The sequence below is a fragment of the Dipodomys merriami genome, unplaced genomic scaffold (assembly GCF_024711535.1).
Source record: "Dipodomys merriami isolate MVZ:Mamm:240054 unplaced genomic scaffold, mDipMer1.0.p SCAF_1, whole genome shotgun sequence".
In the NCBI taxonomy this organism is placed as follows: Eukaryota; Metazoa; Chordata; class Mammalia; order Rodentia; family Heteromyidae; genus Dipodomys; species Dipodomys merriami.
In genome coordinates this window covers 37015432-37087520 of record NW_027202270.1, presented here as the reverse complement: position 1 = coordinate 37087520, position 72089 = coordinate 37015432, and positions in this window count along the sequence as shown.

Genomic DNA, 72089 nt, shown 5'->3' with positions numbered 1-72089 from the left:
TGTTGTTTGGTGAATAGATATTTAGAATTATAATATTCTCCTGAAGGAGATCCCTTAGTTAGTATGTAGCAACCTTCTTTATGTCTTCTCACTAATTTTAATTTGAAGTCTATTTTATCTGATTTTAGGATTGCAACTCCCGCCTGTTTATGGGGGCCATTTGCTTGGTAGATTTTATTCCAGCCTTTCACTTTCAGAATATGTTTGTTTTTATGGGCAAGGTGTGACTCTTGAATGCAGCAGATAGAAGGATCTTGCTTTTTAATCCAACTAGACAGTCTATGTCGATTAATTGGAGAGTTAAGTACATTAATATTGAGAGTTAGTACTGAGAGGTATTTGGTAGTTCCTGCCATGTTATCCATCTTCTTTTTTTTTGATTTAGTATATTTTTATAAGTTTTTTATTGTGAAAAAAACTGTACAGAGGGGTACAGTTACATGAGGAAGGTAATGAGGACATTTCTTATCAAACATTGCTGCCTCCTCCTTTGTTTATCCCCTTCCATCCCTTCCCTCCAACCTCCACAACTATACTCTTCCTCCCCTCCCTGTCTAAATTGTAAAGTTCGTTTTTCAACATAGTGCCTTGTACATCTCATTCTTACAATGGGTCAACCTGTATCCCTATTTAAACATTTTGATTTTTTCCTTCCCCTCCCCAAATTATACCGACATCAAACACAGTACAAACACGGATTATACCGAGGAGGAGGAACATACAAAGCAACAAAAATAATCACATGGTACCTTACAATACATTAGAAATAATTGCAAGAAAGAAAAATCCACTTCGATTTTTTACACATTTACATTTAGAGTAACTACTCAAAAAATTATGGCTATCAATTTGTTTTTGGCTTCTTATGTGCTATATATCTCTTTATTTATTTAGCTCTTTTTGTGTTGAGTGAGTGAGAATTTTCTAATCAATCATTTTAATTCCTATGCTATTTCTATAACAACTTACTGGAATTACTGCATTAGTGTTGCCTTGGGCATTAAACTTCACATAATAATTTATTATGATCTCACTTAGATAAATAGCAACTTAATTTTAATTGTACACAGAAATTTTGTTTCAATAAATTTAATTCTTTCTCCTTGTCTATTATTTTGTTTTACAATCCTGCCCTTTTTAAATACATTATATTTTTGAGTATAATATCAATTTATTGCTGCATTTATTGCTTATGCAATTATTTTTCTTCTTTTAAGGTAAGAGAATAAAAATGCAAGGAACAACATATTTAGTTTGCTTATCTGTACTTATATAGTTATCTAAGTGTTCTTATTTCTTTGTAAGGATTTGAGTTTGTCTCTAGCATCTTGTTTTAGCATAATACTCTATCTTATTCTTTTTTGTGTGTGCAAGTCCTGGGACTTGAAGTCAGGGCCTAGGCATTGCCCCTGAGCTATTTGTTCAAGCCTAGCATTCTACCACTTGAGCATAACTCCACTTTTACACGATACTATATCTTATAGGATTGGTCTAATAGCAGTTAATTCAGTTTTTATTTACTCAGAACTGTTTTAACTTCTTCTTTTTTTAAAGGTGTTTCCTGTTTTGTTGTTTAATCTCATTGGCTATTTTATCCAACTCTCTTTTAGATTTCATGGTTTAAAATAAGAAATCAGTTGTTAAAATTTTTGAATGAAGATCACCAATCACTTCTTCCTTAATGCATTTAAATTTTTTCTCTTTGTCTTTGTCTTTTAAACTTTCAACTATGTGGTTAGGTGTGGGTAATTTTAAATTTGTTTTATTTGGAGCTTATAAAACCGCTTGAACATTTTATTTGATGTTTGTAGAAAGTATGAAAAATTTTAAGCCATTATTTTCTCTCTTCTTTTTTCAAGACTCCCACATTGCATATGGATCCCACAGTCTGAATTTCCATTCATTCTTCTTCATTGTGTTTTTTTTCTTTCAATGGCTCATACTAGGTATTTTCAATCTGTCTACAAGTTTGGTAAGACTTTCTTCTCCTAGTTCCAACATATTGATGATTCTTATTAAACTTTTCAAGTCTTTTTTATACTTTTTCACTTTACAATTTCTGTTTGGTTCTTTTTGTAAAGGAAAAAATTATATTTGTTTATTGTTATTTTATATTTGGTAAACCATGTGTCTCACATTTAGATATGACTTCCTTTAGTGCTTTGGACAAATTGACAATAGCTGATTAATAACTCTGGCTATTAAATTCCCTATCTGAGCTTCCTCAGGGATAAATTCTCGTAATATTTTCCCTTGTTTATAGGCTACATTTTCCTATGTTGTTGCATTCTCTTGGTTTTTGTTGAAAACTGAACATCGTGAATAATTATGAGCTCTAGAAAGAAGACTTCATTTCCTTAGAATCATTGTTATGATATTTTATTGTTCAGCTACTTTCCAGCAATTGTACATATTTTGTATTCATTGTCATGAGTATCACAGAAATCTCAATTGAATTGGTTCAAGTAGTTGGGTGGTGATAAAACATAAATTTCCTCATATTTACAGAATTAATATTTCTTCCCATCTTTACCAAGGGACTTATGCTAGGATATATCATCAATGCTCTCTCAGTCAAATGTGATAATGTAGGTGTTGTCTGAGCATTCACATGCCTCTAATTATGTGCAAAGCCCTGCACATTTGTACAGCCTTCTATAGTCAATATATCAAGGATTTTCAAAGGCCCAATGGAAACTTCATTTATATACATTCCTGGTATATTTTAGGTCACTGTTTTGTTGTCCAAATTGCTATCATGGACTCAGGCAGCTAAAATATAGAACAAATACCTCATTTATTGTAGACTGTCTCTGAGTAAGATGTTGTTCTCACAGAATCAGATTAATGAAGACAATTTCCATGAATAATGGTATCTAAGAAGCGGCCAAAAACATCAACCAAAAAACCATTTTCAGAACAGGTCTTCTTGGGAAGGTTCAAACCCAATGTTCCCATCGCAGGGACTTTGAGGCTTTATAGGTTACAAGGTTGTTTCCCCCAAAGCACATAAAGTTAGTTAGAGTGGAATGGAAATAGGACAAAGTAAAACATGACAAGGTTAATTTAATTATGAAATATGACAAAGTAATGATCATTAGGTTGTTACAAATGGTTGGTTAGTTTCTATAGTTTTTTGTGTGAAAATACTGTATAGAGGGGTTACAATTACATGGGCAAGATAATAAGTATATTTCTTCAAGCATTGTTGCCTCCTCCTTTGTTTCCCTTCCCATCCCTTCCCATCTCCTACCCCTACCCCTAACCCACCCCCACCAAAGTTGTAAAATTCATTTTTCGACATAACAACTTGTACATCTCATTATTGCAATGGGTCCACCTGTATCCCTATTTAAACAATTTGTTTTTGCCCTTCCCCTCCACAAATTATACCAACATCAAATACAGTGAGAGCAGGCGTTGTACCGTGGGGGAGGGACATACAAAGCAAAAAAGAAATCATCTTATAAATATGTTAGAAACAATCGCATGAAAGAAAAAAAAAACATTTGAATACTTATCTTGGGGTTCATTTAACCTAACATCAACTTATCTGACCTTTTCTGTTTGTCTCAGATATATACTAGTTATTGCAAATAAGGGAAACCATGGGACCTATGTTTCTTTGGGCCTGGCTTACTTCACTTAATATGATTTTTTCCAAGTCTTTCCATTTCCTAACAAATAAGGCAATGTCATTCTTTCTGATGGAGGCATAGAATTCCATTGTGTGTGTGTGTTGTGTGTGTGTGTGTGTGTGTGTATCACATTTTCTTGATCCATTCATCTACTGAGGGGCATCTGGGTTGATTCCATATCTTAGCTATGGTAAATAATGCTCAATAAACATAGTTGTGCTGGTAGATTTAGTATGGCCTTGTTTGTGATTCATATGGAACAATAAAAGACCCCAAATAGCAAAAATGATCCTTAGCAGAAAGAATAGTGCTGGAGGAATATTAATACCAAATTTCAAACTCTACTACAAAGCCATAATAATCAAAACAACTTGGTACTGGCACAAGAACAGACCTCAGGACCAATGGAATAGAATTGAAAACCCAGAAATGAACCTACAGACCTATAGTCATCTAATCTTTGATAAGGGAGCTAAAAAAATAGAGTGGAAGAATAACAGCCTCTTCAGTAAATAGTGCTGGCAAAATTGGTTAATCACTTGTAGAAAACTAAAGCTAGATCCTTATATATCACCCTGCACCAGAATTAACTCCAAATGGATCAAAGACCTCGGAGTCAAAGCAGACACTCTGAAAACATTACAGGATGGAATAGGAGAAACCCTAGGTCTCCTTGGCACAGGCTGAAATTTTCTTAATAGAGACTCAGAAGCACAACAAATCAAAGAAAGGTTGGACAAATGGGATTGCATGAAATTGCAGAGCTTCTGCATGGCAAAGGACATAGCTAGTATGAAATAGAAAGCCCATGGATTGTGAGAAGATCTTCACTAGCCATACAACGGACAAGGGTCTCATATCTAAAACATACCTGTAACTCAAAAAATTAAATCCCCCAACAACAAATCCTCAAAGAAACAACTGCCCAATAAGTAAGTGGGCTAGAGACTTGAGGAGAAACTTCTCTGAAGAGGAACGAAGGATGGCCAATAGACACATGAAGAAATGCTCAACTTCTCTAGCCATAAAAGAAATGCAAATCAAAACAACATTGAGATTCCACTGGCTATAATCAAGAACTCTAATAACCACAGATCCTGGAGGGGATGTGGACAGAAAGGAACCTTACTTTATTGTTGGTGGGAGTGTAAACTTGTTCAACCACTTTGGAAAGTAGTATCGAGATTCCTCAAAAGACTCCACATAAAGCTCCCCTATGACCCAGCAATCCCACCTTGGACATTTACCCAAATGATCACAAACAAGTTTCTATAGTTTTGAAAGTGTTGTTTTTCTTTTATAATTTCCTATTGTTTTAATTGATTTTCAGGAAAGATATATTTATACTGATTCTTACTTCAACATTGTTGAAGTGATTATATTTATAGACTCTTCAAGTGAAAAACTACTTAGACTGTTTTAAAATTTGTCACACTGTAGTAAATGCACTATTTAAAATACTGTTCTCATGTTGTATTCACAAATTAAAACTAGACATAAATACATGCAGGAAATTAATGTACATCAGGAATTGCTTTTCCAATTGGGAGAAAAATGGATTTTTCAACAATTAACATTGGAGAAAATATTATGAAATAAGCTATCAGGATGGTCTCATACCATTCATCAAAAATAAATTCTACATGCTCATGTACATGCAAGAATAAAGCATAAACTTATGAAAGTATTAGTTGACTCATAAGCTTCGATTTACTGTATAGTATTGTCATTCAGAAGACCATTCAGTCACAACAAAACAAAGGAAAAAAATAACCTACAGAAGGTTAATAAATTCAGCTACATACCCATAAATCTGAGAGATAAAAATCACCATAAATTCTAAACACAACATACTAAAAACAACAGTTGACTTGTGTAAAAATGCGATTACTAGGAAAAGAGACAAGGATAACATGATTTTTAATGCAGATTATTTGTGCCTTTCGATGTTATCTAAAATAGACTTTTACGTATTCTTTACAATTTAAATTAAAAAATTAAAAATTACTAAAATCTTTGTTTTCATTTGTTTTTGATTGTCCTATTCCTGTTTATGATTATTATCTATAATAGAGAACTTAAGAAAATAATTATTTTATGTAATTATTTATAAGGTAAAATTTCTTGAAAATCACGCTCATTTCAAAAATCAATAATTTGCCGTGTCCTGGTTGGTGACTTATGCTTTTAATACTTGCTACTCAGGAGCCTGAGATCTGAGGACTGTGATTTGAAACCAGCTGGGCAGAAAAGTGTGTCAGATACTTGTTTCTAATTAACCAGCAAAACACCAGAAATGGAGGTGTGACTCACATGGCACACCAGCCTTGAGCAAAAAAGCCAAGCAAGAGTATGAGGCCTTGAGTTTGATACCTATATAACCCTCAGTATCAACACACACACACACACACACACACACACACACACACACACACACACACACACACACACACACACACACACATGCACACACAAATTAGTAATCTGTTACATCATCAAGTAGTACATATTTTTATGTCATGAATATATGTTATATCATGTATCCATAAACATTCCTTCCATTTATTATATGTTGATTTAAATATCTCTTTCCTCTTTTAATCTTAGTCAACTTCATAGAGAATTACTTAGGGATTACTAATCTGATGGAAACCAGGAACCGCTAGTGATTTTGTCTGTTACACAGAGGCACGCACTAATGTTCACATAGGGAGAGGGGGAGCATCAGTGCATTTAATCTCTATACATTAAGGCTTACTAAATATTATTATTTTAGGTGTATAATTATCAGATTGATTCCCCAATATGTTTCCACTAACAATTGATAGATTGCTGCTCCAGTGTTAACTTCAGACAATATTTTGAAGCAAGAAACAATATCTCTGTCCTTCCCTAATTAGATTTAATTCATTCTCTGACATATGGAACTTGAAGCTCAAGAAGCTGACAACATTGGCACACGTAGTTTAATAAGCTTTTCAGCTGAAATAGAATGATCTCTAGGTATTCTCTTAGAGTTGAAAGGAATTTGAACTCTTCAAGGAGAATTTCAACATATACTACATAACTTAATTGATATACTGTAGTATTTTATTTATTTTATCATGTTTTCTGAGCCCACCTTGGAGTAATATGTGCTCAGAGACAGGAAGTATTGTAAACAAATTATTTCTAATTAACACTAAATGATAAAGGTATACTGTTCCCAACACTACACGTTGAGAAAATAGGTAAAATGAAAAAAGGTCAGGTGGTTCAGCACTATTATCCTAGCAACTCATAAAGTTGAGAGCTAAGGATTGGGGCTTGAAGCCAGTTGGAGAGACAAGCCTAAAATTTTTTACCTCCAATTAACCAGCAAAAAAGCTGACACTACAGTATAACCTTCATCTCCAAACCATGTAGGGACCAACCCAAGAAAGAGAATGTTAGACCCATTTCTTTAATGAACATTGATGCGAAACTTCTCAATAAAATTCTGGCCAACTTACTTCAATCTAATCAAAAAATTCCTACACTATGACCAAACAGGATTTATTCCAGGGATGTAAAACTGGTTTCATTATATGCAACTCAATTAATATAATTAAACACATCAACAAGAGCAAGGATATGATCATCTCAATCGATGCAGAAAAAGCATTTGACAAAATCCTACACCCTTTCATCATGAAAACTAGTTCATTCAGAAATCTAACAAATATTTACTGAGAATGCAATGGTTCTTGACATTGGGAGTGGAAATGAGAACAAAACTAGTTCTTATGTATATGGAGTTTATGTTATAACAGCACAAGCAGGATATACATATACAAGCTAAGTATCATATACTATTAAGTAGTTATAAATGCTAAGAGTAAAATTATGGCAGGATTGGGCCAGAGAAAGGCTATTTTCACTAGAGAGGATTATGAGGAAACAAGCTTGGGCAGGTACACGGATGACAGGAGGAGATGAGCCATGTGAACATCTGAGAGAAGATCGATTCTGACAATAGTTGGAAGTAATTGTAAAGATACTGAAATAGCAAAATGTTTCCCCTTGAATGAAGTGTAATGAGCAAGGAGAAAAGTGGCAGCAAATGAGACTAAGAAAAAACTCAGTCACACAAACAGGGATTTACTAAGCCACAGGAAGAATTGAGAGTCTTATTTTAAGACCTGGGAAACTTACTTCAGGGTATCTAGAAGCAGGGACATAGGAACAATTTCCATTTAAAAAGAGTTGTTCTGGCTACTGTGGGAAGAGTTATTTATTCACCACAAGCACATTTGGGGGTCCAGGATATGAATTCCAGAGGGAGATGAGAATGGCTTGGATTAAGTCAGAACAGGAAGAAAAGATCACATGTTGCACAGCATTCGATCTGAGATCTAACAGGATTAGTTTGATGGTCTAGGAGTCAAGTAAAGAACCTTGAATGACTGCAAGTTTTTTACATTAAGGAGCTAGATACTTTGTGGTTACTGCTGTGATGAGAATGCTTAAAAAAGAATGTATTTGAAAAGGAGTAGAAAAGAGAATACAGTATTTTGTTTTGGATTTGCTAAGACCAAAATATCCCTTACATATCCCAGGACAGTAAAGTCTAAATTTGGAGTCACAAGCACAAGACGGTGTAGAAATCCATTGGGATGAATAGGATCACTTAAGGATGAAGACAGTGTAACTTTCAAGTTTCAAAACACAAGGATTCAACAAAGAAATCTGAGAAGGAAAAGCCAGGCAGGTAATAGAAATGATAATGTCTGTTATTTCTTGAACACATTTTTGTGAAAATATATCAGGAGAATTGATATGATAAACTCCAAACAGTAAATATATGCAAAAGGAAAATGTAATAAATGATAAAGTTTGAAAAATAGAGAATGACAGAGGCACACATAACAGTGGGACTGGAGACTGATTACATTGGATATTGCAGCATGCTTTTAGGATAACATCAATGATACTGGAGTGGAGGGCATTAAAGATATGACGAGATAGAAGAGAGATGATACATTTAAATGAGAATTTTTTTCCTCTTCCATGGGAAGGGTGGGAACAAGTATGTGGGAGAAAAAGTTGTCCCACATACACCTTGGATTTGGTATCCATTAAGTCAGCAATGGAGGAAGAGCACACAAGCTTACAGATACAGGTATGTTGGAAAATTCTATGATGGGATAAGGAAAGGCTCTTCTGATTCTGACGTCAGCAGTAAACTAACAGCTTGCATTTCTGTCTTCCTTAGCAATATTTTTGTCAAGGTCATTAACCTCTGGTCTGACATATTACACCTATTAAATACTTCACGAATCATTGTAAAATAATTATTGTATGTGATTATAAGCACCTATAAACTCATATTTCTTGAAAATGAAAATTGAAATCAATAATTTCCCAGGTGCTGGTTGGTCATGCCTCTAATCCTAGCTACTCAGGAGGCTGAGATCTGCTTCAAAGTCAGCACAGGCAGGAAAGCCCATGAGACTGTCACCTACAATTAACCACCAAAAGCCAGAAGTGGAGCTGTGGCTCAAGTGGTAGAGCACTTGCCTTGAGTACAAAAGCTGATAGACAGCACCCAAGCCACCATACTAGTAAAAAGCAAGCAAACAACAACAAGAACAAACACTCAAAGGAATAATAATGCTTAAAATTACTTTTGTCTTCATATTCCATTAATATGTAATTAGAACATGCTTATATTGAACTACAGTTAAAAATGCTTTGTGAAATAGAGCTAAAAATAAACCATTAATATAAGGTTGACTTTTAAACAGCCTATCTCCCAAAAAGGCTTTCATACACTGACACTCTATGTCAGATGCAGGTGGGATTGGCTCCCTCAGGCCATATAGAGAGTTATATGTAGAGACAAAAGTGTTTTAAAATGTCCAAATATCTGGCTTCTCCTTTACTTCCTAGAGAAACGTCTAAGTAGCTAATATCATCACCAATGTATATAAGTAATTAATTGAATTCTAATTAAGCCCCTGAAAGGAAGATTGACAGGATATGTCAGTACCCACAATAGACCCTGACCTAAGTCTAACATCATTAAGCCAAGCAGTCCATTTCATTCACAGAATCTTCAGGAAGACTCTGGTTCAGAGCAGCCTTTTATGCTTGATTTCAGCTGTAGTCTAATTTCTTGAAAGAGGTAGCCAACCAAATATGTAAAAAAGCATATTACATTCTACATACTACATAGCTACTGCAAATAATAGAAACCATGTAACAAGTTTCTCTGGGTCTGGTTTTTCTTTGCTTAATATAATTTTTCCAAGTCTTTCCTTACAAAGGGTACAACATCCTTTCTGATGGATTAGTAGAATTCCATTGTGTAAATATACGTTTTCTTGATCCATTCTTCCATTGAGGGATACTCCATAACTTGGCTTTGGTAAATAAATGCTGCAATGAACATGGTTGTGCTGGTACTTTTAGTGTGGCCTTGTTTGTGTTCTATGCATAAGTCAGATAATGAGTACATTTCTTTTTGAATAATGTCACTCTTTCCCTCTCTTTCTCCCAGTTTTCCCTTCCATCCCTACTCACAAGTTCTATAGTTTATTTTCAAAATAGTCTAGTAATTATCACTGATGCATTTTCATCCTTTGTCCAACCATTTCTGTGCCCCCTTGCCCTCTCAAGATAAATGAACAAACAAGATAAAAGGAAATGAAAACAAAAACAGCCACAAAGTAAAACCCCTCTTTTTTCTATTTCCTGGAGTTCATTTTGATAAATATTATTTTATATGGTCATATGCACATAGCTATTGTGCCTGTATGATTCTCTCCTAAGAACATTTTGTTTCTCCTTTTGTTTCACTCTGTGAATACCTAGAGAACTGTATAAATGATCATGCCCCAGTGTATTTCTGTCTTTTACCAACCAGTATGTTTACTTGTAGATGTTTAGGTGCATTCTAGTTACCACAAATGAGGGAAACCATGCAACCTATATTTCTTTGGATTTGGCTTACTTTGCTTAATATATTTTTTCCTAGTCTCTATTTCCTTATGAATGATTCAATAACATTCTGATGGAATCATTTTCTTGATCCATTCATCTTCTGAGGGACACTTGAATTGTACTGACAATGCTAAACATGGAATTCTATGCCTCCATCAGAAAGAATGACATTGCCCTATTTGTTAGGAAATGGAAATACTTGGAAAAAATTATAATAAGTGAAGTAAGCCAGGCCCAAAGAAACTTAGGTCCCATGATTTCCCTTATTTGCAATAACTAGTATATGTCTGAGTCAAACAGAAAAGGTCAGATAAGTTGATGTTAGGGAAATTAACCTTAAGATATGTATTCAAATGTTTTTTTCTTTTAGGTGATTGTTTCTAACACATTTATAAGATTATTTCTTTGTTGCTTTGTATGTCCCTCCCCCATGGTATAACCCCTGCTTTCACTGTATTTGAGGTTGGTATAGTTGGTGGAGGGGAAGGGAAAAAACAAATGTTTAAATAGGGATACAGGTGGACCCATTGCAACAATGAGATGTACAAGTCGTTATGTGGAAAAAGGAACTTTAAAACTTTGGTGGGGGGGGGGAGGAGGATTGGGTGTGGGGGCAGGGAGGAGGATGGGAAGGGATGGGAAGGGGGAAAAAAAGGAGGAGGCTACAATGCTTGATAAGAAATGTACTCATTATCTTGCCCATGCAATTGTAACCTGTCTGTACAGTATTTTCACAATAAAAAGAAAAAAGAAAAGAAAACCAGGGTCAAATGGAAAAGGAATTTTTAGGTATGGCTGTTTTTGTGGTTTTAACACAGGAATCCTAGACTCTTTAATGATCATCTTTATTTTATTACTGTCTCCTGTCTCTGATGCTCCTTATATTTCCAGTTAAATTCCAATCCTGCTATTCTGCTTTCCTGGCAACATTTTTTGAGTTATGTATATTTCTTTGTGTTGTGCTGATCCTTCATCAATCTTGAAGTATGACATAGGGTACCACTTGTCTACACTTCACCCTTTTGTCCTGAGATATATCTGGAAATGAAGATGAAGTTAGTATTTGTCACAGTATTTCTTATACAACATATTCAGAAACAGATTTAACATGAGATTAATTGAATGTAATCTTCATAAGGTTCCTCTGCTTGGTCTACTCTGAAGGACAAGAGATGTGTTCACATGTTCATGCCATATTATATTTACAAAGAAAGTACTTTAATCATATCTCACTCCTTAAAATTCTAATTCCCATCCACTAGTATACTTTTAATCCCATTTCTTCATGTATGTCAATGTTTGATGTTTTGTGTAGTTCCAGAAATTTCAGCTCGAAAGATGAGAGAAAGTAGAGTTGGCAATGTAGATTTTCATTGATGATTACTTAATAGATAATCTTCCATGGGTGTGGTGCACACAAAGAAATTTTGAGAGATGTTTATTCACCAGATGTCACACCAGGTGGGACAGGAATAAAAGTTACAGTTAATGTGAACAGGTTCTACTGCAGGCTGTATGTAGGCAAAGGAGGAGAAATAAAGGTGGAAATGTACAGTCTCAAGTAATCTGTGGCATATTTTTTCAAACAGCAGGTATATAAAATTTTAAATGTAGGATTTTGTTCTCATGATATCAAATTGAAACAGAAATTCTCTCTTGTCAAGAAAATCCTCAATAATGAATACATGCAATTACAAATGTATGATGCGTATCATATTTTAAGTTATAATGGAATTTGTTAAATTCCTGGTGTAAGGGTACAAGCCTGAGGCACCATCACAAGGAGAGCACTCTTCTAAATGTGAGAAACCATGTTTTATACACCTCAATTATCAATAATAAAAACACATCTCTATCATCTGTGCTGGAGGAGAGACTGAATTATTCTTATGCTTTCTCTATGGAAAAAAGTTATTACAAAACCATGGTCATATGAAAAGGCAATTAAAAGCTATGCAGCTAACCATCTCCAAGGAGAAAATTTAGATTATATATACAATATTTATGACATTTTTATTATGCTATTTTCTGGGAATCTATATATCTAAACTCCCTTGGCTTTTTAAAATTTATACTTTTTAAATCTTCAAATAAATGTTTGTTTTGTATCAAATTCCATATTTGTGATTTTGTATTGCTTTATAAAAGACATCTCTAAAGTATAGCTTTACATTTGACAAAACCTGGACAAGGCATTTGTTCATATTTTCTAACTACTTTCTGTCTTGGTTTCTGGTGAGGTGACAATTGCTTTACCATCCCCTGAATAGTGATTGTTGTGTTAGCAAAGATAGGCCAGGCTACCTGGGAGGTCTGGATACATTGAGAAGTCTGTGAGGCTATCAGTGTAATCACCTCCTCCAGACTTCTGCCAGCTATGGGCATTATAGGGCTATAAGAAGTTATGGAATCTGGTAATTATAATATAAGTAGTTTCATTTTTATAAGTATTTTATTTGTACTTTTTATATACTTTGTTTCATTATACTTAAAATAGCTCTGCTGAATATCTTAGAAAAAACTGTATGGAGCATACCCAGCTTCTGGATTGGAATGGTTACATATCACATAGCTAGGGTCGTACTGAAATTCTGAACAAATAAGTTTTTACACATTTTACAAGTGATTCCATATAGACCTGCTTTGAAAGTGAAGTGTTATCTACTTTTCTAGCTTAAAACTCAATTATCATGAACTTCTGACTCACATTCTGTCTCTGAGTATAACTGTCAAGAAAGTGTTGACATTCTATAAGTGAAGTCAAGATTGTGGGATTCTACATTATAGAACAGAGAGGTGCAAAAATATCTGGAAAAAGGTATGTCAAGAAGAATAAGTGGATGCATTATATTATTGGATAACATTAGTTTATCTGTTAAATCCATCACTTTTATCCTGTATATGGCTGAGATGAGAACAAGATCGAAATAGAAAACTCATTGATGTGAAACCCCTTAGTTCATCCTTCATCCTACTAATGCCTCCTAATTTTCCAATCTATGTAGTAAGTCTGCTGCAGAAGTTTGACTCTGCTTGGTCTGGAAGATGACTTTATGGCATTACTACCTGGCCTCAGCTACCTCATTTCTCTCTCCATATTTCCATTTTTCTTTTTTTCTCTTGCCTGTGAGTTTTCTCTTGGTGCATTTTTTAAACATTTGGAAACACTTGGTGATATTTATGTTTTCACACTTCAGTCTCTTGTAGTTACTTGGAATCTCAGGGAAATTATTCACCTGTTTTAAAAGAAAAACTGAGCCTGATATATTTTTTGGCACACTATACTGTCTATAATAGTGTTAGCAAGGACCTTTAATCAGCAAAACTAAGTAAGATGGCAGTAGCTTCTATTGAACAAATACACAGAAGCATAGGAAAAGAAGAAAGCATTAAGGAGGCAACATATATATAAATAAAATATATAGAGATATAGATATAATTGCAAATAAGAGAAAGAAAGAGGATGTGATAATATACTGCAAAGTAAGCTAGTTGCTCTTGAGAATCCCAAAGTCTCAAGATTCCCAGAATTCCTTCCTTTTCCTCACCACCCCTTCCCATTCTTATTATGTGATTTAAGCTCAGCAACATGATCTACAAACAGCCTTTCTGCTTCCATACCTACTATAATACTTTGTTTATTCTCAACTTCTAAACTGACCTCTACACACTTCTTTCTGAATTAACTTACTAAATTACTTTCCTGTTCTTATGTTCTTCCAACTAAAACTGGACTACTTCCTGTTCTTTGTAAGGTTTGCTTCCCAGGGCTCTGCCCTTAATCTTAAACACTTTCTGTATCTTCCTTATTAGATAAACTTCACCTTTCAGGAATCTTCTTAAAAGTTAATGCTTCTAGGAGGTATTTCTCCAGCACATGATCTTCAGCTGATTCTCTCATGACATAGCTTACTTATAATATTGAAGATACCAGTACGCTTATTTGATCTCTTTGTAATGACACAGGAAGTACTGTAACAACATTGGTCAGTGGTGTACCAGATATCATGTGAATATAAGATGCTCAGTATTACTGTACTGATTAAAAAAAAAATCCAACTGTCATCTGTTAACCAAATGACCAGGGAAATTAAGAGATACAGGAAGGCTGATTCTTCCAAATGTGGATAAAATGTGTACAAGACTGCCTTCCTCATCCACAGCTTCTGCATTAGACAATTTGCCCAACTGAGAATCAGAACAAGTAAGAAAAACTTGCCAGAATTATTTAAAAAGTAAAACTTAAATTTGCTTGGTGAACAAATGAAATGATGGGCAGGTACACTCTTCTGTAGTCTACAATTTCACAAATTCTCAGACTCCACAGTACTTGTTTGAATACCATTTATGTGTGTATTGTGTCCTGGGTCCTGTAACATTGTATTCTAGGCCTGTGATGTCGCCTCTGTACTGAACAGGTAAAATGTTGCTTTCTATTTTTCATTATTCAATATGAACTCTATAGCATAACAATGATTTAAACAGCACTTACATTGTATGAGTCCTGAAACAGTCTGTAGTAATGGTGGGTTGGTAATTTTGTCCTCTTTTACCTCAGGCATTTCCTTTTCCTGCCCCCGAAAGATGTAGCAGCTCTAGCTTCAACAAGCCATAGTCTCCACCCCCTCATTCAAGGTCCTGTTGTTGCTAATTCTCTGAATTAATACCATTTATAAAGAAAATTATGAATTTTCAGTTTTATTTTAATTGAGCAAAAGCCCCCCTAGGCTTATTCATTTATGCCTTTTACTCTTTGTTAGGGCAAAACCATAACAGAAACAACGAGAGACACATTTTTATTAGAAAAAATCCACATAAACAGTATCTGTGTTTACATTGATAAAGAGCAAGCCAATGGCTTGTATCTAGAATTAGGGGAATTATTTTCTTATTAAATTTAATGTGAGAGCAATATACATATCTAGCAAGGACAACAGGGGAAATAAATGATAAACAAAGACAAAACTTAAACAATATTGTAAGTAAAGATTGGGAGAAAGCATACACTATATATATATATGTATATATATATATATACACACACACACATATATATACACACACATATATATACACACATATATAATGAAATATGTAACAACTTATCTAATATACTAGATTTAAGCTTGCTGTCCCTTGAAATTGAGAGATGAACTTTCTAGGGTCTTTTTTGTTTGTTTCTGCACATTATCTGAGTGAGTTATCAACTTCCTTTTGCTCTTTACTTTCTCTTCAAGGAGGATTGATAGCAAAGGGCCTCAACAAATACTGATCATATTTGGAATAAAGGGGTAAGAATAATTACAGCTCAGTATGAAAACTTTGTGTTTTTCAACTTGCTATATGGGCATACATCAGTACTTAGCTGTGTTTTGAGGCTTCGAGGCCAGGACTGATACAAAACATTGTGATGCCCAGAGTGCTTCCTGTGGTGTGAGAAATGATGTCTTTTTCTCTAACCCAGAAGCTTTGTATCTTCTGCCAGTACCATAAAACACGCTAAATGTTACTTTGTAGCTGTTGAAAAGATCATAGCTTTGCAGCGGCCTTTACGCATACACTATGAGCTTAAAATGCAGTAAATAAAAACAAAGGCAACTAAAAAATAAACAAATGATATAAGTGAATATTTTGTAAAAAGAAAAATATAAACATTTATATTTTAGTGCATGTACATTTCACTGATCAAGAAATGTAAGCAAAATTATATAGATAACATCTTTTCACAAAACATATTGATAAAAATTAAAATAGCACTAAGAGCCAGATCTATGGAAGAAATGGAGAAACAGGTACTCTCTTGCATTGCTGATAGATGTGAAAAGCAAGAAAGTGCTTGTTTTTGTCTCCTTGGTCAGTCACCCTATTTTTTGAATCTACCAATGGTACTGTAAGTGACTCACACTTTCTGTATACACACACACACACACACACACACACACACACACACACACACACACACAACTTAGATAAGTCAATGTGTATGTATTTGTACCTATCTAGACAGAAGTTGCTAGTGTAGCATTTTTTTTCCAAATTGAAGCCTGGAAATGATCTGAGTTCCCCTCAGTAGAATAAAATTTAGGTACATGTAGTTTATCCATATTAAGAAATGGGATGCCATTATGAGAAAATAAATGTTGGACAAGTATGTGCTAACATAAATAGATATCCAAGAAATCAAAAGAAATTTTAGTTATAAGAAATCATTTATTTTTATTTGCAGGAAGAATACTGTGTGTGTGTGTGTGTGTGTGTGTGCGTGTGTGTGTGTGTGTGCGTGTGTGTGTGTGTGTGTGTAAAACCTTATGGTTCCTGTTACAATAAGCAAGTTAGGACTGAATATATTATTTAATCAAAAGGTGCTTGCAAATTGAGTTTCCTTCCATTCTCTGAGAAAGAAAAATGAGTTATACTGAGTTAGCATCTCAGTCTCAGTAGGAACCTGTCCAGGCTATTGTGAAGTTTTGGATTCTAGCTTCTGTTTCCATGTCTGATAAAGCAGAAACAACAGTAGTGCCTAACACACATTTTAAAGAAAATTAATTTACTGGAAATGTATGGCTTGTTAGCACAGTTCTTTCTGTCAGAGTTAATGATGAAATTTAACACTTATATGGCATTTATTATGTGATTTGAGTTCAACAGATGACAATCATTATCTGGTGGGGTTTTTATTTTTGGCCTTTTTGAAATATTAGATAGCTTACCTAGCTGCCTGAGAATGCATAAAAGGTACCTCAGATATTCATTGTTTTTCTACACAAGCCCAGTTAATAACAATTCAACTAAAGCCTTGAGGTACCTGTACAGGAAATGGGTGCTTGTGCTTAGTACTGCTCATCTTCAGGGAATGATGCTAAGACTGCTTGATGGGTTTAAAAAAAAATCTCTGGTATTGGAGTTTGAAAACATTAACATGTTTTCACTTCACCAACTAAAAGAGCAACCATGTTTTTACAGACAAAAAATAGTTACCTCACACCTTTCTAAAGCTGCAATTGCTTGTTAAATTGAATGCAACAAATCCCCCCCTAAATATTTTTAAAAGCTTTTATCCAAGCTTCTATTATAAGACATTGGGAAAATGAACTAGCCACATTACTTACAATCTGATTAAATATTTCCACTTTGGAAGATTGAAGTGTAGGAGATGTTTATAGTCTTGTTTCTCCTTTGAATCTTTACCATGTACACATCAAGCAAGATCAGGAAAAATTCATTTTGTTCGAGATTGTATAGACTGCCAGCAGATGGTGGTTTAGAATTAATCAGAGCTCTGATTACTTTCTCTGAAGCTACACAAGTACTAATGATTTCTCTGCCAGCATTTAATGAATATTTCCTTTGAAATGATAGTCTCCATTGCTTCATTCACATACTACAAATTTTGGTCAGCAGTTTAACTAAGATGTGGCTATTTGTTTCCAAAGCCATTGGGATGACAGCTCTAGAGGACAATGCAATGATTAATGATAACATAACATTAGAATGTGGAAAGTTGGCAATCTAAAATATGAACATAAAGATACCCCCTGGCATCCACGTGTCTCTGTGTGTTGAAATGACTGTAGGAACCAGCTGAAGTCCCCGAGAGCAGGGGCTGCACCACGGACACTGTCTCTGCACTGGAGGACCTTGAGCAAGACCTAGAATCCAAGGATTCTGAGCAAGGTCTGGAAACAAAGGGTGAAAGCAATACTGGAACCAGATACAGCAATGTGAGGGTGCAATTATAACAGTGTAACAATGTTAAACCTTTTCTAAAAATTAATACACATATGATATTTTGTTTCAACAGAGACAGAATGTTCCTTTCTGGGGATAAAATCATAGCAAATAGTCTTTCTGTCCTGATCACAATCTCTTTCAATTTCTTGTCAAGTGAGATCACCAATAGCTATTTTAAGGAAAGGCCCATGTGCAGGAGAGCTAAAATATTCCTTACATGAGGTGCTAACAAGGTGAGCAGGGATTTCAAGGGTGGAATGCCATCTATTTTCTCAGGATCCTAAAGTGAAAGATGCTGTAAAAAATCCATCCCTTTGCAATGAAATGTTTGGCTTGGGAGAATACTATTTAAGCCTTAGCACTATGGAGAAGAACAAGTGGGCAAAGAGGTTAGTTAGTAAGTGCAATAGCACCCAGTGGCCTTTGAAGTGGTATGGCTCTTACTATAGTTCTTGGATACTTTCCTTAGCTTCTGCCTCTGTTTTCTTATTCTTACCATATGGATAACTGAAGTACCTCTCTCTTAAAGATTGTTTTGAGGAAGTGATTTAATTCATGGAAACCTTTTATAAATATCTTTGGCAGATATTAGATAAATCTATTTATAAGAAGCTAGAGAAATGAAACAATATCAATATGGCAGCAGTTTATTAAATGTGATAGTTTTGGATTTCTTGCCTCTAAACTCCCAAAACTGAAGCTGGGCCTCTGTGACACTTTCATCTAGTGAGTCCTGAAGGCTCCAGATAGGCAATAGTAAGTAGTGTAGTCCTAGAGACTTAAGGAAAAAGTACAAAATTAAGAAATCACAGCAAAATCTCAGTGATGGGTAACCCAGTTAACAGGAATGCACAGGAAATAGTTGGTCATTCCTAAGTCACTGGGCCAGCAGCAAAGTCACGTTTATTAGGGATGGAAAAGATTGGAAGTTCTCAGCCTGAATCATCACAGGTATGATTCTAACTCATCAAGCACAGCATTATGCAGAGTGTGTGTGTATGTGTGTGTGTGTGTGTGTGTGTGTGTGTGTGTGTGTGTGTGTGTGAACATAGAACTGAGCATTTCTGTGTGCAGCCTGAGAGTGACAGTCCTTGTGTCCAGCTCATAGACACAGTCAGTAACTCCCAAAGTAAGAAAAACAAGCATTTGTTTGCCCTTTGTCTTGTGGAGGAGCTCAGAATGTGCAGAGACAAAAGTAACAGGACCCTAGGGCAGTGGGGTTAGAAGTTAAGATTGCTTGGTTGTCATGGCTCACTGCAGGTTGGAGTAAATTCCCTCAGTATTTTCTCCCTAACCCCTCCTTAGTCCCAAAGATTGCCAGATATATACAGAGTTGAGAACCAATAGAATAAGTGTTAGTGTGTCAGGTGAAAATTCAAAATGACTGACCAAGACATTTTCAGTATATGTACATAGCCTTTTTTATATGGGAATGTGTTACTATTTTAGCTCTAAATCTATAAATCTAAATGTGAGCTAGAATATTTTTCACTGCTTACTTTCTCTTTTCTAAAATGTTTTGAGAAAGATTGAAAACATGTAAATCATCATGAATTATTGTATTACAATGAAAGAGCAGACATATGAGGATAGAAAGGTAAATACTTTCCTAAAATTCTCATACTAAGACTTTCTCCTGAGTAATTATTAGCTGGTAGATTAAAAATTCCTTAAAATGTGCCTTGCTTAACTGCTGAATTACTATTAATTGCATAAACTAGACTATTTAATTAATAGAAATTAATATTACGGTGTAGCAATTACATATATATATATATATATATATATATATATATATATATATATATGGCAGACATCCATTAGTTGGCAAATGGAAGGCCTGGTACTTGCCATAATTATACAAAAAAATCATTGGGATAACACAATTACAGTGATTTTTTCTTCAATGGGAAGCTTTTGAAATTTCTATTTATGTTGCAGAATCTAAATTTCTGAACAATTCCACAAAGTAATTGGTCTGTATTATTAATATTAAGCCATGGCTGCATTCATAACTTGAAATATATAAAACTGTGAATACATATCAGAAAAATTTATAAATAAAACAGTGTGCTGCTGTTGTTTTCAGATCAATGAAGCAGGGGAGGTGTAGGGACTGGAAGTTTCACTAGATACCAGAAACCCAGGTCTCCATCCCAATTAAGAAGCTCAACTAGAAACTTAAATATATCACTGAACCTTATTAAGTTTCAGAGTTTTTCCTGTGCACATGGCATACTAATATCTGATCTAGTTACCCACCCATTTTCTGTGAAGACTTGGTTAGACAATGCTTATGAAAACACTACTAAAATACATGGCTCTCTTCATTAAAGTATAATCTTACAGGATACTAATCTCTCAATACCAATATTCAGTTTTCACTATTTTAAAAGTTCTATAATCATAGAAGGAATATGTGAATATATTATCATCATAACATCCAAGCATTACCATAATATATGAGATGAAAATGAGAGCCCCTTGACTCAGCTATCTCTGAATCTCCATTTCTTTTCAGTGGTGTCTATGAAGAATTTGGTGAGTTTTCTTTTAGAAATAACCTGAGCATATATATAAATATATATACCTATATATAAATATATATGCTTATATATACATACATAAGAAACATAATATGTTTAATGTACTGGAAGCACAATATTTATTTCAAAGTCACTAATTTTACTTTGTAGAACAGCATAAAGAGCTGGGGTTCAATGGCTCACGCCTGTTAATCCCAGCAATTCAGCAAGCTTGAAATCTGAGATTTGCAGTTTGAAGACAGGCTGAGCAGGCAAAATCTATGAGACTTTTTTTTAAATCTAAAATTAACCAGCAAAATCTGGAAGTGGAAGAGTGGTAGAGCACTAGCCTTGAGCTAAAAAGCAAAGGGACTGCACTCAGATCCTGAGTTTTAATTCTAGAACTAGAATAAATAAATAATGAAAGTTTATCTTATAAGAAAACTGGGTTATAAATAGTCAGCTCTTCCAGGTGCAGAATTGATGGTACAAAAGTCAGGGGACGGAGGAAAGATAGAATTTTAAAAGATATATATCTACAGGAGAAAACTCATAGACAAATGAGTGTTTCAGTTTTCATCTCATGAAACCCCATTCTGCTCACAAATGGGAAATAACACCTCATGGCATCCAATCTAAAATAATCTCCATGTGATGAGTACCACTGGCAGATCTGCCAAGAAGCACAGATTCTCAGTGTGATCACATAGATTTCACTGGTCACAAACAGAGAAAAGCACATGATTGCGCTGAAAACGATGACAGTGCTGCCAGCCCAGAAATCACAGCTCTGGCTCCTCCGTGATCGCAGACTATCACACCTGCCATTTGACAGGTGTGTGCTAAAATTTATGAAAAGCTTTTCTAGCCAAGCCATCTCTGGCTGCTGAAAAGAATGGCGGATGCCTTGAGCCTTGACATTTATTACAGCCTTGCCAGCATATCTGTCTTGTAGAGTGTGATTTGAAAAACGATATGTCTAACCATGATCTTAATAAGCTCATTTATTTCAGGATCTCATTGTATTTGTGCTTGCTGATAGGGGAGGATAGGGCCAACAATATAAATAATGGAACTGTCCTCATGAAATGGCCATACTTATTTCAATATGGAGACAGCCCTGATGCCCAAACTTGTAGGTGCTGTACACAGTCAGGAATGACACTGCTGCTTTGAGATATTTCCTAAATGGAGCTTCTGTTCTTTAATAGTCTCAATTTCAATCAATGAAACTAAAAATACTATATCACTAAAAATATTATATCATCTGACAAAGATTCTGATGGAGATGATTATTTGTTACTATTAGCCAGGAAAATAGAAATTTAATTGAACTTACAAGAATAAAAAAATTAAAGTTCCCTTACCTACCATTTATTTTAAAAGGATATAATTTCTTCATTTATTACTGAACACAAAGACATGAGAAATATAATCCCCAGAGCAAGAAGATGTCGAATTAAGGTTTAGCAATTTTTTTATAAGCCCTCATACCATGGTTAACAAGTATTTCTGATTTCCAGTGTACTTATATTTCTGCACAAGTATAGGTTTTAGCGTATAACACTTATATTTGAAAACATTTATTTTGATAAATGAGCCTACCTATTAAGATACAAAACCCACTCACTTAATCAGAAATAATTAAGTAGTATTTTAAAGATAATTACATGTATTAAAAAACACATTTTTGTTTCACAGAGTCAATCTTTCCTTCTTTTGCTCACTGCTATCAAAAATATTTTTGTTTAATGAAAATCTTAACACTTATATTTTTTAACCTCTATCCCTTTGTTATAGCCAGTTAGTCCATATTTTTCTGCCTTATTTTATACCTCCCAATCTTGTTAATTTTAAGGACCACATTCAGGCTCAAGCATAAATAATGTAAGGAATACAAAAGTCCTAATTAAGAAAAACATATCTAATGAATAAATAAAATTAGAGAGAGGACAATGGTAGTTGTTAGAGTCTATTAAATGACTTTAAGAGAGATAGATGCAGTGGCTTATGCCACTGCACATACAGTATATACAGGCTGGATAAATAGGCTCATACCTGTATACCCATATATTTAGTAGGCAGAGATCCACAGAGGATAAAAGAGTCATATGGCCCTATCTCAATGTGTTTTCTCAACTTGGTAACAGAGGCTTGGCATTCTAATTATGCAGGAAACATACATAGAAGACTACAGTACAGGCGAGGACATAATACATGCAAACTTCCCCGAAAAATAACAAATATAAAAAGGACTGGCACAGAGCTCAAGTGGTAGAGCATATGTCTAACAAGTGTAAAGCTATGAGTTCAAATTTCAGTACCCCCCAAAACTGAAACTTAAAAAAATATATTTTAAGAAGAGGAAAAACTATGTAATGCTCTATGCAGATGAAGGTTATCATCTCAATGAAATAACATTTATTTTCCTATAAAATACTAATTGCTAAAATTAACTCAAAAGAAGTCATGAATAAAGCTGTAGGTAGTGGTAAGATATGGAATGAACTGATAGGAATAATATACAAAAAGAAACTAATGCAGTTATCACATGACTAAATATTCAATGAATATCCTCGGAGAAAACAAATGCAAACAAGTTAAAGACAGCATCTTATTTTTAAGTGCATTTTTTTCTTGAGAGGATAAAATGATATTTTGCTCCTGATGAATTATTAACATAAGTTACATTAAAAAAGTCAAAAGAAAAATAATTCAATATCACGTAAAATACAAAAAGCCTTTGATGGATTTCCAAGTTCATTTGCGAGGTTTGTTCAAATGTTGCCTCTTTCAAGAAAATGCTTCTTTGATTCCTTTGGTAATCTCTATTTATTTTTGCTTATGGTACTCTTTGTGCTCTATCTTGTACAATATACATATATAAGTTCTTATTTATCTGTGGTCCCTACATGTTGTATTTATTTCACATGTCTCATAACATCTAGGAGAGTAGAGCTTGCTTATGAGCAGTGGCTTAACACATGAATGTTTGAAAATGAGCACATTGTATTTAATGATAAGTAGGATATGGAGCTTAGCTTCAGAATGGGGCATGTGCCTAGCATGCATGCAACTCTAGATTCAGGTCCAGTTTTAAAAAAGGAAAACAAAGACCATAAGAACCACTGGGGAAAAAAAGCCTCAAGGAAGAAGGAATTTGTAGTTGGACACAGACGTAGACACACACAAGGAGGATGCTACGTGATAACGTGGGCAGAAACTAGAGTGAGTCAGCCAGTCAAGGATAGCTGACTACCAGGGACCAGGAAATAGCCAGGATGGAGTCTTGGAGCCTTCTTTATAGTATTTAAAGAGACAATGACCTTCCTTATGCCTTGACCTTGGTCTTCTAGCCTCCGGGAAGATGAGGCAATAAATTTTGTTGTTTAATGCCACCCAATTCATAATACTTTGTTATAGCAGTCCTTGGAAACAAATACAAATAGTAATGAGGTACTGATTTTTCAACTCCCAGAGAGATAAAGATTAAAATAATGTTCATATATTGCTAGAATAGAATAGAAAGTAGCCCACTATTGTCTGGATCAACTTGGTAAAAAAGTAGTGAACTTTGAGCTCTATCCTTGTAGTCTAACAAATATGGAAAAATAGGAGAAACACATGATAAAGATTCATCTATGAAACATTTGCAAAAACCTAAACCCCAGTGTTGATAGTGATTAGTATCTGCAAGAGAGAACACGATTTCTCACTTTCCTCTTCTCTTTCTTTTCTTTCTCACTCTCTGACTGCATACATTGTTTAATTTATAAAATTAGAAATTATAAAAATGATTACACACCAATTTTGATTCATAATTTAAAGATATATATGGAGAGAGAAAGAGAAAGAAAGAAAGAGAGAGAGAGAGAGGGAGGGAGGGAGGGAGGAAGGGAGGGAGAGAAGGAGGGAGGGAAAGTGGTTGTACAAAGGGATTTCAGTTCCAGAAGTCAGATTATGAATATAATGCATCTTGTTCAATGTCACTCCTTCCTTTGTTCTCTTCTTTCCCATCCCATTTGGTTCATTACTTTAATGAATGAATTTTAAATCATTTTCCTTTAGTCAGTTTGATTTCTTTCTTTATTACAGATATTTTTTCTTACACTAATTATGTTTTTTTTTTTGGTCAGGGCTTTAAGGTTAAATTTAATACATTGATGGACCAGTATAGTAAACAATCAGTTTACAAAAGCCTTAATTTCAAAAGTAATTTATTCTTGTCCCTCAGTGTCTTTAAATCTAATTAGTGCAGTTGTCTCCACCTGGACAGCTAGAGTAACATGGCTCTGATTACTTTTAGGGCATGGAAATCACATACACTTCATACTCTCAATTTACAAGTAAGCACATCCAGTCTCAGATGATCAACTATGTTTGAATTAGATTTGAACCGAAATCCTTTCTGCTGTTCTGGCTGACACTAACAGCTCACAAAACTTGAAAGCCAGAAAGACAGGCCTTTCTTCTCTTTCTTCTTGGCTACCTTGCCTCTCTTTTTCCTTCAGACTGCTACTGAGAATAGGTCAGAGGTAAGAAGGAACATACAGGGAATGGGGCATAGGGAGGAGCTGGGAAGTTATTACTTGCCTGGTCTCATCTAAGACACTTAATCTGTCTGGATCAGGCAGAGTTAAAGCCCACTCTCTGGGGAACTTTTCCAGAGTTTTCCCAGCTGCTCTCACCACAAACACCTCCTGCAACTTCTGGGTTACAGGTGATGCAGTTCCCCCAGGCTGCCTTTGATTTTCCTGTTGACCATTCCTCTAAACCTTTGTTATATAGGTCCCAACACCTTCTCATAGCTTCTATGCCATGATCTTGAAATTAGAAATAAAGTGTCTGTTGTCATCTTGTTCTGCTATAGAGAGCAGCCAGGGCTTTATTTTATTACTCCATTATGTGTTGTTCATACTTTGTAATCATATGTAAGTTGATAATGAAGGAGGTGATCTAGCTCACAGTAAATAGCAGAGCACTGGTTTGGGAAACACTATTTCTACCTATCATAAGAGAACATCCCAAATCCCTTGCATTTTTTAAAACCTTAGATTATGTTTCCCTGGAGGCATCCTGTGATATCTAAGAATTATTTATTGCTTTTTTCCCCAAATTTAATTTTCATTTTCTTGCCTTCCAATTCTATAACTCCATAAACTTGTCTTCCAACTCTATAAATGCTTCGTTTTTTGTTTTTGTTTTTGTTTTTTTGCCGGTCATTGGGCTTGAACTCTGAGCCTGGGCACTTTCCCTCATCTCTTCAGCTCAAGGCTAGCGCTTTAGCATTTGAACTACAGCGCCACTTCTGGCTTTTTCTGCTTATGTGGTGCTGAGGAATTGAACACAGGGCCTCATGCATGCAAGGCAAACATGCTACCACTGAGCCACCTTCCCAGCCCTAAATGCATAATTAAAAAAAAAATCTTTATTGAGATTAGGTGATTACATAAATTTTACATTGTGGGATAGTTATACTTAGCTAAACATTTTAACCTTCACAAGGCAAATTGTCATTATCATAGTTGATAAAGCTTGTGAACTCTACAAATGTTGACAACTATTTCTTCCAGATAGGGTGATATGTACATTTCTTTTCTTTTGTTTAGTGTAAGCTGTTCCCTCTTTCCCTCCCTCCCATCGCTGCCCTTGAGTGGCTTAGTTCACTTTCATCAATGCCCAGTGCAACTGATGGACCCCTCTGCTGTATTTTATCACCTGTCTTCTTCTGATTCTGTGCCCTCCTCCTAGCTTTCCTCATATGTGCATATATGTACCTACCATATGTGGGGTCAAGGACAGAGAGTCATCTAAAAACGATACCACAAATTAAGAAGAGGTCTTTGTTTCTTGAGTCCTGTTAATTCTTTAAAAATTATTTTGCTTCTGTGTTTCCAGAATCAGTTTGCATTTCCTTACTAAAACCAGAATGTTCTTTTTTTTTCTTTTTTTTTTTTTGGATCCAGTCGTGGGGCCTGAACGCTGGGCCTGGGCGCTGTCCCTCAGCTCTTCAGCTCAAGGCTAGCGCTCTACCACTTGAGCCACAGCGCCACTTCTGGCTTTTTTCTTTTTGCTTATGTGGTGCTGAGGAATAGAACCTAGGGCCTCAGGCATGCAAGGCAAGTGCTCCACCACTGAGCCACCTTCCCAGCCCCCCTGAATGTTCTTATAAGCATGATTTAACTTATTGTCATAACTGTTAAAACAGTTGGCCAAGATCCATGGGAATTATTTTCTTCTTCTACAATGATGGCCCGTGCACAAGGAGGAGGCAAGTTACCTGGGCTAGGTCTAATCTTGTCAAATGAACTCTAAATAAATTGATTAATGGTATTTGCTAGGAGGAAGAGACCTTATATCTGAAATGTCTTTTACAGTATAGAGCTAACCAAGAGTCATCCATACTACATGGAGCTCAGGATCCATTATGGATGGCCCCATGCAGAATGTCACATGAGCTATAAATGCTATTGATGGAAAATACAGATACTTCACAGTGTAAACATGCCCTCCCTTATACTCTGTCGACTGGTTAACCTTGGCACCACTTAGATTTCCTGCTGCTTCATCTCCACCACTTGAATGTGGATTTTTTTTGTATTAGTTTAGTAAGTATTTTTTATTGACTACGTTGTTTTGTTACCAAGAGGCCAGTACAGCTACCAGAATCAAGTTAAGTCATGAACCTAGTAGAGGTCACAGTAAAGTTTAAATTGTTCCAGGCACTGTTTGAATAAATCCTCGCATTAATCATGGTGTTAGGGACCCAAAAACATTTTGTGCAACATTGCACGACCTTGGTGGGCTGTTTGGATCCCTGCAGAGGCTGATCATTTATGAGTTGGAAAATTTAATTCCAAAGTTTTCTGTCAGAGATTTTGTGATCTCTTACTCCCATAAACACCAGGTATGTTTATCTGCTACCTGACAAATTTTTCCCCTCAGGGACTAAGACTTTGAAAAGAATCTTCCATTTTAGGTTTCATCCTAACATCCTTCCTCAGCCATTTGTGGCTAACTGCTATTTATCTGTCTGAGTCTCATGAATCTGATTTGATGATCTGAAACTATGTTAGTTTCTTCATCAGTTTTCTTTTAAAACTTCATCCTAGATTATTAGCATGCATTAATAACATTTTCCAAGTACTTTATTCTTATTTTTTAAATATCACATTGTTTCATATGTTTTGTACCTTGTCTTCAACTTACTTGGGTCTTGAGTTATATTTTGGGTAAAGCATTTCTGAGTGCTATTTTGCAATTAGCCAATTATTAATGTTTCTAGTCTATAATTTTGTTTTTTATTCACTGATATAATTTTAACAATGAATAGAGCCTTTAGATACAGTGGACTCAATTGAAGTTATTCTTTTCACAAGTTTTGTATCATCTTCTTGTGACTCTGGACTCATGTTAATTTTGTTATTCATACTCCCTGATTTACTTTTACGTTCAAGGTATTAACTCTTGTACACAGATCCTTCTTCTTTTTTGCTTCCAAGTATACAGATCTGGTTCAGATCTTCCTTTGTGTTCTTATTTGAGGATTCTACTTCTTTTCCTGGTTGGTGTCCAAACATGATCAGATTCTATTTCTCTCATTTCCTTTTTCTCTTTCCATGCCATTTTTGAATGTTAGCAATTTTCCTTTATTTACTTTTCCTTCAGAAACTCTAGCAATCTAATTTAATAAATTGACACAAATATGCCTAGCAATCCCTACCTTGCTAAGCGTTTAAATGATTGGTACTCTTTTTTTTTTTTTTGATGAATGTAGTTTTAAGCACAGAACCAGCAGATATGGAATAAAATCAAGAATCTTTTACAAGTCATTGTTCTGGATGTTTGATATAGAATATTTGCATTCAAGCTGGGCACCAGTGGCTCACACCTGTAAGCCTAGCTACTCAGGAAGCTGAGATCTGAATATCATGGTACACAGCCAGCCTGGACAGGAAAGTCCGTGACATTGTTATCTTCAATAAACCATTAGAAAACTGGAAGTGATGCTGTGGCTTAAGCAGTAGAACGCCTGCCTGGAGCTGAAGAGCGCAGGGACAGGGCCCAGGCCCAGAGTTCAAGCCCCTAGATCAACAAACAAAAAAGAAAAAGAAAAAAGAATATTTGCATTCAAATGGCTATAATGGGGATTGGGAAGCAGAAAGAGAAGCTAACTATGTATATAAGGAGAAGGCCAAAGAGAGAAACAAGGGACAGCCAAAGATACTGTGGAAAGACAAGAGAGAATATAATCCTTTATTAGCCAGAAAAAAATGGTGAGGCTTTAAATAGTGAAAGAAGTATGCCTTTGAATATGGAGTCCTGATTCATGGGATTAAGTAGAGTCCAAGGAATGGTAGATAAATGGAAGGTCTTGACAAAGCATGAATAGGCAAAAGAAGCACCTCAGGGACATGGCCATTTAGAGATATTTAATTATCTCTACTTAACTTTGCCAAAGTGGACATAATTTGTCACATGTATTGATTTTTTTTTTTTTTGGTCGGTCGTGTCCTTCAGCTCTTCAGCTCAAGGCAAGCACTCTACCACTTGATCCATAGCTCCACTTCCGGTTTTCTAGTGGTTTATTGGAGATAAGAGTCTCATGGACTTTCCTTGACAGGGCTGGCTTTGAACCGTGACTCTCAGATCTCAGCCTCCTGAGTAGCTAGGATTACAGGCGTGAGCCACCAGCGCCCAGTTGTATTGATTCTTTGAAATCAAATAAAATATCTCATACCTGACATTTTCTGCTTGTCTCAGACATATACTAGTTATTGCAAATAAGGGAAACCATGGGACCTATGTTTCGTTGGGCCTGGCTTACTTCACTTAATATAATTTTTTCCAAGCCTTTCCGTTGATGTTAGGTGAAGTGAACGCCAAGATAAGTATGCAAATGTTTTTTTCTTTCATGCGATTGTTTCTAACATATTTATAAGATGATTTCTTTGTTGCTTTGTATGTCCCTCCCCCACAGTATAACCCCTGCTTTCACTGTATTTGATGTTGGTATAATTTGTGGAGGGGAAGAGCAAAAACAAATCGTTTAAATAGGGATACAGGTAGACCCATTGCAACAATGAGATGTACAAGTCGTTATGTGGAAAAACGAACTTTAATAAAAGTTTGGGGGAGGGGGGTGGGGAATGGGGCGGGGGGGGGGGGGGATGGAAGGGATGGGAAGGGGAAACAAAGGAGGAGGCAACAATGCTTGATAAGAAATGTACTCATTATCTTGCCCATGTAATTGTAACTCCTCTGTACGGTATTTTCACACACACACACAAACACAAATCTCATACCCTTCCTTCTTATCACTCCTCTCTCTCAGTTTCAAACATATACACATATAAATAAATAAATCAATAAATAAATATATATATATATGTATGTATGCATTGCCTTACTTTCTGTCTTCCTGAATAGAGTACAGTAGAATGCAGACTCCATGAAGACAGGGATTCTTATGTTTTGGCAACTCACTATCTCTCCAATGCCTAGAACAGTTCCTGGCAAATTATAGATGCTAATTAATATGTCTCAGATGAATGAATACATTAATTTTATTCATTTGGTTGGCATATATTTCACATGCTAAATTATGAATATAACATTTTGATTTTTTAATTCCTCTGACAACATGGGAAATTATTATTCAATTTTTTAAAGTTTGATAGTTATAAGATTTCCGTGTTCTTTGGTGTGACAAAATGTTACAGAAATGGAAACTATTTACTAAAATTCAGTTTGAGTTTAAAAGATATTTTAAAGAAATCCAAATAGAGTACAATTTTCCCATCTTGCTTTGTAACTGAGGTGTTAATGTTCTAGCAATTAAAAACTTCATTTGTGGCCATATGGCCAGATGATCTCACTGTCGACTTTTAAGTTAATTTGCATTTTCATTGTAATTCTGCTTCTGATTTGTGTATATTTTGATCATTTGTGTAGTATCAAAAGAATTGAATTCTTATTTTATTGAAGTATCTCATATATGTTTAGGTAAAATATAAACTGTATGTGCATTTCAGACTTAAAAGTTTTTAATTCACTAGATGATGAATACAAATGAAACCAAGTTTTTGGTTTATATGATGTTTCTTCTGACTTTCCATGTACCTCTGTGAGAGAATGTATTATATGATACCATTATTTGTTCACTAGATATTTGTCAAATTTTTAAGTAAACTGCCTTTTATAAGTAGTTGCATTTAGTAGGCTTAATTACTAGGTGTAGGGTAGGTCACTTTAATTCATACAAAATCTCCAAATTATGTCTCTGAACTTCTTAACTTCTCTAACATAAACAAAAGTGTCTAACTATAGGTTAGGAGGTGCCTTTTAACTTGGGAAACATAAACAACTTGATTTATGGTTTGGAGAAGCCCCTTGAACTACAGATCTGGTCAATGGGAAGCAAGTAGTAAAAACAAAATGTAGTAGAAGTAGAAAAGGAGCTTGCAACTGGCAATAAAGAGGAAAGTATTTTCCCCTAGGAAATTTGCTATAAGAAAAAATAGTCCAGGAACATGGGAGGTTTTTCCACTTTCTAAGTTCTGTTTGATTTCCTTTTTCAGGTTTTTAAGGTTTTCATCATAGAGGTCCTTCACTTCTTTGGTTAAGTTAATTGCTAGGTATTTTATTTTTGGGGGGGGGGGCTATTACAAATGGAATTGCTTTCCTGATTTCAGTCACGCTTTTCTCATTGTTGGCATACAGAAAAGCCATTGATTTTTGAGGGTTAAATTTATACCCTGTTACGTTGCCAAAGTTTTGAATCAGCTTGAGTAATTTGGGAATGGAGTCCCCATTTGTTAGGAAATGGAAAGACTTGGAAAAAATTATATTAAGTGAAGTAAGCCAGACCCAAAGAAACATAGGTCCCATGGTTTTCCTTATTTGCAATAACTAGTATATGTCTGAGACAAGCAGAAATGGTCAGATAAGTTAATGTTAGGTGAAATGAACCCCAAGATAAGGATTCAAATGGTTTTTCTTTCTTGCCATTGTTTCTAACATATTTCTAAGATGATTTCTTTGTTGCTTTATATGTCCCTTCCCCATGGTATAACCCTTGTTTTCACTGTATTTGATGTTGTTATACTTTGTGGAGGGGAAGTGATAAAACAAATTGTTTAAATAGGGACACAGGTGGACCCATTGCAACAATGAGATGTACAAAACAATGAGATGTCAAAAAAAGTACTTTACAACTTTGGCCTGGGGGTGGTAAGGGGGGGAGGGGAGAACGCTGTGTGTGTGGGGAGATGGGAAGGGATGGGAAGGGGAAACAAAGGAGGAGGCAACAATGCTTGATAACCTTGATAACAATGCTTGATTACCTTGCTCATGTAATTGTAACACCTCTGTACAGTATTTTCACAATAAAAAAAAGAAATGCAAAAAAATAGTTTGGGTTCTTCAGGCACAGACATGGAGATGTACTTTGCGTGTGTTGGGGGGGGATGTTTATCAGGAATTTGATTTTCATGAAACAAACGAAGGTTAGACAAAGTAAGAAATTGAACACTGATGTAGGCTTGTAATGCTTAGGTCAGCCTGTTAGAGAGCTTGGAGATTTATCTGCTTCATTGACTCACGTCAGGAAGAAATGGCTGAGATTTCTTTCTAGAGCCTCCTCAGCCCCTAGATGTGGACTGTCCCAGCAAAGCAAGATCCTCCCACCATACTCCTCAAATCACTCACTTTGGATGAACCCACTGCCATCATTCAACGGGCCACTGGAGGAATCCACAGGGTAAGGGATTGAGAAAATGCAGCAGTAAGCTTGGAAGTTAATCTTCTATCCTTAATAGCAGATCCTTCTAAGAGACTCCAGCTCCATCAAGAGCTTGACTAAAATCTTGTGAGAGAACTTTGAACCAGACACTCAGCTAAGTCATAGGTTGATTCACAATCCACAAAAATTTAGAATAAAACTTTAAGTTGTTTTGTCCTGGGGATTGTTAGCAGCAACAGGTAGTGCATCCATCTGTGTCAACTCCTAAAGCAGCAAGCCCTTCCTTGAAGTAGCCATCTTGGGAAAATTGATTGAGTTGTATCATTAGGAGTGGTATAGAGTTACTCCTGCACAGTCAAAACAATGAGAAATACATGTAGGATCCAGATACATTTAGATACCTGTAGTTCTTCCTTGGCCAACATTAAATGTAAATAGATAAGTACAGCAAGGTATTTATGAGAAACACATAATGACCACAGATTATGGATCATGTACAGGTTAAATTTTGGACAGTGCTTCCAGACAGACCACCAAGGCCACTATAAGTGGTGCCAGAAGTTCAGAAATGAGTATTGTGGGGGAAACAGTCCTTCTTTTAAATTTCCCTTCAGGAAAAAGTTCTCAAAGAACTCTACAGGAACTACTACTCAAACACATATGGAGAAGTAGACTAAATGTTGAACTATGATAGATACAGAAATATACTGTGAAGATCCTATGATAGCTAATGTTAATCTCTGAAGTAATCTATACACACACACACACACACACACAAACATACTTGTTGACTAATGTTCATTCCTTTCTAATCTATTAATATATGCCCATTAAACTTTCATAACAAATAATGACTTTGGGCCATGGTCCTAACTTGGGTCTGCTGGTTTGCCCAAGGAAACTTTGGTATCTCATTCTTGGTTTTGCTCAGCCACTGAGGAGAAATAGCCTGCAGCTGGTGTCAGACTGGCTTGCAAAGCCCATACGTGGCAGGCAACCCAATCATAGTGCTTTATGAAGGTGCATTATTTATTGGCCTTGGCAGCTGCAAGCCACATTACATTGCATTATGCAAGTACTGCATCTGTGGCCCAGGGCTGGAGGAAAGTAGCTTTTATTAAATACAGGTCATATTTGATAAGAAAAAAGAAATAAATCATATGTGCCACCCAACATGAAAAGCACTCTAACATCTATCTAAAAGGCTATTAATAATTATTGCTTTTGTGTTGGAGCAATTGATGTTATTTTTATGCGAAGTTTTAGATCACAAATCATTTTGGAATGGGAGTTAAGGTATTTGGTTCTACTCAGGTCTGAGTCATTTTGTAAAATCCCTACAAAAATTCCAATGTTGGAGCTAGATGCCTGCTGCTGAGCCAACCTAGATAAGAGCAGCTATCTAGATGGGTGTGGTGGGTCAATGAGGTGTCATGGGTAGATCCCTCACCTTTCTGGAGACCTCTACAGAGATGAAGTCTTATATTTTTCCAACAATCTGAAGGGAATGAACATTAGTCAACAAGTATGTATGTATATGCATGTGTGTGTGTATAGATTACTTCAGAGATTAATATTAGTTATCATAGTTCAATGTTTTACAAAAAGAAAAATGTTTATTTCTTTGCCTTGAGATTTTGGAAATTGTAGATTGACCAGTAGTTACCTAACCAGTTCTAATATGTAGCTCTTCCCTGAACTTACAAAATTTTGAGATAATAAATATATTCACATAAAAGCATATAAAATATTTTTTATCAGGGAGTTACTAATAGATATTGCACTGTATGCAATTTAAAATAGGATCACAGCCAGGTGCTGGTGGCTCATTCCTCTAATCCTAGCTACTCAGGAGGCTGAGATGTGAGGATCAAAGTTAAAAGCCAGCCCAGGCAGGAAAGTCCGTGAAATTCTTATCTCCAAATAACCACCAGAAACTTGGAAGCGTCAGTGTGGCTCAAATGGTAGAGCACTTGCCTTGAGCTGGAGAGCTGAAGGACAGCACTGAGACCCAGAATTTAAAAAAAAATAGGACCACAGTATATTGAAAAGAGACTATAAAATCAAATCTTTTTGTGGTTTATTTTCAAAACTTTAAATTTACTTTGCATATAAATCAATGTATTTATAAATTACAGTATCCAAAGTTCCCAAAATGTGCCTCTTGAACACCCCCCCCACACACACACACACATTTACTTGCTTGGTTGAATTGGTTGGGAAAGAAATCATTCACTCTATGTGAAAGTATCTTGATAGAATTTTTCAGAATTTCTACCCTTTCAGGAAGAGATTATGGTACTTTCTGATATTATATATGACTTACATTAAAATCCTCAATACTGCAAATACTATTCTGAAGTTTAATAACTTTCGAAAAGATGAAGGATAAAAATTTTGGAGCTATTAGTTAATCTATCTTCCAATGCACTGTTTAATATAGCACTGAATAAATGATGCAAGTTGTTAATGGATGAGTGATCAAAACAAATCACAACTTTTACTATTTTGGTGGCATCAGGCTTTGAACTCAGGGACTGACCCTTTATAGTCAGCTGCTCTAACCAATTGAGGCACACTCCAGCTCTTGTTTGCTTCATTAATGGTTTAGGGCCAGCCTCAGAATGTGATCTTCCTATTCCATCTCTAGTGTAGCTGAGATCACCACCATTCTTATACCACCAGGCCTAACTTTTTGCAATAGGTTTTTGCTAACTTTTTTTGGAGGGGGCAGGGGGCACTGATCTCAAACTGTGATGCTCCTAAAATGTGCTTCCCTGAATAAGCTGGTTCAGTGCAATGGCAGTCCAGGCACAAGCTACCACATGGAGCCCCATAGCTTTTAAATAATCACGTCTCCCAAATTAAATATTCAGTCATAAGAGGTTGTTAGAAAAATGCTTCACATGCCTTTCTGATTTACTACAAATAACATTAGTGAGGATATCAAACTTATTCCATTTTATCCTGTACCATTTGATCTTTAGCAATATAATGGAGTCTTTGGTCCTATGTATATATCAGACTAGAACCTTAAAACATTTCATATTTACCAAAGATGAATAGAACCTCTGTGGATATGGAATGTCTTTGATGAATATTACTCAAAGTGATGTCATGATCTCTCTTTTTTCTTTTCTTTTTTTCTTTTTCTTTTTCTTTTTGTCAGTCATGGGGCTTGAACTCTTGGCCTGGGCTCTGTCCCTCAGCTCTTCAGCTCAAGGCGAGCGCTCTACCACTTGAGTTACAGCGCTCTACCACTTTAGCTACAGCGCCACTTCTGGTTTTCTGGTGGTTTATTGGAGATAGGAGTCTCACGTCTCTCCTTCCCGGGCTGGCTTTGAACCGAGATCCTCAGATCTCAGCCTCCTGAGTAGCTAGGATTACAGGCGTGAGCCACCGGTGCCCGGCTTTCTCTTTTTTCTTTTAACTCATCTTTTAACTCATCTTTATCCTATTTGTTTAAATGAAGCCTTCTTCCTCTGATTTCAATCCCAATTTATTTTCATTTCCTCTCCTCACAATTGTGCTGTTTACTTCTCCCTTTGGCCTCTTCTTGATCCTTACTTCATGCCCAATATTCTCCCTTCTTTCCTTAAACCTCTCAAACTTTATCCAGAATATTGGAGAACATGTGTTTTCCCTTTACAATCAAACCAGTAGAACTTAGAAAATAAAGAACTTGGAAAAGTTTTTGTTTGCTTTTACCCAATGTACTTGACTAATTTTGTTCATTGTTTAATTTCTCCCTATTCATATACAATAAACAATTAACACTATTAGAAAAGGAAATACCATTCCAAAATTCCCACTTTTAAATTTATAAAAAGAGGTGTTTAAATAGGGATACAGTCAGACCCATTGCAACAACGAGATGTACAAGACATTATATAGAAAAACAAACTTTACAATTTTGGTGGTCTGAGGCCAGGCAGGAGGTAGGAGGGCAGGAATGGTAAGGGGAAACAAAGAAGGAGGCAACAATACTTGATAAGAAATGTACTCATTACCTTGCTCATGTAACCCCTGTGTACGGTATTTTAACAATAAAAAATTAATAAAAAGAGGTAGTTGAGTTCACTGAAATGAGCAATTAATCTTATACTATGCTTTTCAGAAGTCATAATCTTGTGATCAAGATAATGCAAATATTCCTTTGAGATCATTACAATGGGTTCCATGCTGCTACAGTATGAGTCAGTTGAGGAATATCAGGTTTAAACTGTAATACAATAGAACTTGTTACCCCCTCCCTCATTTTTCTCCTTTCCCACAGCCCACCCCAAGTTGTACAGATCATTTCTAACACAGTGTGTCATGTGAGTATCGCTGTTACATTGGTTGGTACTCACCACCTTACTTATGTAACCTTAATCCCTACATAGGGATCACCTTGACAATAAAATTATGAAAGATAACTTTGAAAGACTTCATAATTTAGTTATCTAGAAACCTAACTACCTATAGATAAGTTCTAAATACTATTATGAATCAAAGACACAACAGTTAATTCAAAACAAAGCAGTGTTTCATAAATGTTTATAAAAGCCCTCCTATAAATTTTTTCCATAAAGAGCTGAGTTTTGATTTGAAGAATATTTCACTACTAAGTCAGGACTTATCTATTATGATATGCTTTGAGGCTGTGTAGATGGTGTATTTATAAACTGTAATGTGTATGAAATGAAATGACACTCCAATTGTGAGCTAACCTTTTAGAATATGTATTACCTAATTCTTAGTCTTAATGTCACAACAGTTGATCATTTACCCTACTGACATTTTGTTAACATTTATAGCCATTTATTAAAAGAACAGATTTTATTTTGTGATTTTTTTCAAATATGAATCAAAGGTTCATTTTAACCATCATTTTGTTTTGTTCTTTTATTATTATTATTAATTTACAGTTGTTATTATAGAGGTAGTGTACAGAGGGATTACATGAGTTATGTAATGAGTATATTACCTTTTGTACCGTGTCTTTTGGTCCCTCATTTTCTCTGAGTCCCTCCCTCCTGTCTCTACCTATGAGTTGTATAGTTCACTTTCATCAGTGTCCAGTGAACTCCATGGCTGAACTTTTTCACCCTTTTTCCTCTCTATTTCTATACCCTACCTTCAACACCTCCAACGTTGTACACTTGAATGCACCATACATAAAGGAGACAAAATCATTAATTTGAAGTTCACTTCATGTTATGTTATTGCTGAAAGACATGGTAAAAACCAATGCTCCTTTGTAACTTGGGGATACTTTAAAACTCATATTATTTTCCTTTGCTAAACTTTTCAAAGTATCTTCACATGATGGTTCAAGTTCTGGTTTAAGTTGAAACAGAGCTTGTATAATTATGGTAAAAATGAACACAAACTGTGCTAGCATTGCTCAGGATTTATCCCAGTTCACAGCAATGTAAGATGTCTTAACCCACCATTAACATATTTTTCTACAGCATTATATCTAAAAGGTCAAATTTGCATATGATAAAAGGAACACGGAGCTAAATGTGAATATAGTTTAAGAACCACTGTCTTTCTGTCTTATGGATTCTAAAATCACAATCTAGTGAGTGACCATTTGGCCATGGGAAATGGCCATTTTAGAACTGGAAATTTTCTACATATGGTACATATTTATTGGGTTCAGAGACATTTGCTTCTTATGGCTGAAAATATCATGTTAATGACAAAGCCTAGTGATGACAGTAAGAGAAGTAGGAGATGCTAAGGTAAGTCTTTTATCAAGACAGAAAAGATATTCACATTTTGAAGCTAGAGGGAATAATTCTTTGGTTCTAAAATCTTGAGCATGTAATACAACTGCTCTACATTTGCTGAACTGTAAATAAATGAATGTAAAGACAGGTACACCTCCTCCAGGCTAATTAAGATAAAATGATTCAAGAAGAGTTCTTATTATAATGCATTACTGATAATAAATTATAAATATTTGCTATTATTAATTTTAGGTATTGTTCCACTTAGTATGGCATGATTTTTGAGAGGTAACATATTACTTCTAGTTAAAGTATTAAGTCCAGCGTATGAAAACTTGGCATATTCAGTTTATTACTTTGCAACAGGAGTTGAAGAAAATTTTCTTCTATAAAACTACAATAAAGGTTTCAGAATCATCATCTTCTATATTGAGTTGGAACATTCACAACAATACACATGGAGTCCCTTAGTCATTGTATGAATTCCAGGTAGTATTTTGTCAGTGAAAATCAGAGGAGATATATTTTTTTCATAGGTTTTCAAATATAGTTCTCAGATCAACAAATAAGTACCTGGAAACTTGTTGTAACTTGGCCTTTACCCAAGACTAGAAATCAGAAACTCTGGGGAAGGGCTCAGCAAATTGTATTCAAATAAGTTTTTCTGGTGATGTGGATGCACACTGAAGTTTGGGAACCATTGCTTTAGGGTGTCAATAACAGGAGGCTAGAAATACTAATGGTTATTATATAGAAATGAAATGAGAAGAGACACTTTTTATTATTAAAATTTTTAATTAAACACAAGAATTATAGTTACATAAGTCAGGCACAGAGTACATTTCCTTCTAGATACTTTTAATTTATAGAAACAGTTCCAAACTTATAGTTTCTATTTTTTTTTTTTGTCAGTCATGGGGCTTGAACTCTGGTCCTGAGCACTGTCCCTCAGCTCTTCAGCTTGAGGCAAGCACTATGCCACTTGAGCTACAGCGCCACTTCTGGTTTTCTGGTGGTTTATTGGAGATAAGAGTCTCACAGACTTTCCTGCCAGGCTGGCTTTGAACCGTGATCCTCAGATCTCAGCCTCCTGAGTAGCTAGGATTACAGGCATGAGCCAATGGCACCTGCTATAGTTTCATATTTAGAGAACAAATTTGGCAAGACAGTTTCTGGTTATAGAGCAGTACACGTTGAAAATCTGAGGATGAATAGATTGAGAAGAAAGAAACATACTGATTGCTTCTGAAACAAGGGCTCAAGGATGCATTGGTGAATCTCTTGTTGCTAAAGGCTGCTGCAAAAATTACATTAGAATTTTTAATATAAGGGAAAAAACTCCAATTTTCCTTGGGATTTAAAAAGTTTTGTACATAAGTGTTACAAATAATCTATAGTTTAACCAAATTGCCATTATTACAAATGTTCATATAAAAATTAAACATTTGAAATAATTTTCCAGTAAATGAAAATGTTAACTCTCCTTAAAACAAGTAAAAATTATATTAGTGTAGTAAAGGCCATCCTCAGAATATATAAAATGAAATTCATTGAGTTGTTTTTTCTAATTACTATTTTTCATTTTATTTGATTTAATGCTCAGAGAAACTTAGTCATTCTAAAAATTGTTTAGATGTTAGAATAAAATAATCATTTCAGCCCTGGGTTCCAACCCCAGTATCACAGAGTAAAAAAAACATTAACAAATAACTGAATAAAGAAATAACTAATGTAAGTTATCAAAACTATATGAGAAAATTAATAGACAGTGGAACAGCAGATGAAGCTATATACTCAATATTGACTAAAAACTGATCATGAGTAGAAATTTCAACTATGGAGTTGGAGTCTGAGTGCCACTTAGACACCTTCATTTTGGCCTTACCTAATTCAATACCTTTGCCTTGTAGAGCAGAATGATAACTGGCTTAATGTGTTAATGAAGTACAGTGAAAAGAACCATGTTTTGACGTAGAACGGGGAAGAGGTGAAATGTATCAAGATACATTGAACTCCTAAGTTAATAAGCTGAATTAAACCTGTTGTACAACTACATAAAGATAATTTTTAAAAATTTCAAAAAGAAAACAAAATGATCTTGCAGGAAATCTCACCTACTAGTTAGGTAACCTTAGGTAAATTATTTGTGTTAGGTTTTTCATCGGTATCCCCTGTTGTCACTGTTTTTTATTTTGTTACCCAGTTGTCTTGTATATATGTTTATCCGATTTGGGGAAGAAAAGGGGAATAACAAAATGGTGAGACAAAGGGTGAATCAATGCAACAAGGGAACTTACAAGACACTATGTTGGAGAACTTTACAACTTAGGGGAAAGGGGAGTCAAGGAGTGAGAAATTTGGAGAAAATGAGGGAGGGGGAAACAATGTTCCATAAGCAATGTTCTCATTGCCTTATTTATGTAACTGTAACTCCTCTGTACATCACCTTTAAGATAAAATAAAATAAAATTAGAAAAAATAAAAATGAAGTTAATGATGTCTTTGCTTAGAGTGCTTGTTCCAAAGGCATGATGGGAAATATTTTCCCTTAGTGGTATTTCCTGATGGTAATAGGTTGAAAGAAGCTGTGGCACTAGTGGACAGGACCAGGGACGCAGAGTACCCAATCATGAAGAATGTGCCTGAAATTATTGTGCCCATTGCTCTTCTAAACATGTTCAAGACCATCATGTAATAATTATACAATTATGTAAGCCTAGAATGGAAGAGGGTTTTAGACAAACTCAAAGCATTTTTGAAAGATTTTGAAATATATTAAATTTTTCAGGATGATAACTCACTATCAAGCAAACTGATACATAATTATATTTTGTTCCATTTCTGTTTTCTTATCAAAAGTTGTTCACTCTTTGGGAGAATAAAATCACATCACCAACATTGATGTAATTTGGTCATTAGAAAAATGGTACATATCAGACTATATTTGAGGAGATCATTTTCCTAGTGTTTCTACATATGGGTGCAAGCCACTGATTACCTTATTGTATTTTCTAGAATATTATTACTCTTAGCTTAATAATAATTTCTGAGTACTTCCTTATTAAAATAAAGTAACAAATTCATTAATGATATAAATATGTTAGAATAAATTTCTTTCCTTTGATATCTCCCTTATAATAAAAGAGTTACTTTTAACAAGTAGGCTTATGAGCTATGAATTTTATTTCATCTTAGTAAGTATAGATTGACAATCTGTTTTGAAAGATGGAGATGGCTGAATGCCATCTGGAGACTGGGCTTTGCTATGCATTTGAATGAGAAGACCAAATGAGGCAATGTTAATGGAGTGGGTAGCACAATATCTGATATATAGTAAGTGCTTATATATGGTAGCTATTATCATAATTAGGAAGCAGTGGAAATAGCAGGATTGAGTGTTACTGTAAATCAATACAAGGTAGCAACTCACAAGTGAAGAAATCTGTTTCTTCCATGTGAGTTCTAATCCAGGGCACCCTGATGCCAGGAATGGAGCCACAACTTTGCTTCAAAATGATGGCCAGTGCATTATTCAGCCTGGACACTCCAATTTTAACCCCAAGACTCTAGAAAGGAAGGAGACAGGAGACAATCTGAACTGGAAATGATGGAAACTCTAACAATTTGATTCACACCTTGCTTCTTAACTCTCATTGGCTAGAGACTGGTGCAAGGAATGTTTTGTTTGCTAATAATGTTCTTATTGTCTGATTGGTGGTTAGTCATCTAGTTGCCTGTTCAATGCCCATCAGTGCTGTGTATAACTGTTTCAGTCCCATGTTACCAGAGCATGATAAATAAGGACAGATTCAAGCAGCATTTTAGAATATGAGGTTTTGAAATGGCTGGCCTGGAGTCCAGAACACTATAACTGATATATAAGTGAACATATTAGACTGGCTCAATAGGAACTGTACTTTCAATTTGTGTTTGGCTTTATGGGTGGTGACAGAGTCTCCTGACTATAATACCAGCACTATTTATGGATAGTAAACTAAGTAGCTCAGTTCCTGAAGAAGCTATCAGACATTTCATAATCCCTCAAGATTTATTATCATTCTTCACATGTACTAATCCAGGTATTATGAAATTTTCTAACAACTGATGATACACCATATGTAATGACAGATTAGTTTTTGGTCCATTTTTAAAATCCTCTTTCTTATACCTATGCTGACTAGAAAGCACAAAGTAAGAACACCTTACTTAAAAGACTTCTATGGATTTTCATGCCAAAGCAATGAAACTAACAAGGTGATAATTTTTTTAGATAAATGGAAACATCTAAATATAGCTGCTAGAATATAATTCTGATTGAGGAGGATAATGCATAGAACACAAAGTGGGCAAAAATGTTAAATAATTTTATGATTATGATAATAACGATGTTAGGTAAATCTTAAATACAGAGTAAAACAGTGGGATAGGTCTTCACATACTAAATAATACTAATTCACAAAACCTAGATGGTTTTATACAAAACCTTCTAAAATTGTAATAATGTGAAGTCAGTTGCTTGACCTGAAAGTACATCTGTAGTCTGTGTCTGATAATATGAGACTTGAAATAGAAGCTGATTTTACCTAGAAGCCACTCTACCTGTGAGGTTTGACTAGACCACTTGGGAAAATGGAAATAGACACTGACATTTAGGAAAACACATGTTTTCAAAACTTCATCAATTTTGATGTGTTGAATCTAGCTAATGGAAATATTCCTCCCCTCTGTCTTTTCAATACCATTGACATAGAAATAACAAGCATAGGAGATATCTTTAAGTGTTATGTGATAACTTTCCTTTGACTCTTGACTTGTCATACAAAATACATTCTTTCCTTTTACAAATGAGTATTTGTCCTGAAAGCTAATTCTATGTAAAGCTGTATTCTGCATAAGTATGATCTCTAGCTTGAAACAAGTTCTGAGGAGCAATGGACATAATTCCAACTGGGACTCCAAGTCTCCACACTATAATTGAAATATATACTGTACACGGCTCCTTTGCCTTCGACATTAATACCCATCTGCTGCGGTGGCAAGGTGCCTGCTCTCGGGCTGATTGGATGGATGCCCTGGAGCACAGGTGCCTGGCAATGACAGGTTTAGAGAAATCCCCTACAAAACATTGTGTGTGACATTTCCTCTACAGGACATCTCTCTTGGGTGCGCGTTAGGCAGAAGGGTCTCTCTTCCTGTCTGAGGTCTTGACTGTGGCTGCACATCCACAGAAAATTTCTGTTCATCCTTAAAAGCAAAATTCTCAGAACAAGGTGACATTTAAAAGCGAAAACCATAATATTTTGATTCTTGTGGTTTAGCTTAGTATTTTTTTAAAGTTCTTTCTTGGAAGATCTTTAATATCAAGCTTTCAAAGTCAGATTATCTTCCCATTACTCATTAGATGGCATTTTTCATTCAACTAAACCTGATAATATAAAATCAAAAGCCATTGCTGTATGTAAATGTAACATGGGTTTTAGAATATCTGTGGATGGATGTGTGAGGATTTGAAATAAATGGTCATCTTTTGGTTATTTTATACAGGCTACTGTAGTCAGAAAATATTGACACTATTAACTCATACTTTCTCTTTTATGATGATTTTTCTTGGAGGGGAACGTCCTCCATTGGAATAGCTAATTAACTGTATTTAATGCTTTGGAAGTCAGATCTGACACTACAGAGAGAAAAAAATCCTCATGCTGCCTTTAAGATAAGACCAAATATTTGAGAGAAACTACAGGATAAATATAGGGTCTTCTGTGATCAATTTCTACTCTAGAAAACAATTTCGTTGGTTAGTGAATGGAAAGATGTGGTGAAAGAAATTTTATACAGATGTGCTAATGGATGTTACAAGGAGCACTTCCATGTGCATCTCTTAGGCAAAGCCCAGGCCTTTGGAAGGTCTTAAAGAAGAAGTAATTTCAGCTTCCTACAGACAATTGGAAGCACCCAAACTGACTTAATGTTTATTCCAAAGTTTACCCTTACTTTGTGCCTGGGTTATGCAGGTGTCTCCTTTCTCATTTCTCACGTTTTTTATTGTAAAAATGCTGTGCAGAGGGGTTATAGTTACATGAGGAAGGCAATGAGTACATGTCCTACGCTGTTTGTATGGTGATTTATTCCAGTAAAGAGTGAAGAACTATTGCAAATCTTTTAAAACTTTTTTTTGCTTTTTTTTTTTTTTTGGTCAATCACAGGTTTTGAACTCTGAGCCCAGGCACTGTCCTTGAGCTTCTTTTACTCAAGGCTAGCACTTTACCACTTGAGCCAAACTGCCTATTCTAGGTTTTTCTGAGTACTTTAGTGGAGAGAAGAGTCTCAGAGACATTTCTGCCCTGGCTGGCTTCAAACTGTGATCCTCAGGTCTCAGACTCCTGAGTGAGTAGCTAAGATTACAGGCATTAGCCACTGGCACCCAGCTTAAACCTTTGTTTGCTAGTTCATATTTTGTTAAAGTTAGTACTTACATGCCATCCATGTGATGCACACATTCAGATTATTCAGGCTACCTATTCTGTTCTCTGGAAATCTACTGGTATCTTGAATTCCATATCATTTTCATGCTATATGGAAGACTTATAGCTTGACATTTTAACTTGGCATTTACAAAAAATAGATTTTTTGATAGTTACTGGATCTAATACACTATAATTACAAATCAATCCAGTCTAATATAAATATCCATAAAATTTTTCAAAATTTACTTGGTTGTCTACAATATCTTTTACTTTTTGATTCCTAAGCAATGGTTGGTAACCTCAAATGTGCCCTCAAAAGTTCCGAATAGGAACAAATGTCTTTTAGTAAAGTTCTTACTTCTCTGTGCCATATCTATGTTTTGGTTTCAAGGTTCGGATGCCTGGTCTCTCTCCTCCATCCTACCAACTACTCCCACTTATTTTTGCTTACTGAGACACATAGTGCATAACTTTAAGCCCAGCACCACTTTTGGGTAGGTTTCCATAGAAGTCGCTTCTTTTTCTCAAAATGCTTTGCATGCTTTCTTGATGTAAATGGCCAGCTGGTACTACTGCTGCTCTGACCTCTTTAAGTCTGTATGTTGTCCTTGAGCAGTATGTTCCTGCTGCCTGATCAGCATTCTGAATGCAGCATGAATTCTCTCAAGTGAGGAAGATAGCGCAGATTTTTGGAGCATCTTCTGTTATCAATAGTCTCTACTGGGATGGTCCAAGAAACAAACAGATTTTCTCCTTATTCAGCAATAAGACATTAGTGTGTTTGCACAATTTAACATCCTCCTGTCTGTGCTATATGTACTTAATTTCTATTAGTTGACTTCATGCCCCAAAGAAGATGGACATGTTTCTGTTCAGAAAATTGCAGAAAACACCACTAAAATCTGACCCATGGCCAGGGCTCTCTTCTGTTCTCCCTTATAATTGTGTTAACTCATGACTCTACATCTGCCTATGACTTATTGTTAATATGTTTCAAAACTTGATTTGTTCCAGCTAACAAAATCCATGATCAAAATTATTGAAATCATTTTGATTTTCAAATAACTTAATATTTCTAAATGGTACTTATGGGTCTCTCATTATGTTCTACTTTAATCATGGGAAAAATTCAAAGGAACATTTGGAATAATTCATAAGGCATTTATATACTTTATAATCCAGTTTTATAAGTCCATGTAACTAGAGGCCTTCTGGGAATAATTTTTATTGATTAACCTTTAGGTCAATTTATTATTTTTAAATATCCCACCGTGATTTTATTTCATATCTTTACCTCTGATTCTTACAGTTTAGTACTTTTCTAAATAGTTAATTATTTGATCAATTCTGTAAGAAATGAGAGGCAAGTGGGGAGCAGACTAGCTAGGATGCTTCAAGCATCCATGGACAGGTGTGGGCTGAATTTAAACAAAAGTTTAGGGGGCAGTCACATGGGTCACATTATGTAGATTGTGGGAATTTGGAGGAAGAATCAGTTCCAAGAAGAAAGTGTTATGGAGGTGTTATGTGGACTACAGGAATTGGGGGGGGGGGAGAGTCACATTCCCAGAAGTGTAAGGAGACTGTTGCAACTGCTGTGGGAATTTGTATGTCACACTGGGAAAACAATACAGCATCAGGGAAATAGAAACTTAACAGATTTTTGTAAACAGGTAGGGATATAGGGCAGGGCCCTAATTAGCAAGCTGACTCTGAGACCTTAGAAATACAAGATAGGCTCTTCTAGTTATTTTTCTGTATAATGATTTCTTTAGCAGTAGAACAACACTTGATTAAAGTTTCTCTAGGAAATCTGTCTTCCTTATATATTTAAGAAGAAAAAGAGAAGGTAATAGAACATAAATATTGTTTTTAAATGTGATATTTCTAAAACCCCTATGGGGCACAATATTCCATCAAATATTGAATGCAGTGAATTAATTATAATGGCATATAGGAAAATTCAAATCATACTGACATTTTTTGTGTGAAGATTTTCCAATTTCTAGTTTAGAAGCTATATGAGGTTGCCTTTTTTTTCGTTTTCTTTTCTTTTTCTTTTCTTGTTTTTTGTCGGTCATGGGGCTTGAACTCTGGGCTTGGGCGCTGTCCCTCAGCTCTTCAGCTCAAGGCTAGTGCTCTACCACTTGAGCCACAGCACCACTTCCGGCTTTCTAGTGATTTATTGGAGATAAGAATCTCACGGACTTTCCTGCCCGGGCTGGCTGTGAACTTCGATTGTCAGATCTTAGCCTCCTGAGTTGCTAAGATTACAGGCATGAGCCACTGGTGCACAGCTGAGGTTGCGGTTTTTTCTTTTCTTTTCTTTTTTCTTTTTTTTGGGTCTGGTCATGGGGCCTGAACTCTGGGCCTGGGCACTGTCCCTCAGCTCTTCAGCTCAAGGCTAGCGCTCTACCACTTGAGCCACAGCGCCACTTCGGGCTTTTTTCTTTTTGCTTATGTGGTGCTGAGGAATCGAACCCAGGGCCTCAGACATACAAGGCAAGCACTGTACCACTGAGCCAACTTCCCAGCCCTGAGGTTGCGGTTTTTATCTTATATTACGGTCAACTTTGAGAAACAATATGAATAGGGAAAGCCTCCATTTGGACAGTATTGCTTCATTAAAATTAATAAGGAAATTTACCTGGTTATATAGATAACTAAGTCTAACTCACCTTTCTCGAAATGTATTGTGGAAAATAATTGAAGTTTCTTTGTATTCTACTAATATATAGATTTGTTAACTAGCCTATTTCATTGGAAACGATGTGTAGCTGCAGCCCATTGATTTCTTCTTTGAGATTTTGTAGAACAGGAAAGGCTGGAACAGAAGCAGGTCATTCTATTCACCTGCTAAGAAGAGTTTATTTTCAAAAGGGAACATGGTATTATCATAATTAAATGTCCTTTTCCATTAGTACTAGATCAAACTAATAGTTCCAACTCCATCAGGACCAAAGGAGAGAAATCTCCGTCTTGAGCCTGGGCTCTGACTTAATTCCAAACGTTAGTGGATCATGTAGTGCGGAGCCAAGTGGGCCAGACTTTATGCTTCCTTCTTAAAGGCCATGCTTCTGTTATACGGCGAAAAGCCACATTTTGAGAGGGCGAATCGGAAGTCTGCAAATGGACTCCTGTCTCAAAGATCTGGAGCCTAGAACAGAGCTAGCACATAGCTTTTAAAGATAAAAAGCACATGTTGGGTTGGAGACTAAGCCTTAACAGCTTTAAGAAAAGTGCTATACATAAAACAAAGCAAGCAACTCTGTAAATACACAAGGCACTAAATTGTACACTTTTTATTAATGTTTTCTTTATTGTGAAAATACCATACAGAGGGGTTAAAATTACATGAGCAAGGTAATGAGTACATTTCTTATCAAGCATTGGTGCCTCCTCCTTTGTTTCCCCTTCCTATCCCTGCCCTCACATGTCCCTACCACCACTACCCTCCCCCCCTCACCCGGCTCTGCCAAAGTTGTAAATTCGGTCATAACGTCTTGTATATCTCATTGTTGCAATGGGTCCACCTGTATCCCTATTTAAACCATTTGTTTTTTCCCTTCCCCTCCACAAATTATACCGACATCAAATATAGTGAAAGCAGGGGTTATACCGTAGGGGAGGGACATACAAAGCAACAAAGAAATCATCTTATAAATATGTTAGAAACAATTACATGAAAGAAAAAAATCATTTGAATACATATCTTAGGGTTCATTTCCCTAACATCTCCTTATCTGACCTTTTCTGCTTGACTCAGACATATACTAGATATTGCAAATAATGGAAACCATGGGACCTATGTTTCTTTGGCTTACTTCACTTAATATAATTTTTTCCAAGTTTTTCTATTTCCTAACAAATGGGGCAATGTCATTCTTTCTGATGGAGGCATAGAATTCCATTGTGTATATATACCACATTTTCTTGATCCATTCATCTATAGAGGGGCATCTGGGTTGGTTAAATTGTACACTTTAAATAGGCGAACTTGGTGTTACATCAATTCCACCTTAATAAAGTAGTTTACATACAATTCTAAAAACATATAAATGAAACCCTATTTTATTGTAAAAAAAAAAACCCAACAAAGCAAGCTAGGAGAGGATAACTTCTTTATATATGTGTGTGTGTATGTGTGTGTGTGTGTATACACATATATATATTATTGTGAAGATACTGTACAGAGGGGTTACAGTTACATGAGCAAGGTAGTGAATCCATTTCTTATTGCACATTGTTACCCCTCCTTTGTTTTCCCTCTACTATCCCTTTCCTCCCCACCTCCCCAACTTATTTCTAACAAAAGTGTTATACATAGGCAGAGCAAACTGGATGGAAATACTTATTCCTAATAAAAATGTTATGCATAGGCAAAACCAACTATCCAGGGAATAATCAGGGGCCATCAGGGCCCCAATTATTTAGGAGAAGCATGACTTCATGAAGCTCAACAAGTCATGACATATTTGCAACCCAATGAATGTCCTCTATCACCTCTGGATTTCTCAGAGAGTCCCCATCTTCTAGTAAGACACCAAGATGATGTTCCTTTGACTCAGTATCCTTATTTCACTTCCAGTACCTGGGAATTCAGAATGGATTCTTCCTAGGTGCTTGCTCCCAAGTAGACCACGTTGCACCCTTATTTGGTGTAGCTCAGACCTCCAGACTGACAGTGTTCTCCTGTGTGTGTACAAGCAAGAACAATGATGGGTTATGCCTAGGGATGCGGAGACAACATCTCTAGTCTGGAACACTCCAGTGCATTAAGTTCTAGAAACCAAAGTTTATCTGAATTTGCCTTTCCAGTTTCTCATGAAGACACATTTTTTGTGGGTAAGAAGATGTCATTTGTTTTGGCATTCTGTGTGTGGATTTCCAACTTTTACATATTCATATATGGCATATAGATCTCTGTTTTTGCCCTCTTGCCCCCAGACACTTCAATATAGAGTATGGGCTTGCTGCTATTACCTTATATGTACTTTAATTTGAGCACAACCAAACTTGTCAAAGTTATCTTACCTTATTCCAACTCACTGATCTCCTCATTACTCCTCCCTGTTAGCTTGGCTTTCAGTATATCTACTCTTATTTATACCATCCCTTCCTTCATGTTACAAAAACTGGATGGGCATGATGCACAGCCTCATCCTGTTGTTTTGATATATTGCTACAGTAATAACCATATTCCCTTCCTAGAAACACTTTTTGTTCTTGAAAGATAGGTTCTCATAACATTTTCTTTGCACTTCTCATTCAATTTTTTCTTTCAGTTCATTTCATCAGGGCTATACCTGCTGTTTGGATCAGAAAGAGTTCCAGCAGGATTACCTTGTGAATTTATGATTCCTGTGGTCTTTCCTCTGGCCTCGAGATCCATGTACTCAATTGTCTTTAGTACATTTTACTCTGCTGTCTTATACCTGTCTCCAAATTACTATGCCTAAACTTAGCAATTTATCTTACCCTTCTTTTAAAATTTACTTGAATTTCATAATATCATGGCTATAGCCACAAGCATATTAATACTTCTGTTGTCTTTTTTGCGGGGGGGAGGTGGACAAGGGAAAAAAGGTGAGCACTCTACCACTTGAGTCGTATTTTTGTTAGTTTGAACCCTTTTTACTTTAGTTACTTATAGTTACTTTTCTAGTCCATCGCCTTAACCACTCGGCCACGACTACACAGCTTTATAGTTACTTTTCATATAGGGTCTTGCACTTTTGTTCTGGCCATCTTGGGCTACAATCTGATACCAGGGCCACAGATAAATCTACAGGAACTAAATATATAAAACAAATATTAACATCCTCAAAAGGAAAAATAGATGGCAATGTAGAAATAGTTGGGCAAAAATATACATTGAGAACAATAATTTAGTCTCTTCAAAACTGTTAAAGAAACTGGATATATACATGCAAAATACAGTATTAGATCTCTACATTATACAACTCATGAAAAATCAATTCAAAAGTAAAGACTTAAATGTAAGATCTAACAATAAAACTTCTAAAAGAAAATTGGGAAAAGCTTCAACACATTGGTCCTGGCAGTGAAATAGTAGCTACACTACCAAATACGCTTGCAATAAAATCAAATTGAATACATGAGACTGCATCAAACAAATATCTTCTGCACAGGAAAACAGAGTCAACGCAGAAAATGGAATAGTAAAAAAATACTTACAAGCCATATAAATGACGGAAGTTTGATATCCAAAATATACAAGGAACTTGTATAAATCAATACCAAAATAGATGATACCTCATTTGGAGAATGGGCTAAGAATTTGGAGAGACATTTCTCCAAAGGCTGCATAAAACTAGTGAATAGATATATGAAAAAGTGTTCAATGTCACTGATAACAAGGAAACACAAAGAAAAGTAAGATTTTATTTTATACCTGCTAGGATGGCCACTATCAAAAATAAAACAAAAGCAACGGCATAAGCAAGACAACTAAAGCAAAACAAAAACAGGACAACTTCCGTTGATGAAAATTGGGGAAATTGTAACCTTGTTCATATTGATGATAATCCAGAATAATGGAAGGTCTCATTAACAGGCCTCAATAGTTAACTAGAACTACCATATGATCCAGGCATTCCACTTCTGACTATATATCCAAGATGATCAAAATCAATGTCTTGAAGAGATACAGCCATCCCCATGTTTATCACAACATTATTCACAATACTTAAGATATAAAAGAAAAGTAAATTTACTCTGAAGGATGGATATGCAAAGAGAATATGGTTCATACACACAGTTTAAATGAAATGAACTAGTCAAATGAGGTGCTGGATACTATGCTTATAATCCTAGCTACTTAGGAGGCTGATATTTGAGGATCCCTGTTTCTAGCCAGCCTGGTCAGGAAAGTTGATAAGACCCTTATCCCTATCTCTCAATAAAGTTGAAAGTAGTAGAACACCAGCCTTTAGTGGAAGAAGATAAATGACAGCCTTCAGGCCCTGAATTCAGCCCCAATAGGCACAAAGACAGGAAGGAAGGAAGGAAGGAAGGAAGGAAGGAAGGAAGGAAGGAAGGAAGGAAGGAAGGAAGGAAGGAAGGAAGGAAGGAAGGGAAGAAAGGAAGGAAGGAAGGAAGGAAGGGAGGGAGGGAGGGAAGGAGGGAGGGAGGGAGGAAGGGAAGGAAAGAAGGAAAAGCAGACAGAAAAGAGGAAAGAAATGAGCCAGTCATAGAAAACAAATACTGTACTTCACTTATGTAGTATCTGATGCAGTTGAACTTAGCAGAGAAAATAATTGCAGTTATTAGGAACCAGGAGTAGAGAGAAACTGGCATTGCTTTTCAAAGGGTATAAAACACTGTATATACAGTGTAAATAAGTTCTAATGATTTGATGTACATCAGGCCCATAGTTAATATGACCATACTGTACCTGTAAAAAATTGCTAAGGCTGTTAAGAGAATAGATCTCACATTAAATGTTCCTACTACAATCAGGAAATGACCAAAAGAATAAAGAAAAATAAAGCATGTAAAACTGAAGTACAATTTATATTATTTAGTATATACATAATTTATATTGTATATACAGAGAGAGGAAAGGAAAATAAGCTTACTTTTTATGTGTCCACAATTTAGAGCCTTATTTGAAAATATATTTTCCATACCTTAAGAAATGAGTAACAAAAATTTAGTTTTGGTAGAAAATGTGTCCTGGAGACACTCTATTGATTGTCAGCATTGAAATCCCATAGTTCTCAGGTCCAGACACTTTGCACAAATTCAGCAACTGATTGTCATAGAGAAGGCATCCCAAATCCTTATATTCAATACAGATAATTGCTTAGCATAGGCAAGGAATTTGGTTGATTGCCCAATAACTGCTTTTATTTCTGCAGGAAGCGCTTGTGGAAATCTGCATTCCACAATTGAGTCATGTATTCTCAGGAGGAAAACAATGTGGAACACTTTACCTAGAACAAATAATTTGCAGTCTGTGAAAACAGAGTCAACCAGAGCATACATAGCCCTTAACATTAGCATTTTACAGAGTCATTATACTCCTAAAAATACATTTCAGTGGGATCATTTAATTAATGACATTTGTTTTAAGAGCAAGCATTAAAAGAACAGTTAAGAAGTAATTAATCCAGGAATGCATGGACACATTAAACAGAGAAAATTTTCTTCTGTAGGCAGAAGGAATTCTGCAAACATTCTCATAACTGTGCCTCTCTCAGAAAACAAATGAAACTGTGCTTCAACATTTTTATAAAAGGAAATTACTTTAGTTAGGTTCCATTTAATCTTTCTATTTCTTTGTTGCTTTTTTTAAAAACTTCAAGTGACAGGTCAAGGAAAAATTTTAAGGCATAAAAAAGTCTACTTATCTAGAGAAAGACAGTGAATACTGAGGCAAGCATCTCAGTGAAAAGGAAGGTTTTGTGGAACAACCAGAAATTGTTGGATTTCTTTGCTTTTGTTCAAACCTATTGTAAAAGGTTGATATTTATGCTGTTCCTTCATGAAATCCTGTGTTAAACCACAACTTCACTGATCACACACAGCTAATGAAACTATCCAGGCTGTTTAAAGGCACATATCAGTTTTATTTTCACAATTAATATTTTCAGTCAGGTGTAATAATTAACACTCCAAATTTAACTTTTAGTTAATTCCTTCCCTCTTGGGTCTGTCTATTCAAGTTGGTCTTTTACACAGGAAATGAGGGGGAAATAATGATATGTTATCATCTCTTTTAGAAATTCCACACTCTTATTTTTCTAATAGAGTCTCTGATTCTTCCATGGTTGGGATATAGACTGTGATAGAATTGATAAAATTGAGAGGCAGAAAGATTTTATTTGAATAAATCATTCAAGATGAGTTCTTGGATTCAAGAATTTTGAACACGCAAGATGTTTGGTGGCACAACTCTCCAAGCCCAGCAGTGATTTCTGTTATGTGTTTCTTTTGTGGGTTCCTTGGAGAAGGTCCCTTCTGGGGAGCTCCCTTTGCCATCAAGATCCTGATAAGATCATCAGAATCTCTCCTCCAGCTGATTCCTCTAATGTCTTTCTGCTTTTGGTCTCTTGTCCTACATGACAGACACATCTTTTCTATGTTTGTAGGCGTTCCTTATTGTGTCCATACAAATACTCATCTCCACTACTATAAGAAATATGGAACTACAGTCACATTCTTTTTACTCCATTGCAGAGCACTTTGCCTGCCTAGTGTTGTGACCTTAATTTCTTATACAATCAACCTACTGTGTCTCCTCATACCCACACGGAAGATTTATTACATAACAAACCTTTCTAGAGATACTTGAGAAGTCCAACTTCCTAGGAATGAAGTGGGAAATAACTCTTACATCTCCCTCCTTTGAAGGGCATGAGAACATGAACTCCCTATAAAATGCTTTCTTTCCAACTTCTCTCTCAAATTCTTGAACCTTTTATATGCAAATATAGGCAACATTTACAATCACTGAATTACTTTGGGATACTTCCTTTGAAGCAGTACATGTTTGTTATGCTTTTGTTATTGTAAATATTTATTATTTGGGGTCTTATCCCCCAAATGAAGTGAAACAGCCCATTTCAACATTCTGTGTCTTAATGTCTAGAATTTAATGTCATGTGTAAATTGCCAACCGATTCTGGGAATTGTACTTAGCTTTTTTGTTTTTTCCAGTCATGGGGCCTGAACTCTGGGGCCTGGGCGCTGTCCCTCAGCTCTTCAGCTGAAGGCTAGCACTCTACCACTTGAGCCACAGCACCACTTCTGACTTTTTCTGCTTATGTGGCGCTGAGGAATCAAACTCAGGGCCTCATGCATGCAAGGCAAGCACTCTCCCATTGAGCCAGCTTCCCAGCCCTGTATTTAGCTTTTTTGTTTTGTTGTTCATGGAAATAATAGCTTATCTCACTCCATCAGCAACATTTTGAGATGCCATAGTTATTTGTGTTATTATCAGACATTGTTTCCTGGGAATTCTTTTAGTTTTTTTCAGGTATTTTCATCCTTACTTATGTACTTACTTTCAAAGACTTTTACTTATTAAATGCATATTTCACTCGATTTAAAAATAAACCCATGAGTTCTGGACACCATTCTTCTTTTTATATTTGTTGGGACTTTTATCCATCATTTATTTATTCATCTACACAGCAACAATAACTTTTAGGGAGCACCCTAAAGTACTGAGCCTGAAAATACTTTTCCTTATCTCTCTTCTTTCTGTCCTCTCTCCCCTTCCTCCTTCTTTCCTACTTTTATCATTACTATAATTACTAAAGATCTCTTATATGTTGGACTGGGTACTAATTGCTTATACTTCTCCCATTCTACAAAAAGCATCACACACACACACACACACACAGACAGACAGAGAGAGAGAGAGAGAGAGAGAGAGAGAGAGAGAGAGAGAGAGAGAGAGAGAGAGAGAGAGAGAGAGAGAGAGAGCTTTCCTTGATCTTTCATTGTTCTTCGGCTTCTCCCATATCTCTCTCCTTTTATTTTTCCTTTATTTGTAGTCATTATATGCTTCTAATTCTATAGACCTAAATTTCCCTTCTTTAATTTCTTTTTGGACTTTTTCTTCTGAGCAATTTCATTTACTGGCACATGAACAGCCTAATTCTGGACAGTGGAAATCCTTTCTGCATGCTGGTCAAACTCATATCTGCACTGATGTAATCATGATCTCTGGGGGCATTTTGAAGGCTCTGCTCACCTGCTCTGTTTAGTGCCAAAGACTCTAGTTCTAAATCCTGAATTTTAGCATTAGTTTTTGCATCTTAATGCACATGTGCTCAGATTCAATTCTCTTTAAAAGCCAATGACACCATCTTAAGCTGAATTTTTAACCTGAAGATGTATGCCAAACACATCGTTGTATGGAATTAATGTGACATTTAAGAACAAAACACTCCTTCAACCCATAACCCTTTCAAATTATTGGCATATCCCTCTGCACTTTCACAGCCAAATTTTTTCTGAGTCTTGTTCAAACTGTACTTTCTCCCCCATTTACTCTTGCACACTCTTTAAATCTGGCTTAAAAAAAAACAAAAACAAAAACAGGATCCTCTACTTACTTTTCTTCCTTGCCAAGGGCCTAATTGCTAAACCTACTGAATTCTTTATCCTGTGTTCTATTTGTCTTCTTGGCAATATTTGACACTATTGGATACTCCTATCTCATAGAAAAAGTATCTTTCCTTTCACTATTCATTCCTTTCGTTTTCTTGTGCTGCTTTATGCTCGCTCTGTCTCTTTTTGAGGCCTTTCTCATTTTTATCAATTCCTCATAATCTGAGCTTTGTAAGAATTCTTTCCATGGCTACCCAGCATTTCCTCCTACACTAAAGTTTCTAACTACGCATTATCATTCCAAAACCTCAGTCATCATCTATAATCTTCCCTACTGTTCCTCTTAGATAGCTATTCAACAAAAGATTTAAATATAATGGACACCGGATACAATTAAAATCTCTTTCTTAGAAACTTGGAGTTAACACAAAGAGCTGTGAGTTATTTTTACATATTTTAACTAGAACTTGCATATGTTGGAATTGTCAGGCAGTATCTTCTTCCATATTCAAAATGAAGCAAAGAATAAAGCTCAGGAACAGAGACAGAAGGAAGAATGTGTATATACAAAAAAAGAGCACAGTTAAAACCTCACTGAAAGAGCTTGTAATCCCAACTTCTCAGGAAGTTGAGATCTGAGGATCACGGTTCAAAGCTAGCCTCAGCAGAGAAGTGTATGATATTGTTATCTCCAATTAAGCACTCTAAAAAAAATCTGGAAGTGGAGCTGTGGTTCAGATGGTAGAGTGAGCACTAACCTTGAGCAAAAAAGCTCTGGGACAGGGCCCAGAACTCCTTGAGTTCAAGCTCCAGGAATGGTATGTGCATGCGCACCTCCCCCCACCCCCTCCCCCGCCCCCAACCTTACTGAAAGGAAAAGAGTTATGACCATAATAAAAGAATTACAGGAAAAAAGAGAAGACAAAATGTAGGTGGGGCGAAGAAAAAGGAGAGAGAGAGAGAGAGAGAGAGAGAGAGAGAGAGAGAGAGAGAGAGAGAGAGAGAGAGAGAGGAGAGAGAGAGAGAGGAGAGAGAGAGAGAGAGAGAGAGAGAGAGAGAGAGAGAGAGAGAGAGAGAGAGAGAGAGAGAGAGAGAGAGAGAGGAGGGAGGGAGAGAGGAGGGGAAGGAAAAGGATGGGAGGGAATGATGGGGGAGGGAGGGGAGGGAGAGGTGACTTGACTGCCCATAGCTTTCTCATTTCTGGCCTCAGCCCTTCATGAGGCTCAGCCAGTTTTTGAGCTTGCGTGATTTATCTCCCAGTCTATAATTTCACGCAATGGTTCAGAGCTCTCTGGCCGGTGTGTTGAGCTGATGTGCTGCAGATGTGTGCTGTGATAGTGACCCCTGGAGCCCTAGGGCAGCTGGAATCCCCTGGCTGATTGCCTCCTGCCACAAACAGCATAGTACGCTTCCCCCAGGGTGCTGTATAAATATTATCATTTCCCTTCTGTGTGAGGATATGAAAAGCTTGAAAAACACTGTAATATATAGTCAATAAATCTCTCCTTTTTGCTTAAGACAGCTCAAGATTCTTTTCTTTGCCATGGAGGGCTTTGACCAAGACATCTTTCCAATTGTAGATTTGATTGGAGCTGTTGTTTTTATGTAAAATTATACTGTTTCTCTAATGCCATGTGGGTTTATTTAGTTCAAACTCTAATGGAACATATGAAGACCTATATACTCAGACCATTTTATTTTGTAGCAGCTTATTTTCAGTAAAATAGAATATATGATACTTCCTATATTTGTCAATCAGTGCACATGAGACAATATGCTTGTTTAATAACAACTGAATCAGAATTGCACTTTCCCATTTAACTTTGCTAAATGAAAATCACACTATAGAGAATTTCCTGTATTGTGACCTATTCCTCTCTCAAAGCAGAGTCAGTGTTTTCCTTCTTGATTATTGTGTTCTCAAAATTGCAGTATATAGCAGGTGAACAATGAAAATTTATTAAGGAAGCAACATTATCAATAATCCTTGTACTCATCTTTACTTAATTAATTTTTCATTCTCTTACAAGAACATTCTAGGCCTTCTCCATGTTTTTCAAGGTCTCTTCTCATTTCTTCCATTCATATAATAGGTTTTGCTATACCCCCTTCTTTCCTCCCCTACCATCCTATACCCAATAACCTTATCTAGGATCACATTCTCTTGTAGTCTCCGAGCCTGAGATACCCAATTGGTGTTTAGGGCTAATCTCCTTCCTGCCTCTGTCAATCAATTCCACTATCACTTCTTTTTAGGACAGTCATCTGGTTTCTCTCTTTAAATCTTTATTGGGTTTTCCCCCCTGAGCTAATAATCATATTTATTAAGCTCAGATTTTTTTTTTAATTCCCACGCATTTATATTCCTTTGTCAAGTAGTTCTGTCTGTGTGGAAACAGTGTTTTCCTAAGGTCTTTTCTTTTTTTATTTTTTCAAATTTATCTTCAAGTAGTTGTAAAAGTAGGTGGCTTTTAATAAAGCAGTTTATAAATATAATGCATTTTGATCACTGTCCCTGTGAAAATAAAAATTTAACCATCAAGAGCCACCATTTTATGCATGAAATATTTCTTAGTATCTCAATTTAGTACAGTCACTTTATAATAAGTTTATTGTATCAGCCATTGAAATTTATTTCACTTTATACTTATTTATATATGGATCTCAATACATATCCACTAAATCTCAAACCCAATACTCTTAACAGTATAATGTACTTTTGTGAATATAAAGCCTGTCGTACTAGTTTTTGTATCTTTTCACTATTAGCACTCAGTCACTCAGTTAAAAAAGTAAGAAAGATGATATAATAACAGTATTCAATATTTATTGTTTACTATATTCTAATTTTCCCAAACTATCTTACTAAATTGTGTGATTGAAACTATTGAAATTTGTATTATTCCCACTACAACCCAGGTAGGGTAAAATGGCATCATTTTTCAAGTGGCAGATATGAATTTGAGTCTTGACTCTACCAAAAATTGACAGGTATTGGAAGTTATTTAATTTTACTGAGTCTCGTTTATGGTGATAACCTATGTCACAAAGTGATTGTACATTTGTAAGAAACTAGTAGTGTTTGTCATGTATGCATTGCTTAGTACTAATTGGCCCTTTTCTTTCTCTACTTTTGTACTGCAGGTATTCAGTTAAAGTGTTGAAATAACGTGTATAGCTGTATATATGGTTATTATCACAATAGGGCTACAAAATACATTTCTCATGTGGTTTCTAAATTACTAATTTAGACTTGAAACATGGTTGTAAACATGTTACTTCTAGATATATATTGAACCTTCCCAGGAAATTCAGATTTTTTTGAAACAAATGGAGTAGACCATGTAATACATTGTTTCATCACTTCATTTTCTTTCTTTCTTTCTTTCTTTCTTTCTTTCTTTCTTTCTTTCTTTCTTTCTTTCTTTCTTTCTTTCTTTCTTTCTTTCTTTCCTTCCTTTCTTTCTTTTTTCCTTCCTTCCTTCCTTCCTTCCTCCTTTCTTTCTTTCTTTCTTTCTTTCTTTTCTTTCCTTCCTTCCTTCCTTCCTTCCTTCCTTCCTTCCTTCCTTTCTTTCTTTCTTTCTTTCTTTCTTTCTTTCTTTCTTTCTTTCTTTCTTTCTTTCTTTCTTTCTTTCTTTCTCTCTTTCTTTCTCTCTTTCTTTCTCTCTTTCTTCTCTGTCTATCTTTTGTCTCAGTACCAGGGCCTCAAGTTCTGGTTTTCTTTCTCACAGCTCACACTCTACCCCTTGAACCATTCCTCCAGTTCTGCATTTTATTGGTTCATTAGAGATGGAATCTTTTGAACTTTTCTCCCTGTGTTGGCTTTGAACTATAATCCTCCAGGTCTCAGACTCCTAAGTGACTAGGATTACAGGCATGAACTACCAGCACCCATCTTCATCATTTGTTTTTAATGAATCAGAAATTGCACTAATGACAGAAGCCAAAAACCAACAGAATGTTTGGTAGAAAATGGAAAACATGAAGTATTTCTAACTTGATTATGTTTTAGTTGCTGTGGTTATATTGGAATTATTTAAAATGTACTTGAAGAGAAAAACTATTTATTAAGTTCATGGATGAATGGTATTGTTTAGGGGTTGAACAAGTCATGAAAGAGACAACTTACCTCTCTTCCTAGAATGTGGGGAGCTTGGGGGCTAGAAGCATCTGAATGCTTCCTCATACCTGGCAGTGGGGATTGCCTGTTTGATGGGGGACTCAGTTTCTTTCCATGTGAAACTTGCTGTATGGTTTTCCCACATCGACAGAGATAGATTTGCTTACAGGGTATCTGGTTGGATTTCAAAGCTGAAGGGGAAGAGTAAATAGGGGAAGAATGAGACAGACACACAGAGAAAAAGAGACAGAGAGATAAAGACAGAGAAATAGAGACATGGAGAGACTGAGAGAAAGAAGAAAGGCCATCAATTTCACTTCATGATCCAAGTGTTACTGTCATACAGTGAGAAGAACATGCTGCCTGATGTACACACTGGCACAATTGGCTCTGAAAAATATACTCTGCCACAGAAGGGATGCATGCACACTAGGCAGGTCTGTGTCCCATTCTTAAGATTATTAAACCTGTACTTTAAGCTGAATTTTCAAGACATAAAATGATTTTTATAAACCAAAGCAGTGCCTTAGACTAATTTTTATCTTAAGGCTGATATTTTAATCTAATAGTTATTGTAAGTAATAAAAATGGAAAGATTTCATTTTAGGAGGTAGTCAGGGAGATAGAGAAGAGGAATAGATTCTTGTGGTTTTGGAATCATTATGAATTAGGCACTTTAAAAGTTATATTGCCTCTTTCCCCAAATCCCAGTATTTCCTTCTCTAAGAATATATTTTCTTCTTCGGAGAATTTTTTTTATTACTAAATAGCACAAAAAACCTGAACTGTCTCACCTTTTGGCACTAGGCTTGACATCTTACTTCTTAACCCAAATATTGCTTTTCAGCTTTAAATTAAATGTCAAAGATGGCATATTTCTAAAATGTCTGTCAGAGGATCAGAGTAGAGAAAACTACTCTTAGTAGAATCACAAAGTCAGATTCTGGTCTAGACAAGGAGGAGTCAGTCAGATTTATACACCATTAACAACTTTGCTTCTTCCATCATAATCCATGAATTTTTCTTTTCCATCTGATGCCTGAAATATCTTATTTTCTTGGACTAACGACAAAACACAAGTTCTTAACCTTGCTAAGCAAGTATTCTTCATTTGAGCTACAATGCTAGTCCCTTTGTTTTTATTTATTTATTTTTATTTTATTTTATTTTTTGGGTCCGGTCATGGGGCCTGAACTCTGGGCCTGGGCGCTGTCCCTCAGCTCTTCAGCTCAAGGCTAGTGCTCTACCACTTGAGCCACAGCGCCACTTCCGGCTTTTTTCTTTTTGCTTATGTGGTGCTGAGGAATCGAACCCAGAGCCTCATGCTTGCAAGGCAAGTGCTCTACGACTGAGCCACCTTCCCAGCCCATTGTTTTTAGTTTTTGTTTGTATTTTTTGTCAGTAATGGGGCTTGAACTCTGGGCCTGAGCACTAACCCTCAGGTCCTCACCTCAAGGCTAGCACTCTACCACTTGAGCTACAGAGCCACTTTTTGTTTTCTGATGGTTTATTGCAGATAAGAGTCTCTTGGACTTTCTTGCCTGGCTGGCTTTGAATCGTGATCCTCAGATCTCAGCCTCCTGAGTAGCTAGGATTACAGGCATGAGCCACTGGCACCCAGCTCCTTTGTTTTTTATTTTAAGATAGGGCCTTACTAACTTTGCCAAGACTGATGTTGAACTTGCCATTCTTACATGCATTTCTGAAATGGCTTTAAGTTATTCAGTCCAGAATTAGAGTTGCTATTTTAAATATTAAAAGCTTTGAATTACAGTGGCTTAAATTTACAGAAGTTGGGAACCAGTGGCTCAAATCTGTAATCCTTTCTACTCAGGAATATAAAACTATGAGGATCTTGATTTGAAGCCAGGGCAGGAAACTGCTTATCTCCAATAAACTACTCAAAAAAGTGGAAGTGGTGATGTGGCTTAAGTGGTAGAGCTCTAGCCTTGAGATCAGAGAGGCTCTAGGACAGAGCCCAGGCCCTTAGTTCATTGTCCAGGACTGGCAATGACAAAACAAAACAAAAAACAGAAGATATGAAGAAATATGTAAATGCTCTTTCTTAAATGCCAACTTAGATAGAAGTAACCAAGGGAGCCATATATATTGGATTAAAGAGAGTATACAGATTAAGATGAGGGACCTAATGCCAAGCTTCATCTAGTTCTCTCTGTTGACAAGGACCATTATACATCTGGCCTTGGTTTATATATAGGGGAAAGCTATAGAATTAAACAGAAATATGAGGACCATTAGTAATGAATACAGTAGAAGAAACACCACAGAACTATGTAATATCTAGCTAAAGAAAATAAATGATAGCAGGTGATCAGCTAACCTGGCATGCAGAATTCAAAAGCTTAAGAAGAATCTCTTGGCATGAGAAAACAAAGTACCCCAATCCATTTAAATGTACTCATCAATAGCAATAAGACTGTATAGAATGGACCCCAGGTTTCTATCATTTTAAAAGTACAACTTCAAATTGAAAAACAGATGTTGGGTAATAGGATTCACTTTTGAATACCAAAGGGTGACAAATACATCACTGCATTTCTGAAATTCTTGGGTCTCTATGACCTAAGAGAGTGATGATATTATAAATGATTTATGACATATTTTTGTCATGAAATTTATTGCATGGTAGTCAGAACATTAATCATCTTGTTTAGCAAAATCTTCCTTCTTAGCTATAACCTCTTTATATTCTCAAGACTGAATATTGACAAGTGTTCAAGACTATTCATAGGTATTCTTGCAGATGAGTATAAGCTTGTGTAGGTTACATTTACAAAAGAAGATGATAAAAAATGTACATGTTAAAGGATATACAAACTAATTCATAGAAAGACCAAAGAGATAAAGTATGTGGAGATTATGTTTTCCAACTACAAAGAACTAAATGAATACAAAGGTAATAATAATTGTATGGAATATTTTTTTTTGTCTTTTCTTTTTTGGTACTGGGGATCGAACCCAGGACGTTGCAATTGCTAGGCAAGCGCTTTGCCACTTAGCTACATCCCAGCCCTGGAATATTTTTATTTAAAGTGCATACTAGTTAAAACCTAATAGCGTTCTGTGGAAAGAAGTTGTGCATTACCACCAATAAGCTTTATTTTTGAAACAAGGATTTGGGCTTTGGGGGTTTCTTATTGTTGCTGTTCATGTTTACCATATTGAGGATTGAACTCAGTGCCTTGTTTATGTTAGACAAGCACTCTTCCACTGAACTACAGCCACAGCCCTTTTGGTATGAGTTTTGGGGTTTTATTGACATTGTTTTAAATTTAATAAACGTTATTTTCATCGGGGAGAAAAATCCATCCATGCCACTCCTTTTAATAAATTAAATAACACTTGGCCAATTCCTGGGTCTTAAACAAAACATGGGCATTTGAACCAGTCCTGCTGTTTCCTTTCATCCCTGTCTACTTCCCCTTCACAGAAGGGAATTATAAATGACATGTTGAAATCCTAGCTTGTCCAAGGCTGATTACAAGACCTCCCAGTTCTGTATCAGTGCTACTGTCTCATGAGGGGCTGAGGGCCTGGCGGCCTGGCAACGGCTTAGTGCCCAAGGCTCTGTGGTTCTAAAAAATCCATGTATCCAGATCCACTCTGAACAGGGACTTGCTGGGGGGCCAGGTATATGTACAGAGAGGAGACAGTGCATTCAGGCCCAGACTACAGCAGCTCATGTGGTATGCATGGTCACCTAGCTGAGTTGTGGATGGATATACCAGGTTTGGGGCCACTCATCTAGATACTCCTCATCTTCAGCTCCATTCATAGAAACTTGGCCCTTCTGGATCCAGGGTGGCTGAGAATAGCATCCAGAGGTCTGTTTTCCTTGACTAGCTCCTGGGCTTTAGGATGATGCAGAAGTAGGAGTTCTAAAATTGGAGAATGAAAAGGGTCCCATACCTGACTTCTGTCTTAGTATGAGTTTTTAACTGACTTCTAAAACTTTTCTAGAAAGGAACATCATGCATTATAAAAAGAATAAACAGGTGCTGAAGGATTCCTTTTCTATTTCCCTCTGTCAGTGTTTTGATTCATGATTTCCCCACAGTTCTTTTAATATAGACCTTAATGGATTTTGCTCCGAATCAGCTTTTCACAGAGCAATATAAAGACAAGACTACAGGGCCCACATATCACAGAAAAGAGTCTCTTTGCCCCATAGCAATAGGTAGGCAGCTATTAGACATTTACAAGTTTTAAAACATAATAATCATTAAATGTAGCACATCAAGGCAATTATGTAGCAGAACTAATTACTGTTCAGGTACTTCACACTTTTATCAAATGATGGAGACTTCAAATGATTACCTGCCTTGAGTATAGTTGTTTATAGATTTTTAAACAAATCTAGATTTAAAAATAAAATTTAAACAAATGTGTAAAATATCAGCTTGGCTCATACAAGGTTGTATTTACTATTACTCATGCCGCCCCATTGTTGTTAAAGGATAATGAAATAAAAAGAACCCAGAATTTCAAAGCAGAATTTACTGATTTTCAAGCTCTGACCTCAGTCCTCTGACTTTGTAGCTCTGCAAATAGAGATAAGTTGTAGAACTAAAAAAAAAAAAAAAGAATCTTGTTTTCCTTATAGATATAAGTAAACCAACTCTTACCTTATAAGATTTCAAAGAAGACTAAATTGGGTCAATTGTAAGAATAAGAACATATACTTTAAACTTTATATATGATAGAGTTTATGCAAATCAGTCAGAACCTGTTGGATTTATCCAATTATTTCTACTTGTTCAAGCCACTTTCATTTTTTCTCATTTCCACAAGTTGCTAGGAATTGAAGAGGAAACAAACCACTCATATTCAATACATTGTATTCAGTGAAATTTATGTCCAGAGGAAAAAGGAATCTCTTTATTATATGTAACACATTTTGGAGATTGCTGTAAATATATAAAGTTCTTGATATAGGACATGACGTGTATGAGTGACATGCAAAATACTGGACATATTAATCACACACATGCTAAGCAAATATGACATGTATGACACAACAGAAATGTGAGTGGTCTGGATGACATGGCAGGCATGTGGGTGACACCAACGACACAGAATGTGTAGCTATCCATGTATGACATAGAAGATCTTTTAATACCATGTATGACATTATAGACATTTAAGCAATACAATATAGAGGCAAGTGACACATGTGACATGACATGTGATATGTGAATGAAACAAGTGAGTGTTATTTATGACATGACAGACAGCTAAGTGACATATATGTCACAATGGACTTACGCACAAAATAGATGATATTCTAGCCAAGCAAGTGTACATCTGACACAATACACATGTGAGTGACATACTTGACAACAGACATGTATGTGACAATCATGATGTGACAAATGTGAGTGACACACAGAAGACTTGTGAGTTAAGTGCATCAATTGACGAACATGTGGCATCATAATGTTGGAAAAAATTTAATGACATGCATGACACAATAAGCACATGAGTGACATGCTATGCATGCATACCATAGCATGTCACTCATGTGAGTAATAGAAGAGTTTTAGGTTTACTGCTGCTCAGTATTTTCTATCTCTTAAAAGACTTCTCTGATTTCCTTTGCATCATGGAGACAAGGACTGTGTGTCATAGCTTAGGCAACTCTAATTTATTTAATGATATAAAATGTATGTTCTCATTTTCAAATGAGTAAAGTGCTCAAAAGATAATATTGGCCATGTTGCATGTAGAAGTGCTGAGGCTAAGAGCTGGCATAATTTAAGTGAACGGCCATGTTTATATAGTAACAAAACTAATGCTTTCTGACAGTCACCCTGACCTTCACTTTAACCTCTGTTTTCCCAGTTATAAACAGAAAGTAGATCATCGAACTGTCTCATAGGGATTCTAAAGATGTATTATGAGTATCTATCCCTCTTAAGTGGGAAAGTAACTGCAGTTCTGATAGAAAATTTTAGATTTATTTGTTGTTGTTCATATGCAATACTATACCTGTAGAAATATTTGCATTTTTTCACCTGAAGCTGTATCAAAAAGTCAATATTTAAAATAGCATAGGACAGTTTAGATGAAATTCTTCATTCATGAAAGGGGGAATGTGGTGTATTGACAATTAGCAATAACCACTCTGGGCCTTGTCTTGTTAATTTTTCCCACTGATCTTATAAGCTAAATAACTCCTTGGATCCTTAGGATCTGATGAGAAGTGAAGAATACACAAATGTAGGAACTGAATTGAATGATTTCTTTTTTACCAGTACTAAGATAGATCCATGAGTATCAAATTGTAATAATAATATTAACCAATGGCTCAAGGGATACTGGGGTAAAAAACCAACATCTTAAGAATGCTTAATGGTGTTATAACAGACATCACTATAATATCATCCTGGGGTTATATTCTTCAGTGTGAGGCTAATTGACTTAATGAGAATTTATTAACTATCTACAAAATGCACTGCATATTATCTGAGAGCAGCAGTGGGGCACAGAAAAGGGATGTAAGGATGAGCAGGTCACTGTGTCTGTTCCAAGGGAGTACTTCCTATTAGAGGGCAAATGTATACTAACAACTAATTACAGAAGATGACATCAGTATAGTGGTCATATCCACAGAAGACGATGAGATCCAAGCAGGAGATTGAAGGGTCTGAGGCAAGGCTGTTGCAATAGCATAACAACATTTTAGGCAAATGGTTAAATGGTACTATATGATGGATGTGGCACTAACAAGGAAAACAAGGCTCTGGTTTTATTCATTTTACTTCGTGCCACTATTTGAGAGATATAAGCTGCAGCAAATCACTGCCATCTTTCCATCTGGAAAATTATAGTTTGCATTAGGCAGTTAAAATTCTATTAAAGCTCTACCATCTGATGACTCTAGCAGAATGGCTAATTTATAAACAACAGAAATTTATTTCTCACAGTTCTAAATGCTAGGAAGACCCACATTAAAGAGCCAGTAGGTTTGGTTATGTGTTTGGGCTATTCTCTACATTCAAGATGGAACCTAGGTACAGCATTCTCTGGAGAGAAGAAAGCTATGTGCCCTTACAGCAGAAGGCAGACAGCAAAAGTGATTAACTCCTTCTTCAAACACTTTTATATTGACACCTAATTCCATCCATGAGGAGAGAAACCCTCATTACGGAGTCACTTTTAGAAGTACCCATCTCTTCTTACAAACAAATTGACCATTGCAAATTTTGAAGGGGACACCACTGAATAAAACTCCAACTGCCTATAGAACACCCGATCTTTCTTTCTGATAAAATAAAAAAAATGTTTTATTTGGAATTAAAATATGATCTTTTGGAAACTTGCTTTTGAAGGTCACGTTTATTTCTATGTTTTAATAGGCATGGCCTGCAGATACATACCTCTACTGAAAACAAAATAGAACGTTTTGTTGTCTCAAGATAGCATTGGCCTTTCTACTTCTCACTTCCTCCTTCCAGCCTAGAGTGACTATAACCCAGCATCAAGAACCTGAGTGTCACAACTTGGATGGAGGAGAAGGGAACCATAAAACACTTGAATATTTAATGTCTTCATTAAGAGCAGAGTCCTGCATCACCTACTTCCAGACTGTTATCCAGGAATTAACATGTAATCTGGTTTCCCTTACAAGTAGATAAGTTATCTTTTTTTTTTTTTTTGGTCATGGGGCTTGAACTCTGGGCTTGGGCGCTGTCCCTGCGCTCTTCAGCTCAAGGCGGGCGCTCTACCACTTGAGCCATAGTGCCACTTCCAGTTTTCAAGTGATTTATTGGAGATAAGAGTCTCACGGAATTTCCTTCCCAGGCTGGCTTTGAACTGTGTTCCTCAGATCTCAGCCTCCTGAGTGGCTAGGATTACAGGCGTGAGCCACCCACGCCCGGCTGATAGGTTTGATCTTAACTGATACAAATCCCTCACTTTGGTCTTGCAAAATGGTATCTAAATTTAGAAATTAGACTAAATTATACTTCAACATGACATAGTTCTATATATAGTAATAATGTATGCACATAGGCATGTTGAATGTGTGAAGATACAGTTATTTATCTATATATACATATGTAACTATGTACATATAGCTATGTATAGATATAGATAGATATAGATAGATAACTATGTACATTACAATCCAATCAGATATTTAAGTAAGACAACTAGGAGTTTCCTGTGCCATTTTCTGCTTCTACATATCATAGAGCCAAAATCTTGTTACTTTCTCCTCCCAAGGCACTTATTTAATTTCTTTTTGTCTTTCTTTACTCATTTGTGAAATGTTCATAAGGCTGTTGAGATGAGGGTAAGCAGACAGATTGGAGCTTGAGAGCAGGTGTACATATTTTACCAAACATCTTGTTCCACACTGCTCTGGTGTAATCATTGACCATGATTGATGCTGTTTCCTGGCACAGTGGCCAACAGTTTCTTCCAGGCACTTCTTTAACTAGAAAAGTTAAACACCTCACATACACCTCATTATAGTTGCAGTTTCATGCGTATACCTCCCTCAAAATACCATAGGGGCTCTGAAGTCGTTCCTCTCCCTGTGAGAGACTCATAATCTGATAGGAAAGTACCCTGCCATTTCTAAGAAATCTTAAGTATATACATATTTTAGCATAATTGAACTGTATCCATAGAAGTGCCTAACGCCCAGGTGGTTTAACTTAAGATGGAACTCTAATGGTGACTATTCAAAAGCCCAAGGGAAGTTGGGTGCTGGTGGCTCACACCTGTAATCCTAGGTACTCAGTAGGCTGAGATCTAAAGATCATGGTTCAAAGACACCCAGGACAGGAAAGTCTGTGAGACTTTTATCTCCACTAAACTACTCAGAGAAAGCCCAAGTGGTGCTAGGGCTCAAGTGATAAGAGCCATAGGCCTTGAGTAAAAGAAGCTCAAGGACTGTGCCCAGGCCTTGAGTTCAAGCCCTAAGCCCCTTCCCCTGTGTCCCTCCCCCCAAATGCCAAGAGAGCCTAGACTATCAAGCAGTAGAAATAATAGGAGTTTCTTTTGGAATTTTTGGAATGATAATTCACTCTTTATGGAGTGAAAACTGTTACATGCTCTCAGAACTGATTTATTTTATGTCTTAAGGAGATGGGTGGTATCCATGTTTGTCATTGTGTCCAATGTGCCTTTTCAAACACTGTACCATTAATTTAGAATTTTGTCACATCTCCCCACAGATCTTCCTGGCAAAAGCCCATTCGTCTTTGAAAATCTCACTCAGATATCACTTCTTTTAGGAATCTTTCACAGATTCTACCAGAAAGAATTAAATCTTCCTCCTTCATTACCCTTATAAATAATGCACTGCCCTTGCCACACTCTGCCTTGTTTATTTTTTCTGTTGGACTGTGAGTCTCTTAGTTATGTTTAGGCCAAAATCTTTTTCACCCATCACAGAACCTATAGAAGGGTCTTGATAAGTATGTGCTGAATGAATGACTGTAAGTCTAGCAAAAATGCATTGGACACTAAGTCCATAGCAGCTAAACTAGTATCGTGGATACACTAAATTGTATAGTAGTCGCCACAAAAATAGAGTAGCAATAACAACCTGTTGTAATGGCCAAATAGCCAACCTTTGTGAAGACACATAGGATGAATGTCTCCCCCAGGTCTAGCTATTTAAAACTATATATTTCCATTTTAAAAGTAATAGTATATTCAGAAAGCAATTGGCATTAATGGAAAAATGGCAAAAAGTGTGTCTGTTACAGCATGGACTCCAATAACTATTGGACTGTGTAGTGTTGGGTGAATCAAGATGTGATAGTTATCTACAAACTCAAGATATGTCTGAATCTTTTGTTCTGGTGTGGTTATTTTAAAAGGCCTTGAAGTTGTCTACTTTTAGCGAGTTAGGATGTTGAATACATAATCTCAGAACTTGTGAGACTAGTACAGGAGGATTGTGGGTGTGCGGCCGGCCTGGGCTACAAAGTGAATTCTAGACCAGTCTGGTCTATATGATAAGACCTGGTTTAAAAACAAGCAACAAAATAAACAGGAAAAAATCTTTTATTTTAGAGAACTTTACTCTTAGGGAAATGGTATCTTTTGAAATTAAGCACTTCAGTGAAATAGTAAGCTCACTGGTCATGCAACATGGCACTGGGGTGTCAAGCTCTGCCTTTTGTCTCAGCAAACTCCAATTACATCACTGATCTGAGTTGTTTTGTCATCTCCTAAATATCATTAGCAAAGAAACTAACTAAATCAGCTATCGAGCACAGAACTAGTTCTTATGAGTTCATTAATAATTATATATACATTTTAAATGAAATATATGTAATATGTCATATAACTATACACAAACATAGGTATGACTAAAATGCTTTGAGTCAACATTAGAGGGTATTAATAAATACCTCAGTTATTATTTTAATTTAGTCTACTCAAGATAGCAATATTCTGTTTAACATAATTTCATTTGTGTATTGCTGCTTCGTATTTAGGTTTATTTCAAAGGTAAAAACAATATTTGCAAGTAAGTTTTCAGGGTTGGGATGGCCAAGTTTTGGTCCTGATTATTATTAGATCTACATTTTTTAAATTTCATAGTTATAATATATTGAGGTTATTCTCAAAATTAGGTGTTGAGGTATTTTATAAAGATGAATAAAAGACAAACTTAACATGGAAAGTTAATTTTTGATTTTAAGTAATCTAGGAAATGCAGTAAAATATATTAAAAGAAAACATTCTGAAAAATACAAGATTTCTCATAATTATCTTGTTTATTGTTTGTTTTGATTTAAATTTCATTCTGAACAGGTGTATTGGCATGGGTCTGTGGTACTTTGCAAACAATTGGATGAATGAGTTAATCAGGTGAATGTAGAGAAAGAGTTTGTATAAAACTAGATCCTATAAATAAATTACCATTTTGCTTTCATGTTTTTCATTTTCTCTGTGATAACATTAATCAATACAAGTAAGGTAAAGAGCCTTTGATGGTATCATATTATTGGGGAAATATTAAGCAGTTTTCACTAATAGAGTCCACTAATGTGACTGAATTATAGCCACAAAATGTGGCTGATTACTGTATTGAATCACTTAATATAAAGAAAAGATCTTTTATATGACAGTACCTAACTAGACTGGTTTCCATTGTGTGATTTTGAAATTGTATTCAAAATAAAAATTTTAACTTGTCATTTAGCTATTTCAATAAGTAATATACCCAAACTTTTTAAGAGATTTTAGAAGATGGTTAACATTAACATTCTAGTAAGGCACAAAAGGACTACAAGTCTGTAATGTGGCATTAGGATAAAGCATTATTTGATAGAACTAATCCTGTTCCTCCTCACCTTGGAGTAGCTTTATCAGCAAGGTGCTGAAGTCTGTTCTGAAAGTCATTTAAGGTCAAAGTTTGTGACATTGAAAGATAGGCAAAAAAGGTAAATTTAATGAAATTAAAGTGTAGGAAAAAAATGAAGTAGATTATATTATGTTTCCCATGAATTTCTAACTAGAGAGTCTTAAAAGAACAGCAGATTCTTGACTTTCAATTACTTGGTTATATTGGAGTCTTCTGGTATTTAGGAGGTGGATGTGATATGCAAAGCCAAATCAAAATTATAGTCAAGGTTTATTTCAAATAAAGTATGTTTATAATGGATTCAAGAGAGTAAAGTTTGTTAATTTTTCCAAAGAACAAATATTCAAGAGGATGTTTGTGAAGTGATGGTACTTTTTATTTGAAAAGAGACTCATGAGTGCATCCATGTTCATCAGAGCAATGGGAAGAGAAGGAAACTGCCATATGTCTAAGAAAGATATGAGTACACTTGTAGTGAATTATAATGTCTATTAGGCAGGCATGCTCATTTAGAAAACTCAAGGAAATGTAAAAGACTTGGAAAAAATTATACTAAGCAAAGAAATATAGGCTGCATGGTTCCAAAGAAATATAGGCTGCATGTTTTCCCTTATTTGTAATAACTACAATGTGCCTATAAATCTACAAGCCCAAAGGATAGCAAAGACAAATAATTACACCTGGGCATCATTAATTAAACAGCAGTTTAAACATTTGTACAGTGAGAACAAAAGAGGATGTTCT